The 71,345-nt window shown below is 43.5% G+C and overlaps 4 protein-coding genes across 5 annotated transcripts in view; all 4 read right to left on the bottom strand.

The window, feature by feature from the left end:
* LOC135464328 (serine-rich adhesin for platelets-like) overlaps window positions 1-9,958 on the bottom strand; it is a 375,213-nt gene extending 365,255 nt beyond the window's left edge. For both annotated transcript variants that reach the window (XM_064741751.1, XM_064741753.1), the window contains exons 1-2: window positions 9,843-9,958; window positions 1-1,231 (exon numbers count right to left, since the gene is read on the bottom strand). The exon at window positions 1-1,231 is cut by the window's left edge and continues 897 nt beyond it. In XM_064741751.1, the coding sequence (XP_064597821.1) occupies window positions 1-1,228 (1,228 nt within the window). In that variant the 5' untranslated portion in view covers window positions 1,229-1,231; window positions 9,843-9,958. The remainder of the gene's footprint in view (window positions 1,232-9,842) is intronic.
* A 2,549-nt stretch (window positions 9,959-12,507) lies between these two features.
* LOC135464336 (mucin-17-like) lies at window positions 12,508-21,325 on the bottom strand. The gene is made up of 8 exons (XM_064741762.1): window positions 21,243-21,325; window positions 20,307-20,365; window positions 18,999-19,189; window positions 18,323-18,509; window positions 16,048-16,239; window positions 15,316-15,469; window positions 13,592-13,732; window positions 12,508-13,123 (listed from the first exon to the last, which is right to left on the bottom strand). Exons 1-8 carry the CDS (start codon window positions 21,258-21,260, stop codon window positions 13,085-13,087), a joined length of 981 nt encoding a protein of 326 aa, XP_064597832.1. The 5' UTR covers window positions 21,261-21,325; the 3' UTR covers window positions 12,508-13,084.
* A 6,227-nt stretch (window positions 21,326-27,552) lies between these two features.
* LOC135464374 (mucin-2-like) lies at window positions 27,553-31,659 on the bottom strand. Its single transcript, XM_064741800.1, has one exon. The coding sequence runs from the start codon at window positions 31,657-31,659 to the stop codon at window positions 27,553-27,555; it is 4,107 nt and encodes a 1,368-aa protein (XP_064597870.1).
* Window positions 31,660-31,750: 91 nt separating this feature from the next.
* LOC135464373 (mucin-3B-like) lies at window positions 31,751-55,122 on the bottom strand. The gene is made up of 6 exons (XM_064741799.1): window positions 47,713-55,122; window positions 45,944-47,505; window positions 43,580-45,343; window positions 37,143-43,498; window positions 32,287-36,803; window positions 31,751-32,149 (listed from the first exon to the last, which is right to left on the bottom strand). The coding sequence occupies exons 1-6, from the start codon at window positions 55,120-55,122 to the stop codon at window positions 31,751-31,753; spliced, it is 22,008 nt and encodes a 7,335-aa protein (XP_064597869.1).
* Between the last annotated feature and the right edge of the window lie 16,223 nt (window positions 55,123-71,345).

The following is a 71,345-nucleotide window of genomic DNA, read 5'->3' as shown; positions in this document are numbered from 1 at the left end:
TGGTTGTATCTCCAGTGGTAAATGTCATTGTATCTCCAGTGGTAGATGCAAAGGGATCTCCACTGGTAGATGTCGTTGTATCGCCACTGGAATATGTCGTTGTACCTCCACTGGCAGATGTCGTTGTGTTTCCACTGGCAGATGGTGTTGTGTCTCCACTGGCAGATGTCGTTGTGCCTCCACTGGCAGATGTCGTTGTATCTCCACTGGCAGAAGTCGTTGTATCTCCACTGGAAGAAATCGTTGTATTTCCACTGGAAGATGTTGTTGTTTCTCCACTGGAAGATGTCGTTGTATCTCCAGTGGTAAATGTCATTGTATCTCCAGTGGTAGATGCAAAGGGATCCCCACTGGTAGATGACAAGGGATCTCCACTGGCAGATGGTGTATCTCCACTGGCAGACATCGTTGTATCTCCACTGACAGATGGTGTTGTGTCTCCACTGGAAGATGTCGTTGTATCGCCACTGGAATATGTCGTTGTACCTCCACTGGCAGATGTCGTTGTGTCTCCACTGCCAGATGGTGTTGTGTCTCCACTGGAAGATGTCGTTGTATCGCCACTGGAATATGTCGTTGTACCTCCACTGGCAGATGTCGTGTCTCCACCGGCAGATGTCGTTGTATCTCCACTGGAATATGTCGTTGTATCTCCATTGGCAGATGTCGTTGTATCTCCACTGGCAAATGTCAGTGTATCTCCAGTGGTAGAAGCCATGAGATCTCCACTGGCAGAAGTCGTTGTATCTCCACTGGCAGATGTCGTTGTATCTCCACTGGAAGATGCTGTTGTCTCTCCACTAGAAGATGTCGTTGTATCTCTAATGGAAGATGTCGTTGTATCTCCACTGGCAGATGTCGTTGTATCTCTACTGGCAGATGTCGTTGTATCTTCACTGGCAGATGTTATTGTATGTCCACTGGCAGATGTCGTTGTATCTTCACTGGCAGATGTTATTGTATGTCCACTGGCAGATGTCGTTGTATCACTGCTGGCAGATGTCATGAGATCTTCACTCGCAGAGGTTGTTAGGAGAGACGTAACAGAAGTATTCATAGACGGTGTTACAGACTCTTGTGTATCACTGGGCCCCACAGAAGACTGGGTAGTAGAGGCTGTTGTAACGGACTCCGTTGTACCAGGTGACTGTGAAGTGGATGCCGCTAAAGGTAAATTTGTGAGCCCGGCTAGTAACAGCATGTATACGATAGTCTCCATTTTGACCATGACCTGAAAGAAGTTTGAAGACAAGTTTAGATGACCATATAGTGATGGAGTGTGTGATTGCTTGGCGTTTAACGTCGTGCTCAACAATTTACTCAACTCAGTCATATAACGACGAAGGAATCTGTAGAGTGCAAGTAATGTGCCTGTTTTGTTGCAGGACGGATTTCCAATGCTCTTTTATTTAGTGCTGCTTCACTGAGACGCCTTACCGAAGGCAAATGAGCGGCAGTGCAAGAGCCATTATACTGTTACGGCTCAATCAGTCGTTGCTGATTATCCGCTTCATGCTGAACGTCAAGACAGAAAGTTACAACGTCCTCTTATAAGGTTTTAGGTGTGGCTTTACCCGGGATTGATATAGTGATAGAAAAATCTGCAGTGAAAATGAGACAAAAGTAGAACAATGCAGACATACTTGTAATCTATTAAAGAAGTTGCTTCGTCAATACAGAAGGGGGATAACTATGACAAGCTCTCATTAGAGGTATCAGGTTTCTCTCCAGCTCTCAGGACCAGCAGGTCGGGGAGTCGAATCCAGCTTTTGCTGGTTCAGTCGTGATTTTATTGCATTAAATTTTTTTATCAGATACCACGTGAAGGACACAGATTTATTCACAATAGACTAGATCCCATATGCGCGTCCTGAGCGAGTAAGCTATGAATAAAGCGATAAACACAAAACAAATAGACAAGTATATATAGCTATCCTCTGACAAATCATTACCTGGTATATAAAGAGACATTATCTTCACATAACAGTATGTAGTATCATGACGGAAACCAGACAAATCTTCTTGAAATGTGATATTAATATCTATAAATGTTAGGCTAGCTTTAAGGGAATCATTCTCTGTAACGAAACTTCAATTCCGATGAGAAACGAACCTGGTGAACAGAGCACAAGCTACAAACTAAGACTTTTATGTAGACCAACCTCTATCATTTTAGGAGTACATATCTGCCACTTGGCAACTAAAACAATCTATCGAAGCTGTGCAGGTGACAATATGGCTATGAACCCAATCACGTGACCTATCATCCCACCGAGTAAAAGTGGACGACGAAATCAAGTGGCGAAGCATGTGTCAGTGAACACATCTGTGTGGTCAATAGTAGCCGATGTAGATCAAATGAAACCTAACAAATAGTTAGCAAAGTCGCAGCTATAATGACCAATGGACGCTAAGAGGATTTCAAATTATGCACGATTTACACGTGATCACATGAAATTAATGACATACTACAACTAAAATATGATAAAATATGAAGATCGGGGCTTCCATGGCCGAGTTCATCTCATGCTGGTTTTCTCTACCGTCGTGGATTGAAAAATCTACCAGCAGTAACCTACGGATGGTCGTGGGATTCCACGGAACACTGTTTAACGCGGTTTAACACCACTATAATGCTGGCCGCCTTCGTACATATGGGAAATATTCCTGACTACGGCTTAAAATAAAATTGCGGTCGATTTAGGCCTGAGTAATTGTTTGCAGTGACACCTAAACTGACCAATCCACTCTTGCAGGACTCCTGGTTGTCCACGATAGTCACGTGCACGAAATCAATGACACACTATAACAAATATATATATATATACTGTTCACCAAGATCGGGGGCATCCGCGGCCGAGCCGTAGGGTGCTATACAATACTCCATGGGCCTCTCACTAGTGTGATAACTCAACTTGAAGCTCATGGTAAATTCCTCTACAGTTGTATGTGGGAGTGTTTGCCAGCAACCTGCGGATGGCTGTGAGTTTCTCTCGGGCTCTTTCATGATTCCTCCAACCATAGTGATGGCGTATAAGTTAAATATTCTTGAGTATGACGTAAAACACCAATCAAATCGTTTTCGTTGATTCAGTGTACATTGCTGTAGCCAGTACGATTAGAATTAGTCAGAATTATGCTGATTGTACCGAGTAGCAAATGTATTTCGTGCGTGGACAAAGCACTCCGACCGGGTAATGCCTTTAGAATCTCCAAAATCCCGACGATATCGTAGGATTGATATCGTAGGATTGATATCGTAGGATTGATATCGTAGGATCGATATCGTAGGATTGAGATTCACTAAGATCACATATTATACCTGAAGGTCACGACATACTGGGTTTGCGACCATGGTACGACTTACCAGCGACCGAAAAATGTTGGAATCGAGGGGAAAATCGCAGAAAGAGTACAGGTCGTAGGTGATCACCAGAGAAAAATCAGTCGTGGCAAGGTTGAGAGTCATGCTTAAAACGTCTAAGTCCATGTGACACTGGGTTTGACAACTGAAAAATGTTGGAATCGAGGGGAAAATCGCAGAAAGAGTACAGGTCGTAGGTGATCACCAGAGAAAAATCAGTCGTGGCAAGGTTGAGAGTCATGCTTAAAACGTCGAAGTCCATGTGACACTGGGTTTGACAACTGAAAAATGTTGGAATCGAGGGGAAAATTGCAGAAAGAGTACAGGTCGTAGGTGATCACCAGAGAAAAATCAGTCGTGGCAAGGTTGAGAGTCATGCTTAAAACGTCTAAGTCCATGTGACACTGGGTTTGGCGACTGAAAAATGTTGGAATCGAGGGGAAAATTGCAGAAAGAGTACAGGTCGTAGGTGATCACCAGAGAAAAATCAGTCGTGGCAAGGTTGAGAGTCATGCTTAAAACGTCGAAGTCCATGTGACACTGGGTTTGACAACTGAAAAATGTTGGAATCGAGGGGAAAATTGCAGAAAGAGTACAGGTCGTAGGTGATCACCAGAGAAAAATCAGTCGAGGCAAGGTTGAGAGTCATGCTTAAAACGTCTAAGTCCATGTGACACTGGGTTTGGCGACTGAAAAATGTTGGAATTGCAAGCAAATCGTAGAACAAGGGCGCGGCTGGTCGTTGGAGTCGAGTTTGATCACCATCACCTCCAGCAACAAGGTCGAAGATCATATTCTGAACGCTTGATCGGCGACATTACATCGTAAATTTCTATGAATAAGATACTCATGACCAGGTAAACGAAATTGTAGTTTCGGTAAAAATTCTGACAAAGAGAGGGAAAGACATACACGAAGAGACAAAGGAACGCCGGTAAAAGCATAGCCTTGCTGGCGAAAGTAACAAATAAATCAATAAATATTCCAAGAATCAAAAGAGACAATTATATATGTAACAAAATAGTTGAGTACTTTAAAATCGTATTGACAAAGTAACGGAGATGGAAATTGATTTCAAATGCAAATGGAGTAGCAATTACATATTATTCAAATGGAAAACAAATGTATAAGAGCACGAGTGGAGACGAGGGTAAACGTATGGTTGTTTGTTTAAATGTTTGTGTTTTGATTTATATAAACGCACCCTGGAATCGATCCCCAATTCTCCTGCTGGTAATTTAGAAAATGAACGTTCAAACGGCGAGACCGCTATAGCGCTGTCTGTTGTATTTATTTATTTATTTACTTACTTACTGTTTTATTTATTTATTTATTTATTTGGTGTTTTACGCCGTACTCAAGAGTATTTAACTTATACGACGGCGGCCAGCATTGTGGTGGAAGGGAAATCGGGCAGAGCCCGGGGAAACCCACGACCAACCGCAAGCTATTGGCAGACCTTCCCACTTACGCCCGGAGAGGAAGCCAACATGAGTTGGTTGTATCTATGCAAACATGTAAAATGACAATTTATTCAGGAACCAATGAGACAGCGAGTTGTTACCCGTATAGGAACGATCCGTTTGGCTGTAGTGGAAAACCACAGCGGTTGTGTCAGGCAGTGACCGTACTCAACATACCGAAAGTCTGACACTGCATGCTATATTTATTTGGTAAACACGTGAATGGTATCTTCAAATGATAGGTGATGATACTGATAAATATGTAATTTTCCTCCACATGATAAAAAAACTGATATATATTTCATCGATGAGTGATGACAAGCAAATTGATGGAGATACTAACTCCCTGGTTTAAAGAAGAACAGAATGGCTGACGACCAGGTGGAAGGTCAAGCAGACAGACTGATCAAGGCTGGTTGTTAGTCTAAGAGACAGAGGCCGGTTTCATGAAGCTTGCTTAGTGTTAAATTGCCCTTAGCTAAGTGCACTTTATATCTCTACAACATACGTGTCATGGCAGTTAAGGGCTCACTTAGCTAAGTGAGCTTCATGAAACCGGTCCCATGACAAACTAATTATAAAGTGAGTGAGTGCCTCATTACTGAATAAATGACTTGCTAATCAACTAACTGACGAACTTTGTTACTTCTTAGCTATGTGATAGATTGTCTTTTCTTCCCAGGTAAAAAGACTGACTGACTGACTGACTAAATTAGTTGGTGTCTTTGTTACTGACTGACCGACTTCCTGTACTTGCTGAGTAACTGACTAACTCTGTGACTATCTGTTTGCCACGATTGACTGACTGAATAAAAGACTGACTACCGTTATTTTTCTTTGTTTCAAAATGACTGACAGACTGACAGATTGAAATGGTGCACATGTAAAACAACGCCATACATATTTTGGCTAAACATTTAGCACGCCAGCGCGACACAATGACCAAGGAGCCTCTCACCACTGCGGTCGCTGTGAGTTCAACTGCCGCTCATGCACCATGGTAACGTGCTACTGCAGGACAAATTCCACATTCGTAGGTTTCCCCCGGGCTGTACACGGTTTCCTCCTACCATAATGCTGGCCGGCGTCGTATAAGTAAAATATTATTGAGTACGGCGTAGAAATAAAAAAATATATTTGGTGTTTTACCCCGTACTCAAGAATATTTCACTTATACGACTGCGGCCAACATTATGGTGGGAGGAAACACACGACCATCCGCAGGTTCCTGCAGATCACAAACTTACGTATGTATTGACCGATTAAGGGCCAAATTAGCAGACTGACTGGGTTGGCATCGGGTTCTGCCCGTTTTTCACACATAATAATTCTGGCCGTCGACGTGCATGTAACACAAACACAAATGAAATAAATAAATAAATCAGTAAATGAGTTGCCAACCCACCACAGCAACGTAGAAATATACATTAATTTCGTTGATGCAGGTCTATTTTCGCCACACTTCACAAGACAATTTTCGCCAATTTTCCCGTAAATAGAAAGCGGTAATTGTAATCCATCACAATTTATGAAAAATATTGACATAAGAGTGGACTTAAGGAGTTTCATGATTTTATGCCTCAGCATTCCCTGTTCCCACATTCGTTATTCTTCTGACAATGAATGTGTTGCCTATTCCCACATTCGTTATACTTCTGACAACGAATGTGTTGCCTGTTCCCACATTCGATATACTTGTGACAATGAATATGTTGCCTGTTCCCACATTCGTTATACTTGTGACAATGAATGTGTTTCCTGTTCCCACATTCGTTATACTTCTGACAACGAATGTGTTGCCTGGAATAAATCCACATCAACATTTCGAACCTTCACAAAAAACTCACAACACAGATTAAAATCAGCTTTCTTACTGAATCAGGTAGATTAGTGGGGCTGGGGTGGGTGTGGTGAGATATCCTAACAGCTATGTAAATGACTTTTCCCGTGGCCTGACATGCACCATGTACAACTGCAGAACAAGCACAATCTCTTTGCTCTCTATAGGCTATGACCAAAACTCACGATGCGTTGGTTTGTTTGACTAACGACAGAGTCAGCCTTGATCAGACAATACATGGCATTAGACAAGGGCGGGGGGGGGGGGGGGGCTGGGTGGCATGCGGGGGCTATAGCCCCCCTCCCAGATTTTGTCTAGACTTTGTGGAGATCTAGAGGAAATATTTATCCCGTGAATAAACAGAACTTTAGCACAGGTTGAGACAAACCCAAATTTTTAATTTTAATCTGCGCTACTCCTTACGCAATTCAGTCCTTTTCCGACTTTTTTTTATATTGTTTAGTTTTCAAGCTCTCTGGCAGAATCGTTCATCGCCTGCGTGCGCCTGCTTTGCTCTTGTGGTACACAGCGTAAGTATGCACTGGTTGCAAGTAGTGAGTTATGCACTTTTGTTCAAGACTTATTGTGTACTTAGAATCAAGATGGCGACGCTAATATCGTTTTCGTTAATGTAATAAATGAGAACCGATCTTCAGCTGTAATAGCAGACGGCACGACTAAATTACATAGCAAGTATAGGACCTGTAGCAAAAACGAAAATGCGCAGACCGCCCCCCCCCCCCCCTTTATTGATTGGAACATACTGCTTTAACATTTCTCAAAAAAAGTTGTTAGGACAAGGAATTAAACACTTACTAATTTAATTTACAAACGACAATTTTCGTGTTACATGGAGGTGATGAAGTCTTTCCGTAGTATAAAGAAGTATATAATAATAGCAAGCGAAGTGTCCAAATAACGAATTTTTTTTCTGTTTGCCATCAGCAGCAACTTCAGAGCTGACGCTAGGCGATACATGATTCAATATTTCAGTTTTATTTAAACAATTTTTAAGACTGATACAGAATCTACAATTCCAATGTAAATTAAGGTTATTTTGTTTAAACAGAGCAAAGGATTTTTACAATCCCAACCCCGCCCTTAAGTCCTTTGTACCAGTTGTTCGTCACTTGAGATGACAACGTCCGCGACCCCTGTGACCTCTGTAAGTAACATCGTGATATCGGATATAATCACATAGGAGGGGTGGTGAAAAGCAGACGCTAATAGTATCAAGCGAGTGCATTGTCTACGCCTCACTGTGGCTTTGTTGATATTCAGCCTATATATCAGATAAAACCATATCGGAAGACACCATTTTTGGAGGGAAAAAATGTGATAAAATTTCAATGCTCTAAGAAACCCTCCAAAAACATTCCTGCGATCGACAGAGCTTTCAGAATCACGTAATTCAGAATGAGCAATTTATAATAACGGACAAAGTTTTAGGTCATTGTTTTGGCATATGAGAGTAGAGGAGACATGATAAATTGTCTCCCTACAGATTACAGTGGTATTTATAAGCCTAACATCACATTGTCTTCCTAAAAGCCGCAAATGTTAAAGTGGTAACAAATGCTGTACTGATACAAAGTGTTAAAAACTGTAAAGTATAATTGCCAACAAATTAAAATGTAACATTACGTAATTGTTGTCTGCAGGTTCAAGCACAATGTATTTATTTGGTGTTTTAGGCAATACTCAAGAATATTTCATATGACGGCGACCAGAATTATGGTGGGAGGAAGCAGGACAGAACTCGGGGGAAAACCCACGACCGTCCGCAGCAAAAACAGTGTAAGATTATAAGACATTTGGCTTTCATACAGCGCAGCACAACATCTAAGAGCGATACTTCTACACAAAATAGGCCTAGTGTTAACTTACACTTTCTAACCTAACAGTATAAAACCTTTCCTTCCTCCGTCACTGCCAAAATCTTGAATTTAACATTACTGAAATGATTTAAATATTTCCGTTTAAGAGACTGGCACTATTTTACATTCAATCAGTTAAGTATAATTTATTTTTCCCGTAAATCGCACAGTATTATAGGGTTTTCATATGTTCGTGAGTGTTCTTGTTTGGAACACTGTAAAGGTCAACAAGCTCAATCCGTTTTTGTACAGTTGTATTATTTTAAAAGACCCTGTTTAAGGGTTTACTTTATAAGCACTTTTATTTCAACAGCCTAGATTCGCGTGCTACACTTTATTAAAATATTTGACCGATATTGTGCAAATGGCTATAATTTTAAATGAACAAACTGGACAAAATTCAGCCAAAAAAAACAGTTATCGAACTGCAACAATCGACGCTCATCGCAAAGAACTGTATCAGAACGCTGAATGTGCCTCCGTGAAAATGGAAAATTAGCTCAGTTCACTATTTAGCTTTAATCTGAACGTTATTTCTGCCAGAACTAAAATGAAAGAAAAAAATAAGTGTTCCGCTAACGACAAACGTCAGATATTATCACATGGTGACATATTGATAACCTTTATATTTGTGCTTATTGTGAATGGCTTACACGAGTATTCGCTCGTAACCGATTTGATATGAAGATAAAACCTTTAGATTCAAACTTCATGGATGTAGATTTGTTCAGTGCGAATGTTGATGAGCACAAGCACACTTAGACCATTAAATTCAATAATAAATGCAGGTAGGTTTACTTTTCCCGTTTCATTGTTTGTTGTTGTTGTTCTTGTTTAAACCAATCTGTTAAAATTGGAGTGAGTGCTTGGGGTTTAACGTAGTACTTAGCAATTTTTCAGTCACATGACGACGAACTAAAAATTGGAAGCAAATCTTAGAAGGACGTTAATGAAACGACAGTAAAAAAAATGAAACAATGAATGTAAAGATGTATAACACAAAAGACGTAAAGTGACCTAGATGACAATGGGTGGCCGGCGACCCGACCCGGCTACAGGTTAACGTTTGTTGAGCACCACGTCTCCCACTAGCATAGTGTGCGTATCTGTACATCACACGTACGTAGGGAAGCTCTGAAGTTGACTAAATGTCGGTGGTTTACCCTTCGCCTCATAAGACTCATAGTATGAAAGAAATGTTCCTGAGTATGGCGTTAAAAAAACAAACAAATGAATAAATAAATAAATAAATAAATAAATAAATGGATAAATAAATAAGATAGACTGGTCAATCTTACCTTTCAGGCTATAAATTCCGGAAAAAGAGAACAACTGATCTGGTTTTTGTTGAAGTCCCTTTCACAATAAATGTACCCACATGAATATGTACAGACACATGTTTTGGATTATGAACCGGATTTCGCGATGTCACGGTAATCACGAGAATGTAGATCGGACACAACGAAATATCATGTCACAAGAATATGTTAGAGTAGTTATATGTTTACTCTAACCCCGCCCGTTTGAGTTGCAGGCTAAACTTTCGTTTGTATGACGTTAGGCTAATCCTAACTGAGGGTGGCTCTCAGTCAGGTCCGCAAGTTTGAAATCTGATACGTTTAAGTTACTCATTTGTATTCTAGTTGTTCTACAGATTGAGATGCTATGATAGCAGGCCGGTATCTATTCCAGTCTGCCATATCTGACCCACTAATAGTCACGTGATTTCTTACTTGTCGAAAGAGGGAGCCCTCCATGGCCTGATGGGAAGCGTGCTAGAGCAGCACAATGATCCAGAAGCCTCTCATCCATACGATCGCTGTGAGTTCAAGTCCAGCTCATGCTGGCTTCCTCTCTAGGTGTAGGTCTGCCAGCACCCTGCGCTTGGTCGTGAGTTTCCCTCTGGCTCTGCTCTGTTTCCTTTCTTCATAACGCTGACCGCCGTTGTATAAGTGCAATACAGTACGGCGTAAAACTCAAATCAAATCAAATACGTAAATAAATATTTGTCGAAACGGGACCAGTCCCAGTATTTGTTAATAAAAATATTTCTGCTGAAACTATTTTTCATATTCATCAAAGGACTGGTATGGTAAAGCACGGAATCGATCCCAGAAACAAGAAACGAAACTGACTATAGCCGTGAGTGACATCTGTTGACACACTCTTAAGGCCACTTCTTAAGGCCACTTCTTTTTTCAGTTCTGCTTAACTCCTCTTTTCCAACTCACGCTGGCTTCCTTTCTGGTCGTTCGTGGGAAGGTTTGTCAGCAACCTGCCCATGGTCGTGGGTTTACTCCGGGTTTTGTCCGGTCTCCTTCCATCATATAAGTGAAATATTCCGGAGTACGGCGTAAAACACTGATCAAATAAATAAATAAATTACATCTTTTACGTCTAACTTAAAGACAGATATATATGAGTAGTATAACACCGGCTCCACCATAAGTGAAATATTTTTGAGGACGGCGTAAAAAAACCAATCAAAGAAATAAATTTATTTGTCAAATAGTCCGGATATTCCGGTTTCCTTCACCTGAGAACCTGGGTCCCGTCAAATACGTGAAAAATTTTTAAATATGATGTACAACACTTATAAATTAAAGTATGAAGAAAAAGAATTACAGACAGAGGCGCAAACAGAATAACGAATATGAAAAACAAACAGACACTGCAAAACGATATAAACAAAGACTGGGACGGACAAAATGACAGAGAAAACAAAGAGACAATACTCAAACAAACAACACACACAGAGAAAACAAAGAGACAATACCAAAAAAATAAAGACAAAACAAAGAGACAAAACAAAGAAACAAAACAAAAAGACAAACACATGATGGGCCTCAAAACGCGTATATTAGAGGCAAATGTAAAAAAAAAAGCAAAGGAACGATTATGACAGAGAAAATAGTCATACATTTATTCCAGAAAAAAATCTGCCTGAACTACAAATATTACCAATTTTTGTATTTATAAATAAAATTTGAAAACTTTGGAAACAGTTTTCAGCTAATAAGTATTAGTAAATTACAGCACACCATAATAAAATTATATCACTAAAATGTCCAGAACAATAAATCTGTTCACCACAGTTGAATTATTCAAGATGTACAGAGAAATGTGTGGGTTAAGTTGCAATTACCAACCGATGCACAGTACGATATACATGTATACTGATAATATCATTCACGCTTCAGATACTTGGATTTTGTTCAATATCTAATACAAAACTGGGATATAAGATTATATTGATGCCTGCTCATTTAAGTACACACACAAACAGATGGATATATATTTGCAGCATTTTCCCCGAGCTTTGTCCGGCTTCCTTCCACCATAATTCTGACCGCCGTCGTATAAGGGAAATATTCTTGAGTATGTCGTAAAACACCAATCAAATAAATAAAACACCAATCAAACAAATAAACTAAAATATTTGCAACAAATCAAACAGACTCAGCAAGAGTAATAATTCATTGACGAATCATTGACAGCTATACAAGGGACGTTATAAGAAATGTACCGGTATATCAAAATAGATCCAGTAGCAGTTCAGTGCATTTTAGGTTTTGGCAAGAAAAGGGGAAAATATCCAGGAATTTGGCACACAGTTATTTGAATAATACTCCACATATCTGAGAAGTACTGGCAATATTATACACAGTATACATTATGTACATTTTGCGCGAACGACAACATTTTCTGGACACAGAACACCTTGGGTTATATTCTGGAGTACGTTATTAAACACCAGTCAATAGAAACGCTTTTCGTTTTACATGACATAAAGTTGATAAAGTTATGGCCCACTTCTGATTGCGACTTTTGTGAGAGTTCTCCCGGGGAGAACGCGGGAGGCCCTGGTTCGCCAAAGTCGCAAATCATCCGAATCAGGTCCGTATCAGCCACCATAACACAGAGGGGTGTTGGACAAATCACGTTGCCTTCTACATGCTAACCTCATAACATAAACAGATAAATTTCGTCATACTTGATGAGATATCCCTTTTGGCTGATTTACAGGACCGGGGGGATGTCAATCATCAATGTTTGACGTGATATCCGTGACACCTACGGTATGTATCATAGAAAGCTCAAGGCCGAACACAATATATAATCTGACCAGTATACTTATACCCATCAGGCTTCTGCCGGTGTATAGACAAATCGTATATAGCAGAACACGACTTCGAATGATAAATAAAACTAAAAATCAGATTTGAAGTTATTAACCTTTAAGGTATCCCACTAATGTTCTCTTATGAACTGATAAATTTTTTGCAAGATGTTGTGCCGTAACCATAACATTATTAAGGGAAATGTAAAAAAACAAAACATGTGAATCGTGTCTTTTGTAAAAAGGTGATAAAATTAATTTCCAAGAAGCTAAAATGTCCTCATAAAGGCTGGCTAGATTTTACCATTTATTATCTCGAATCACAATATTTTTGACGGCACTCATCGAATTTGCCAATTGGCTTGTATTATACTTGCATGAAGCCATGCTGTCGTCCCGTGTCGGTTGATTTCTGATCGTCTATATTTGAAACGAGAATTTAGGCCTCTCTATGATGCACTGAAACAATACAAACAACATAAAAAGAAGCTAATTTACAAGAAATAAATCACTAAATCGCTTAAATACTATATATTTCATCAATGAGGACACAGGTGCGGATCCAGCTTATAGTGATTTTGTTACAGCCCGAAGTGTAGGAAGATTAATGAAGCAATGAAGCAACAAATAATCATTAAAAAATTATCGGGAAAACTATTGCAGGTTCATTAAAAAAATTCATTTTTTCCGTCAAAAGAGGGTAGCAAACATCGCGGCAGCAAATGTGGAAGTACAATTATTATACTGTCTATTATTCCGTTGCAATTTACCCAACAAAATGTTCTGTAGGAATAAGACTCAGCCTTAGTGTTACAAATCATTCATGTTCATATTTTATTACTTTGGCAAGTTACTGGGATGTCTCGGCATTTTAAGCAAAGGGCCCAAATCCCGGAGATACTCGAAGATTACCGAGTTTAGACCCACCTTTCCTATTGGCTGTAGCGTGCGCAAGTTCTGTTCCAATCTTGCCTCGTCCAGGCTTTGGTCATCATCGAAGCTGTGTGGACTTGGAGTGTGGACATTCCATCTCGAGTCTACTGTAGCACCATACTCACCGGAATAAAGCTATACAGAGAAATAACCATAGAATCATCATCTTATTCGGTTATCGACAACGATGGACGTAGCGAATATGTAAGGTATATTTGGAAAAGTCTTCAAACGTTTATAGACTAATATGCTTACCTCCAGGACTGAGTTCTCTGCGTGGCTTAGTTTGCGGATCGTGTTTTATTTTATTTTATCCTTTTGTTGTTGTTTGTTTGTTTTAATACCATAGACACTTCCTTGCTCGTTTGTGTCTGAACATGTTAGAAGACAAAAGAAACACACGTTAAGATTTAGTTAAATTGGTCCGTATTTATCAAACGTCTTAAGCCAAAAATTCAAACGCAGCTACAAATAGACTGTGTTGCTGTAGAAAGTTTGACATTGCATATCTACTATCTACAATTTGTCTTCTTTCTCGTTTGGAGTCTGGCTGTTTAAGAACTTGTAATTTAGGATTTGTAATGTCTTAAGTTGCTTGAAAAATACCAGTTCTCATGAGTTTTGAAATCTGCAATGATAGCCCCCAATTCGTCCCATGAACTTACAGTCGTTCCCAAACTAGTGTTCCCATACCACATTAAAGATTTTACGAATTGTTTGTTACAAACCCATATATTTTGAAGCAATTTCAGTCCTTTAGTCATTGCCTTGTTAGACTGTGAAGCAAGAAAATAGGCTCCAGTTAGACAGCATGCGCCTTCTGATCATGTGCAGAACTAACAGGAAGTTAAAATTTGGCGGAAACCAGGCTGTAAAATTACTTCAAAAACCATTTTCTTGCAAGTCATTTCTTTTTTTGAAGACATGAATTAATAAATTAAATAGTGAACTTCGAAACTAGAGCCCTTTACACTGTGTAAATCGCAAATTAGTACCGGTACTTTAAAATACTACCCGATCTAGAGCTAAAATACTTTTCTAACAACACCTTATATATTTCTGGCTATCAGTATTAAGATTTGTTTTAATTTAACATAGTAACTGCCCCTAACAGAGGGCACTGTCAGCAGAAACGTTAGGTCAGCTTTTTAGTCGTTTTGATCAGCGACATTACCAGCGCCACCTGGCGGCGTTTGGAAATGCCAGTTACACGGCAGCTTCTGTATGTACTGTTATACGTACGATATGTCTGCAATATTGGCCAGGTGGCGATAACCATTCATTCATTCCTTCACTCCACACTTTAAGACTGAATATGTGTGCGTTATAAAAAACAGTACGGGATTTTCAAGTTAGAACTCTTTTATTGCTAAAGGTAAAAAGAAGTCCTACTGAATCCTGTAAAGTGACCTGTAATAATATGTTAGGCAACTGTGTACTATTGATCATATTTAATATATAATGGACATCGGAAAAAGGTTCAGAAAACATTGTCTAAAGTACACAAACGATGGATACATTTGAAGAACTTAATAAGTGTGAAACTGACATTTTTCTAAAGGAAACACGTGCCATTTGTGCCTTTGGGAAAGGGTGATATAAGTGATCGGTAAATTAATGTGAATAAAGGTTGCCCTTTTCACAAACCACATGATACAGTAGGACTCTTTTTAACATTAACCATAAGAGACCAAACTCTAAGCTCCCCTGTTTCCCACCTTATTAATACATGCAGCATTATATCTGCCATTGATAGCCGTCCTGCCAGGATTGGTGTTTTTCCGCGCTGAGTCCCGTAACTCCAGGTCTGATACTCGGATACTGGTTAACTCCCTTGATGAGAAGTTTTCCACCTCCTCAAATCCTCTAAGGCTTAAATAAATGTCATGTATCATTTTAATGTGAATAAATTACTCGCATGTATATACAGTACTGTAAAACGCAGGGTATGGTTTCAATGAACATGAAGACAAAGTATGCCAGAAAAATGGGGGAAAATTCATTTTTGAGGTATGTTTTGTATTTCTTAATCATCACTCTGTTTAATGCATATTTTCCGCCAATGGGTCACCTCATGCTGGTTTCCTCACCGACCATACGTGGGAAGGTCTGCCAATAACCTGCCGATGATAGTGGGTTTCCCTCGGGCTCTGTCCGATTTCCTCCCACCATAACACTGCCCGCCGTCGTATAAGTGAAATATCCCTGAGTATGGCGTAAAACACCAATCAAATAAATAAGTAACTAAAGAATTACCTATCCCGCCAAAAGTAACTCGAGTCAAAGCTCGGTAGTCTATTGTTTATTTTTAACTAGGTGGCGTTTTGCAGGGAAACTGGTGGCGTATTGCTGGGAAACTGGTGGCGTAATTCTCGTATATTTTAAGAAAACTATGTTCAACTAAGTTTGAATCTTCATCGCCATTGCGTACGAAAAGGTTCTCTACTCACTTGAATCTGCGTCTGTTCTTGGACTTCCGTAGTTTGCGAATCAGGATAATGATGATAATTATTAAAACGAGGAGAACGCCTCCCCCAGCTCCGACTCCAATGGCGATTATTTTATTCTTTTCTAAACGGAATTTCTCCATCCGAATACTGCAGTCGTGTCCACTGTAAATTTCGTTTGGAGTCTCGGTGCAACTGGTGTGGAACAAGGGGAAATAGCTGCGATTATCTCAAATTGTAATGCAAATTCGATTTTTTAGCAAATCTCACATGCTCTGAGAGATTTATTTACGTTCGTTATTGTGTAAATCTAAAATAAAAGTGTGTTCTCTCCCAGAGCAAATATGTACCGTTTTGTACAAATGTGTTTGTGTAGTCCGCGATGTAAACAAGAGGTGTACCACAGATACACAATTTGTGCAAGGTACACATTAATTTCCCTGCTCAAATTTGCTGCAGTTATTGTGTTCCGGTGGTACACGTCTTGTGCATTTTGCGGTGGTAAATTTTTAAGCACAAAAATACCTAGATAGTTTCCCTTATACATACATATATACATCGCTGCGCTCGTCCCGACACAAATTCTCCCTGTAAAAATCTTAAGCCTACATTTCGATAAGCTGATATCGTGAATAAGTATAAACCCAAGATGGATATTTATTTCCCAAGGGAACTTTCCCCAAAACTTAGGCAAAACATTCTGGAACGTTCCCTTTTTCTTAGGATAAACTTTTCAGGGAAATCATATTACACGTGTCGAACAGATATATTTGCACTGGAGTTTGGGCTTTCAGCTAACAAATGTGCATGATCAATCTGAATATTAATCATATTTAAATTTTTAGTATGTTCATAAATATTATATTAATTCAGATTGAATGGATGTCTTTGGTTATAAAGAACAAATTTACAATCAAATAAATTTCATGCATCACATCCGATACGTCATTAGTTTCTGCGGTCTTCGTGAGGTGTATACGTTGTACACTTGATCATTCCTGGGCAACGGATATCAGCGGCCATACAGCATGGAGACGGTAATCTTATAAGAGAATTTTTAAATAATTCCGCCATCAGTAAGAAAACTACTCGCATACCATTGCTCTTGTTTTGGTGTGTAAAACGGAGTGAAATATCTGACTGAAAACTCACCAAAAAGCATTTATTTAAATTTACTTAAAATAGAAAGTGTCAATCCGTGCATGTGTGACTTGGAATCACGATGGACTCAGTCAAACAACAGTTTATTATTGTGTGAAGGCAAACGGTTGCAGGCACCATATTGGTATATATATATGCGTCTACGTACACTAGCGAAAACTTCGTATTATCTTGACAGCTACGACATAATAAAAGACATACAGCATAAGGCACGATGCCATTTGTAGTACCAACTTGCAGTATTCGACATGCAGTGTTCGACAAAATCCGCATGCATCATGGTCACTTGTCTCGGACATCGCGTTTTTTTCGCTCAGCTCCGTTGCTAAGACCCAGCGTTGCTAAGGCCACGTTAGTCATGACAATGCTTTTGAACAGTGGGTTGTACTCCTGTAGAGAGTAATTTGAAGACTGGCGATCCTACATTTTCTGGCAGTCAGATTAAGATAACCCTGTCTTAGCTGCTTGTTCGGACATGGTTGTAGACAACCTTTGATAGATCAGACGAGGGGAGATAACTCGTAGTGGAAAAAATTGAAGCGATTTGACTGACTGACAGTGCACGCAATTTGTAGCATGAAAAAAGACCTTTCTCTGTTTCTTTCGACTCTCTCACAGCTCGTTGAATGCGATAAAAACCAAAACGATTAAAATGTTCTGACGATTCGACTCGATTGTATACTACAAGTTGGTACGGCAAATCGCAAGTAGCGACGACAGTGTGATAGTTGTCAAATGGTCACACGTAACTTGTGAAACACGGCCTCTTGTCAGCTTACCTCAGTCAGGAGTTTATTCTAACTGTTCATGTAAATGCATAAATAGTAGCAATTAACATGACCTCTTGCACCATGGCTTTAGCAGAATTAGGTAAACAACAAATGCAGTGATGTTAATTTATTAGACGTCACTGGTCTAGAATTACTCGAAATGAGTATTGTCATCACATTTGATATACAATCACATTAAAACAATGCAAAGGGACCTGGCTTCGGAGATGCTTAGTCCACCAGCAGAATCCTGGTTTAAGCATGGATACAATATAATTAAAGACGTACAGAATAGGGAATAAAATCAGCAGCAACGACAGTGTGATTGAGAACCCCGAGCTACTTACACGCATGTCATATTCCCGTTACTGCTCAGAGTGCATGTGCCATGACTTCCGCATTTCTTACGGCCGGTTTCCGTCTCACAGTCTGACAGACAGACAAGTTTTGCATTGTCTGACGAGTTGCAGTTGAAACCAGGAAGACAGTCAAGTTCCACTACACTACACGGGTCGTCAGTAGCACGTTCGCTAGCTGAAATTATTTTAAAAATTTGTTTAATTGATTTTTTTGATTTGCGAATTAAGCCATGAACCACATTTTTTCGACTGACTGATTAACTGATTTGATTTATTTATTTATTTATTTATTTATTTGTGTTTTAGGCCATACTCGAAAATATTTCACTTACACAACGGCGGCCAGCGTGATGGTGTCAGGAAACCGAGCAGAGCCCGGGGGAAACCCACGACCATCCGCAGGCTGCTGACAGACCTTGACATGTAGGCCTGGAGATGAGAACAGCATGAGCTGGACTTGAACTCACAGCGACCGCATTGGTGAGAGGCTCCTGGGTCATTACGCCGGACTGGCACGCTTACCTCCTCCGCCACGGAGGCCACCTGATTCACTGATTCTTTAACATAAAATATTTCCCTGTTAGTGCCTAATTACATCAGGATCTGAGCGACAAGGACACGCCAAGATAACATGTTGTTGTTTTGAACTATCTCACCCACTTACCTTCCTGTAATATATTCTTGAAATTGGTTTCATTCACAGTGCAATTAGCAATAGTAACGTTTCTGAGATACGGTAATGCTTTCTTCAGCACCTCATGCTCGATGATGCGGGTGACGTCAGCCATGTTCCCATCTCTCTGAACTTCGATGGCGTCGAATTTGACCTCGTGAGGACATATCACACTTTTTCGTCTGGAAAGTCATATCGAAAACGTTTTAAATAATTAAAAATATCACTGTGTAAACATAATTGATGACAGTCGTTAAAACAAGTGTTGTGCAAAATTATTCACTTATTTTATTTACAAGTCACTGACAGATGTTTTACGCTTTACAGATTACTAGCTCATATGGCAAATGGTCAAATCTAAGTGAACCCTTTCAAAATGCAAATCTTAATGTGTCAACTTGGCTATGTTAAATTTGTAACCATTTGGATGCCTTTCCTCTTCCACCAGTGCCAAAATTTGTCATTCAATATTCCTAATGTTATACATGTAGAACAGAAACTTAGGTTTTTTGAAAATACCATTCCAATAGACTGTTTAAATCTTAAAGAAAAAAAGGTCGAGAGCTGGATTTGAACCTGTTACTTCTTAAACAATGAGATAGTGACATCCAGTACAAGACTATCAATTGTTCTGCACTGGATCAATTTTTAAAAACTTCTCAGCTCTTAGACAAGAGAGAATGTACAATTGTTTCCAAACAACTCACACCGAGAGTAGGAAAACTTTTATGTCTTTCTACCAAAACTGACTCCGTGAATTACACAGGCTCATAAGCGTGCATATGCAATGGTTCCCAAACAACTCAGTCCCACAATAGTAAAAATATATTATTGTTTCCAAACGACTCCGCCCAACAAATCCCAAAGACTCATCCTGCCCTTTGAAATACATATACAACTGTTTTCTAACAACACTGGCTAACAACTGCAACGTATGTTATTTATGTTATTTATAACATACATAAAAAAGACCTTCCCACCTGTGACGCACAGATATGCACACTGTATTGGTTGAAGAAAAGTTGTCAACAGTGAACGTCCGATTCCGCTAAAAGATCACTCGACGGTCAAAGGTCGTTACCCAAGCTGCACAAATAATTAGAGCAGAGAATCTGCATGGAGTCATCTAAGCGGCCAGGTGATTTATGGAACCATGGATTTGTTTGATTGATGAATTCATTGATTACCAGATCTTTGGATTAATTGATTTCAGATAATTACCTATTTGGTTGGTCATTTACGCCGTACTCAATAATATTTCACGTATACGACAGCGGCCGATTTGAGATAAAATCTTACCTTACATCAAGTATTGTCACTTTGATGAACCCAGGGATGTCCTGGTAAGCGATGGTCAGCTGAAAAAGAATCCTTGAGCTAATTATAAAATAATTATAATTAAAAAAAGACAAGAGCTTAAAGAGTAAAACCAGAATACCTTTTTTACATTACTTCTTTAAATGGCAGTTAGACGTTTAAAAATTCTGAGATGGTAACATGTTTTAAGCGGATAATAATTTCTCTATTCCCATAATTAACGTAAATTCATTTATTTATTTATTGATTTGATTGGTGTTTTACGCCGTACTCAAGAATATTTCACTTATTTGACGGCGGCCACATTATGGTTGGAGGAAACCCACGACCATCCGCATGTTGCTGTCAGACCTTCCCACGTACGGCCGGAGAGGAAGCCAGCATGAGCCGGACTTAGCGTCAAAATAGTGTCAAAATACAATAAAATCAACAACAGCAACAAAAAAGGGATATTGATACACGATGTTCATGTATAAATGAACCGAAATTAAGGTTGATGTTCATGTATAAATGAACCGAAATTAAGGTTGATATTCATGTATAAACGAACGGAAATTAAGGTTGGTTACCCGAAGTTTGATTGATAATCCTATCCAATGATAAATTACAAATACATGCCGGGCTGTTTAACGACAAACAACATACTTAATGCAATGTCTCATATTTTCATACCACGAACTTAAAATGCTAAAAGCATTTATTTGCCATCCGCAGATGATGCTACGTACGCAAGGCTCTGAACAAGCGTTTGAAGGCTGACGCATGTAACATTCAGCGAAAGGTACCCTGCCAGTTTTGGCGCTAATGCCATGTTATTTGATGACCTGTACATTAATTAAACATTGGGTCTGTTAACTGGCCGCAGTTGTCAATTATTGGGAATAAAATATTTCAAACAATTGGAAAACGGCACATTACCTTGCGCTCACAATCCATTCTATACTCATCTATCTTGTTCGAGTTGAATTCTGCGTTGATGCAAATGTCCAACTTCAAACCATATTCGACTGAAACATTTAAAAGTTTAAAAAGTAAACTGATGGAAGGCTCACGGTAGAATGAACTGTTCTTGTAGCCTGTGACATATCGTTTGCCAGTTGAGTGCCAATCGCGGTGAACTCACATCATTTAAAATTTTTGTGATTTTTAAAATGTTGGTGATTTTTTTTCTATATAATCCAGGAAAAACACATACTGAGGCAAGTATAATTGCTGATTTTTACGGCGAAGGATTACCTGCTGTCCAGATTCACAAAAAATAAAAGTGTTATCAAAATAACACCATTATTAACGCTTCTGTAACACTTAATCAAAAACTAATCGCATTTAACCACTGCCTTTAACGAGGATACCAAGTGTGAACATTACCTCAAAACCATTTCATTGTTGAAGAACTTTACAAATAGCAGAGACACATATTAAAGGGGGATAAAAGATAAAAAATGACATAAAGTTCAGATGAAAGAGTGCGAAAAGTTATTCCTATATATGGTCTCCAATATTTTTTTCGATTTTTTCTTAAGGAGAAAAAGACACTTGAAAATAATTTTTGTATGGTGGTATTTGGGACCACCTTTTGGTATTTATAGACTTTGTTTTATGTCTTAAATGAGGATGTAACACCGGTTAAATAAATAGTTTTGCACTAGAATTTGTTATGTATTAATGTAAATGTTATGTTATGTATTATTTATGTAAATGTATTAAACCTTAATTTGGATCATATTTATATTTTAATATGTTCATAAATGTTTTCATAATTTAGGATAAGTGCATGTTTCGATATAAACAACAAATATACATTCAAACAATTTTTTTGACAATCATCACATCCTTATTTAGAACATTATTATGCAACAATGATCAATACCAAAACATGGTCTCAAATACCCAACATAAAAAAATATTATAAAATACCCTTTTCTTTCCAAAAAAAAAAAATCCCCCAAAATATTAAAGATCATATTTGTAAATAAGTTTTGACGCTCTTTCAGCTGATTTTGGCATCATTTTTATGTTTTCTTCTCCTTTAACGATTTGTTGTATGTTTGTTCCAAGTTACAAAAAACTCGAAAGTACACATCCATATGGTATTTTTTGTATTTATTAAGTTTGGTACATCTACAAGAAATGATTCATGCTTCAACTAAATCACAGTAAAAGATATACCGACAAGTTCTTCATTAACATTAACATTGACATTGACATTGAAGAAACCTACTTTTTTCACCAAAACGTGGACATATGTATATGTGTACATATATATATATATATATATATATATATATATATATATATATATATATATATATATATATATATATATATATATATATATATATATATTTTATAACATGATACATTATGTTTTCATATTTAATAAAAAATATAACATTTTCTATAAATTTGGAAATGCATTCTCCTATATAATTCTGGACAAAAATTCAGAATTCAGTACACAGATTAATGATGCTCAACAGGGCAGGTTTCTGATGCAGCAATACTTTTATTGATTAAAGTCATCTATACAGTTCTATCTTTCTACATAAATACTGACATGTAGTGCCAAACATATCTCTGTGTTTAATTTGGAAATGTAGCATCAACCGCATGTTTGAAACTTAACCAGATAATATATCGTCAAAGTTTACCCTAAAACCTGCGTCCCGTTTCGCAAAGCGCACGTTTAGCTAACCACCATGGCGACGTAGTACCTACAATATTGGTTGCCACGGAAAATACGTGTACGTAACGTTAACGTGCGCTTTCTTTTTCATGTTGAAACACTCATATGATTTTGTTTAGCTTGTCATGTGATAGTATCCACTGTGCAATAAAAATGGAGTCACAGAATTAATTTCTTTACTTTGTTAGCATTTAAAATGCCTTTTACACGCGTGTCTCATAATACTCAAATCAACTATTACAACTTGCAGAAAATTTTACCCAGCTGGCGAATTTCCCTCTGGGTGTTCCCAAAAAGGGAGCATATATCGCCGGATATGACATATAAAGAGCATAGTACACAGCAATAAGTAGAAGGAGGCTGTCAGAGACACAGGACGTGTTTGCAAAAATGAATTCTCCATCACCGAGAACATAGACACATTTAAAGGCGTCATCACGGCAGGAAAATTCGCAGAGATGGAGGTGTCAAGAGTCCACTGTAAAGGTTCTTCGAAACTGCATACAACTGCTGAATCTGCAGAATAAAACAATTCTATATAAATGCTTCACGTTTATGGTCACTTTATTGGGAAAAGTCACTGATCCTCCACCCCTATGTTTTAGTACAAGCTGACATTAATGTTAAATCTGCTCTTGCATGACACCATGAAGGTCCATTTTCAGTTGTTTAAGTCCTAAAATAAATCCCAAGCTGAGCAAGTTCATACAAGGAGACAACCAATAGAGGACCGAAAATCAAGGCATAACTTCGTTATATTGATTTAGTATTTGATTGTTGTTTTAAACCACCCTCAAGAAGTCGTCACACGATGGGAGCTACAGTATGAATGAAGTAAACCACCGACCTTTGGCAACGTATTCTGGCAAACTTTTCTAAGTGAGACAATGTCATTTTGAGTGAGTGAGTGAGTGAGTGAGTGAGTGCTTGGGGTTTAACGTCGTACTCAACAATTTTTCAGTCATATGACGACGAAGTCATTTTGACGGAAGGCATATGGAATAATGGAAACAGGGGAATCTTGACAACTCCCTGTCTGAGAATGATACAGCATAAATGGCAGAATAATTTCCAGTAACACATGCATCGGAACATGAACTAAGCACTGGATTAGATCAAAATTAGAGAACACAAAAGACACCTCAAAAGGTGCTCCAATATTGCTTATCTTGTTTGGACAGATTTCCATTCTCAAATTTATCACAACACGGCAGATACTCATCATAATTCCTTTAACACGGTTTTTCGTCAGTAAAGGTAACATTAAAGCTACCTCCTGAAACGTGACAGGTGCGACATTTTTATCAGCAAATGACACCCCTTCTTTAAAACCATCAAGCGCATTAGGGGTGTCAGCTGGGGCCATAATCAGTCCTCCTTCAATCAGTTTGTCTTGTTTATCCACTTTAATGACAATTCCTAATGACCACTGCTGTTTTAGAGTTGTGCCAAACTCAACAGCAACTGGTGGCACCTGATTACAATGCTATCACACTGTCGTCGCTGTTCTGGTTTTACTCTCTATGCTGTACGTCTTTAATTATATTATATTTTATATAAACACTGCTCGTGATATTCTGTATCGAATGATTGCATCAAGCACTCAACTTCAATACTGTCCAAAAGTTCCTCACGCTAAGCTCTTTCCCTTAGGGCGAGCATGATCTGAGTGTTTATATAATTTTAAATGTTCTTTCACCATGTCATCAGTATTTTTGTCCATTAAACATTTAAAGCAGCATATATTAATAAAAGTTTCCAGTTTTAGCAAGTAATTTAAACACTGTTCAAGTAAAGCAGGTTGAGAGTTAGTGAGAGAATGAGTACTTGAGGTTTAACGTCGTACTTAACAACTTTTCAGTCATATGGCGACGAAGGAATCCTTAAAGAGCGTGCAATGTGCCTCCTTGTTGCAGGACGGATTTCCACTGCTATTTTATTTTGTCCTGCTTCACTGAGACACCTTACAGAAGGCAAGAAGGGCGCCCAGCCCGAGCCTTTATACTGATACTGGTCAACCAGTCGTTGCACGATCTCCTTTATGCTGAACGCGAAGCAAAGAAGTTACAACGTCCTCTTGGAAAGTCTTATGTGTGACTCGAGCTAGGATTGACCCTGGGTCTAGCTCTCCCCAACCAGAACCAACAAAATGAGAAGCTAGTTCTTATCGCGTCTCTTTTAAATTGCAACGAAGGTATGAAATTTATTTTCTCCTCACAAATTACGGCAGGAATTCGAGTATAGAATCCACTAAAGCAGATTATTATACAACCCAGAAGAGTGCGGCGACCACTGGGTAACCCAGAAGTGGGTGGTATACTATTTATGTGACTTTTCCCCTGAATTCATTAGGATGATATCTGGCAGGAGATGAAGCAGCAATCATGATGACATATCCAAGTATTTCAGTCAGCATAATGGAACTAATAATTCATATTCATTATTTTGAATTGATGTCACAGCTGTTGTGAGCCAATCATAGGCAGTATCATTGGTCACATGATGAGACTAGGAGTGCACAAAGCAGATAAAACATTAGTAAGATAGGCGCATGCTTATGCTGTATTGCAATAATTTGGTATTAAATATTTAATGATCAATTGTTAATAGACATACAGTGTATAAAGACCCAGAAATGTGACAAGAAAAACGGAATAACAACATGACAACAACAACAATATCTTTATTCCTTTTCGACGGCCGAATTGAGGCCGAATTTCTTATTCACAATTTGTGAAACATATCTACGAGACTGGACAGTTCTAAAGAATAGGGTCATATTTACGTGTAACTTTCTACGACACTACTTACGTCAATTCTTTCATGCTTCCCTGAATGAGGCCTGCCAAATATGAACGAAACCATTTTCAGATGTAGCCCACGTGATAAATGCATGTCATACACACACACACACGCTTTCAAAGCTTACCATGCTTACCTGTCTTAAAGACGTCTAAAACACTGTTGTGGCACATCAACTCAGTGGTGTAGTGGTATAAGGAGCCCTCCATGGACCAGACATGCTGCCTGATGGAAGTTCGAATCCAGAGTATTTCACAACAAACAGAGTGAATGCTTTTGGATGCATGAAGCTCTTATACTACAGCGCAAAAATACAATATTTGACATTGACAAACTAGAATAGCCTTATTTACGCTGTTTTTCTTTGTATGCAAATTGAACATCTCCCCATTCAATTTTAACCAATGAAAAATTAGTAAAAGCACGTGACCGTGGGGAAAAATCACGTCTAAAGGTACGTGGAAATCAACACGTAAATATGACCTTAGTCTTTATCACTCCTCGAGAATGTTGAACTAGCTCAAATTGAACAATGCGTACTTACCAAGTATTTGGACAGAGTGTTTTGATGGCTGGAAACTGTTGACTTCTTCGGAAATGCGGTATCACAAGAACTTTGGTTTTTACTCCACAAGCTTGAAACGCCGGCCGCAACTCATTTAAAATCATAACCGTTCAAATGTGTGATCACGCGCTCCAATGACGGCGGACAGAACAAACACTACTGATTAATGGTCAGGTTTAACGCTAGAGTTGATCATGTTTATGGCAAATATTTTATTAAATTATCGATTTAATAAAATCTCGTGTTTTTAATTTTGAATTTTTTTTACATTCTTTTTTAATATTGTGTGTTTTATATATTGTGGGCTTATTTTTGGTGGTTTTCGGCTCAAAGATCGACCTTCTAGGCGCTATCTATTATATAAGCAGCATTCGGCCACACTTCATAAGATATATTCCAGTATGCTTTTGTAAGTTTCAGTGTTATCCTTTAAACACCATTTCATTGTTAACAGAAAGTTTCCATACATAGAGATAACAACCATAAGAACTATAGACCTATGTATTAACGTATAAATGTGTTAAGGGTCTATTTTTTTAATTCATCCGTTTTGCATTTAACGCTAAAGTTATCATAACAATATATGCGTGTTATTAGAATAACATCACTGTTAATGATTTGGAGAATTTAAACGGAATGACGTGTTAATCAATTAATTTTATTTGGTGTGTTGTTACCTTCATTTTGTCGTTTTTGTGTGTTTTTTTGGGGGGGGGAGGAGTGGTGTTGGGGTTGGTGTGTGTGTGTGTGTTTTTAATTTTTTTTCTTTGTTAACTATTTTTACGTTGTATGTGATTATAGCTTATTGTCTTTGGGTAGCTACACATGATCTAGGCTTTAAGATTAATTTCGTTTTATCAGTCACTAGATTTGATCAAGACATAAATGGCTCAGTACACAAAAAATAATTATTAATTATTATATGTATACAAAGGTCAGTATGCTAATAAGCCCGGCCATGAATTTCACTAACACGACAGCGGCCAGCATTATGGCGGGAGGAACCCGGGCGACTACATTGGTGGGAGTCTCCTGTGATACTGCGCTGTGCTGGGGTGTCCTGGTCATGTAAGTCATATGTATTCAGTGCCGTCCGCTGAGTTTAGCCTCAGTTGAATGTGGAACGTGAAAATTAGCTACACGTTCAAACAGAAGCCTGTAGATCATAATTAATGTCACCAACAATGACAGTACAATACTTTTTTCAAATTGCCCTTACCTTTAGCCGGAGTGTAAATGCCCAGTGCATATTTAGTCCTTCGTCCAGCCGTGCTAGTGGGTTGGACTACAATGCTGGAGGTTCTGCCTGTCCTTCTGCTGGTTAAGCTCGTTGTCCTTCTTGTTGTGTTTGCCGTGCTGTGCTCAAAGGTTGAACTTACGGTGCTTGTGGTTGGGCGCACTGTGCTCGTAAAAAAAGTTCCCGTGCCGGTTGATGAGCTTACCGTGCTTGTGGATAGGATTGTCATGCTGGTGGATGTGTTTGCCGTGCTGGTAGATGTTTTTACCGTGCTAATAGATACGTTTGTTGTGCTGGTAGATAGTGACGTGCTGGTAGATAGGCTTGCCAAGCTGGCTGATTGGCCTGTCGGCTGGGTAGATGAGCCAGCTCTGTTGGTAGCTGTGCTTGCCGAGCTTTTAGACGAGCTTCCAATGGTGGTAGATGGGTTTGTTTTCCTGGTAGATGGGTTTGCCGATCTGGTAAATGGGTTTGCCGTACTGAGAGATGCGCTTGCCGTGCTAGTAGATACTGACGTGGTGGTAGATGGGCTTCTCATTCTGGCTGATGGGCCTGTTGACCGCGTAGATGAGTTTGCTCTGTTGGTAGATGTGCTTGCCGAGCTTTTAGATGAGCTTCCAGTGGTGGTAGATGGGTGTGTTGTGCTGGTAGAGGGGTTTGCCGTGCTTGTGGATGGATTTGCCGTGCTGAGAGATGCGCTGGCCCTGCTGCCAGATACTGAAGTGAAGGTAAATAGGTTTCCCGTGCTGCCTGATGGGCCTGTTGTCCTCGCAGTCGGGGTAAGTTTTTTGGTAGCCATGCTTGCTGTGCTGATAGTTGCTCTTACCGTGTTTGTAGATGGTGAGGTTCTGGTAGATAGGCTTGCCGTGTTGGTAGATGGGCTTGCGGTGCTGGTATTTGGTGGAGTGCTGGTAAATGTGCTTGCCGTGTTGGTAGAAAGGAATTTCTTGCTGGTGGACAAGCTTGCCGTGCTGACAGATGGGTTTGTCGTACTGGTAAATCGTTTTACCCTGCTGGTAGATAGCTTCGACGTGCTGAATGATGGGCTTGCCCTGTTGGGAGATGCGCTTGCCCTGTTGGTAGATGATCTCCATGGGCTTGCAGTCCTGGTGGGTGTTTTTCCCGTGCTGGCAGAAGGGCTTCCCGTGTTTGTGGATGAGTTTGAAGTGCTAAAAGATCGGCTTGCGGTACTGGTAGATATTTTTGTCTTGCTGGTGGATGTTGTTTTCGTGCTGGTGGATTGGCTTGTCCTCCTTGTAATTGGGTTTGCCCTGCTCATAGATGGGCTTCCTGTGATAAGAGATGGACTTCCCGTGCTGGTCGATGAGCTTTTCGCGCTGGTAGGTGAGCTTGCTGTGCTGGTTAATGGGTTCGCTGTGCTGGTAGTTACGCTTGCAGTGCTGGTTGATTGGCTTGCGGTGCTGGTGTATGGAGGCTTGTTGGTAGATTGGTTTGTCTTCCTGGTGGATTGGCTTGTCGTGATGGTAGTTAGGCTTGCCTTGCTGATAGATGGTGAAATGCTGGTAGATGCACTTACCGTTCTTGTAAATTGGCTTGCCGTGTTGGCTGATAGGCGTGTTGTCCTCGTAGTCGGGCCAAGTTTGTTGGTAGCCATGCTTGCCGTACTGATGGTTGCGTTTACCGTGCTGGTAGATGGTGATGTGTTTGTAGATAAGCTTGCCGTGTTGGTAGATGGGCTTGCTGTGCTGATTGATGCGCTTGCCGAGCTGGTAGATGATCTTATCGTGCTGGTAGTTGGGTTTGCCGAGCTGGTAGATGGATTCGACGTGTTGATGGATGGGCTTGCCATGCTGGTAGATGGTCTTGCCGTGCTTGTAAATGAGCTTGCCGTTCTGGTGGATTGGCTTGTCGCGCTGGTAGGTGAGCTTGCTGTGCTGGTGGATGGGATTACGGTGATGGTGTATGGTGGCGTGTTGGTAGATTGGTTTGTCTTCCTGGTGGATTGGCTTGCCGTGATGGTAGATAGGCTTGCCTTGTTGATAGATGGTGACGTGCTGATAGATGCACTTGAAGTTCTTGTAAATTGGCTTGCCGTGTTGGATGATGAGCCTGTTCTCCTTGCAGTCGGACCAAGTTTTTTAGTAGCCATGCTTGTCGTGCTGATAGTTGCTCTTACCGTGTTTGTAGATGGTGAGGTTCTGGTAGATAGGCTTGCCGTGTTGGTAGATCGGCTTGCGGTGCTGGTATTTGGTGGAGTGCTGGTAAATGGGCTTGCCGTACTGGTAGAAGGGATTTTCTTGCTGGTGGACAAGCTTGTTGTGCTAAAAGATAGATTTGTCGTACTGGTAAATGGATTTGCCCTGCTGGTAGATGGAATCGACGTGCTGAAAGATGGACTTGCCCTGTTGGGAGATGCGCTTGCCCTGTTGGTAGATGATCTCCATGGGCTTGCGGTCCTGGTGGGTGTTGTTCCCGTGCTGGCAGAAGGGCTTACCGTGTTTGTGGATGGGTTTGCCGTTCTGATAGATCGGTTTGCGGTACTGGTAGATTGATTTGTCCTGCTGGTGGATGTTGTTTTCGTGCTGGCAGATGGGCTTGTCCTCCTTGTAGATGGGTTTGCCCTGCTAATAGATGGTCTTGCTGTGATGGCAGATGGACTTCCCGTGCTGGTTGATGAGCTTGTTGCGCTGGTAGGTGAGATTGCTGTGCTGGTTGATGGGTTCGCTGTGCTGGTAGTTACGCTTGCAGTGCTGGTTGATTGGTTCGCGGTGCTGGTGTTTAGTGGCTTGTTGGTAGATTGGTTTGTCTTCCTGGTGGATTGGCTTGCCGTGATGGTAGATAGGCTTGCCTTGCTGATAGATGGTGAAATGCTGGTAGATGCACTTGCCGTTCTTGTGAATTGGCTTACCGTGTTGGCTGATGGGCGTGTTGTCCTCGTAGTCGGGCCAAGTTTGTTGCTAGCCATGCTGGCCGTGCTAATAGATGCTTTTAGCGTGCTGGTAGATGCTGGGGTGCCGTTAGATAAGCTTGCCGTGTTGGTAGATGGGCTTGCGGTGCTGGTGGTTGGTGGAGTGCTGGTAAATGTGATTGTCGTACTGGTAGAAGGGCTTTCAGTGCTATTGGATGGGTTTGCCGAGCTAAAAGATGGGTTTGTCGTACTGGTATATGGATTTGCCGTACTGGTAGATGGATTCGACGTGCTGAAAGATGGGCTTGCCCTGTTGGGAGATGCGTTTGCCCTGTTGGTAGATGATCTCGATGTGCTGGTAGATGGGGTTGTGGTCCTGGTGGGTGTTGTTCCCGTGCTGGCAGATGGGCTTCGCGTGTTCGTCGATGGGTTTCCTGTGCTAATAGATCGGCTTGCGTTACTGGTAGATAGGTTTGTCCTGCTGGTGGATGTTGTTTTCGTGCTGGTGGATGGGCTTGTGGTCCTGGTGGGTGTTGTTCCCGTGCTGGCAGAGGAACTTCCCGTGTTCGTCGATGGGTTTCCTGTGCTAATAGATCGGCTTGCGTTACTGGTAGATAGGTTTTTCCTGCTGGTGGATGTTGTTTTTGTGCTGGTGGATGGGCTTGTCCTCTTTGTAAGTGGGCTTGCCCCGCTGATAGATGGGCTTCCTGTGGTGGTAAATGGACTTCCCGTGCTGGTCGATGAGCTTCTCGCGCTGGTAGGTGAGCTTGCTATGCTGATGGATGGGTTTGCCGTGCTGGTAGTTACGCTTGCAGTGCTGGTTAATTGGCTTGTGGTGCTGGTGTTTAGTGGCTTGTTGGTAGATTGCTTTGTCTTCCTGGTGGATTGGCTTGACCTGATGGTAGATAGGCTTGCCTTGCTGATAGATGGTGAAATGCTGGTAGATGCACTTACCGTTCTTGCAACTTGCCTAGCCGTGCTGGCTGATGGGCCTGTTGTCCTTGCAGTCGGGCCAAGTTTGTTGGTAGCCATGCTTGTCGTGCTGATGGTTGCGTTTACCGTGCTGGTAGATGGTGATGTGCTTGTAGATAAGCTTGCCGTGTTGGTAGATGGGCTTGCGGTGCTGGTAGTTGGTGGAGTGCTGGTAAATGTGCTTGCCGTACTGGAAGAAGGCATTTTCTTGCTGGTGGACAAGCTTGCCGTGCTAAAAGATGGGTTTGTCGTACTGGTAAATGGATTTGCCTTGCTGGTAGATGGATTCGCTGTGCTAAAAGATGGGCTTGCCCTGTTGGGAGATGCGCTTGCCCTGTTGGTAGATGATCTCGAAGTGCTGGCAGATGGGTTTGCGGTCCTGGTGGGTGATGTTCCCGTGCTGGCAGATGGGCTTCCCGTGTTTGTGGATGGGTTTACCGTTCTGATAGATGGGTTTGCGGTACTGGTAGATTGGTTTGTCCTGCTGGTGGATGTTGTTTTCGTGCTGGCAGATGGACTTGTCCTCCTTGTATTTGGGTTTGCCCTGCTGATAGATGGGCTTGCTGTGGTGGTAGATGGACTTCCCGTGCTGGTTGATGAGCTTGTTCCGCTGGTAGGTGAGAGTGCTGTGCTGGTTGATGGGTTCGCTGTGCTGGTAGTTACGCTTGCAGTGATGGTTGATTGGCTTGCAGTGCTGGTGTATGGTGGCTTGTTAGTAGATTTGTTTGTCTTCCTGGTGGACTGGCTTGTCGTGATGGTAGATAGGCTTGCCTTGCTGATAAATGGCGAAATGCTGGTAGATGCACTTGCCGTTCTTGTGAATTGGCTTACCGTGTTGGCTGATGGGCCTGTTGTCCTCGTAGTCGGGTCAAGTTTGTTGGTAGCCATGCTGGCCGTGCTAATAGATTCTCTTAGCGTGCTGGTAGATGCAGGGGTGCCGTTAGATAAGCTTGCCGTGTTGGTAGATGGGCTTGCGGTGCTGGTAGTTGGTGGAGTGCTGGTAAATGTATTTGTCGTACTGGTAGAAGGGCTTTCAGTGCTATTGGATTGGTTTGCGGTGCTAAAAGATGGGTTTGTCGTACTGGTATATGGATTTGCCGTGCTGGTAGATGGATTCGACGTGCTGAAAGATGGGCTTGCCCTGTTGGGAGATGTGTTTGCCCTGTTGGTAGAAGATCTCGATGTGGTGGTAGATGGGCTTGTGGTCCTGGTGGGTGTTGTTCCCGTGCTGGCAGATGGGCTTCCCGTGTTCGTCGATGGGTTTCCTGTGCTGATAGATCGGCTTGCGTTACTGGTAGATAGGTTTGTCCTGCTGGTGGATGTTGTTTTCGTGCTGGTGGATGGGCTTGTCCTCTTTGTAAGTGGGCTTGCCCTGCTGATAGATGGGCTTCCTGTGGTGGTAGATGGACTTCCCGTCCTGGTCGATGAGCTTCTCGCGCTTTTAGGTGAGCTTGCTGTGCTGATGGATGGGTTTGCCGTGCTGGTAGTTACGCTTGCAGTGCTGGTTGATTGGCTTGCGGTGCTAGTGTTTAAAGGCTTGTTGGTAGATTGGTTTGTCTTCCTGGTGGACTGGCTTGCCGTGATGGTAGATAGCCTTGCCTTGCTTATAGATGGTGACGTGCTGGTAGATGCACTTGCCGTTCTTGAAAATTGCCTCGCCGTACTAGCTGATGGGCCTGTTGTCCTTGCAGTCGGGCCAAGTTTGTTGGTAGCTGTGCTTGCCGTGTTGATGTTTGCGTTTACCGTGGTGGTAGATGGTGAGGTGCTTGTAGATAAGCTTGCCGTGTTCGTAGATGGGCTTCCGGTGCTGGTAGTTGGTGGAGTGCTGGTAAATGTGCTTCCCGTACTGGTAGAGGGCATTTTCTTGCTGGTGGACAAGCTTGCCGTGCTAAAAGATGGGTTTGTCGTACTGGTAAATGGATTTGCCGTGCTGGTAGATGGATTGGCTGTGCTGGTAGATGGATTCGACGTACTGAAAGATGTGCTTGCCCAGTTGGGAGATGCGCTTGCCCTGTTGGTAGATGATCTCCATGGGCTTGCGGTCCTGGTGGGTGTTGTTCCCGTGCTGGCAGATGGGCTTCCCGAGTTTGTGGATGGGTTTGCCGTTCTGATAGATCGGTTTGCGGTACTGGTAGATTGGTTTGTCCTGCTGGTGGATGTTGTTTTCGTGCTGGCAGATGGGCTTGTCCTCCATTTAGTTGGTTTTGCCCTGCTGATAGATGGTCTTGCTGTGGTGGTAGATGGACTTCCCGTGCTGGTTGATGAGCTTGTTGCGCTGGTAGGTGAGATTGCTGTGCTGGTTGATGGGTTCGCTGTGCTGGTAGTTACGCTTGTAGTGCTGGTTGATTGGCTTGCGGTGCTGGTGTTTAATGGCTTGTTGGTAGATTGGTTTGTCTTCCTGGTGGATTGGCTTGCCGTGATGGTAGATAGGCTTGCCTTGCTGATAGATGGTGACGTGCTGGTAGATGCACTTGCCGATCTTGCAAATTGCCTTGCTGTGCTGCCTGATGGGCCTGTTGTCCTTGCAGTCAGGCCAAGTTTGTTGGTAGCCATGCTTGCTGTACTGAAGGTTGCTTTTACCGTGCTGGTAGATGGTGAGGTGCTTGTAGATAAGCTTGCCGTGTTGGTAGATGGGCTTGCTGTGCTGATTGATGCGCTTGCCGAGCTGGTAGATGATCTTATCGTGCTGGTAGTTGGGTTTGCCGAGCTGGTAGATGGATTCGACGTGTTGATGGATGGGCTTGCCATGCTGGTAGATGGTCTTGCCGTGCTTGTAAATGAGCTTGCTGTTCGGGTGGATTGGCTTGTCGCGCTGGTAGGTGAGCTTGCTGTGCTGGTGGATGGGATTGCGGTGATGGTGTATGTTGGCGTGTTGGTAGATTGGTTTGTCTTCCTGGTGGATTGGCTTGTCGTGATGGTAGATAGGCTTGTCTTGCTGATAGATGGTGACGTGCCGCTAGATGCACTTGCCGTTCTTGTAAATTGGCTTGCCGTTTTGGATGATGAGCCTGTTCTCCTTGCAGTCGGACCAAGTTTTTTAGTAGCCATGCTTGTCGTGCTGATAGTTGCGCTTACCGTGCTGGTAGATGGTGAGGTGCTGGTAGATAAGCTTGCCGTGTTGGTAGATGGGCTTGCGGTGCTGGTAGTTGGTGGAGTGCTGGTAAATGGGCTTGCCGTACTGGTAGAAGGGATTTTCTTCCTGGTGGACAAGCTTGTCGTGCTAAAAGATGGGTTTGTTGTACTGGTAAATGGATTTGACCTGATGGTAGATGGAATTGACGTGCTGAAAGATGGGCTTGCCCTGTTGGGAGATGTGTTTGCAATGGTGGTAGCTGGTCTCGATGTGCTGGTAGATGGGATTGTGGTCCTGGTGGGTGTTGTTGCCGTGCTGGCAGATGGGTTTCGCGTGGTGGTCGATGGGTTTCCTGTGCTAATAGATCGGCTTGCGTTACTGGTAGATAGGTTTGTCCTGCTGGTGGATGTTGCTTTCGTGCTGGTGGATGGGCTTGTCCTCTTTGTAAGTGGGCTTGCCCTGCTGATAGATGGGCTTCCTGTGGTGGTAGATGGACTTCCCGTCCTGGTCGATGAGCTTCTCGCGCTTGTAGGTGAGCTTGCTGTGCTGATGGTTGGCTTTGCCGTGCTGGTAGTTACGCTGGCTGTGCTGGTTGATTGGCTTGCAGTGCTGGTGTATGGAGGCTTGTTGGTAGATTGGTTTGTCTTCCTGGTGGATTGTCTTGCCTTGATGGTAGATAGGCTTGCCTTGCTGATAGATGGTGACGTGCTGGTAGATGCAGTTGCGGTTCTTGAAAATTGAATAGCCGTACTAGCTGATGGCCCTGTTGTCCTTGCAGTCGGGCCAAGTTTGTTGATAGCTATGCTTGCCGTGCTGATGGTTGCGTTTACCGTGCTGGTAGATGGTGAGGTGCTTGTAGATAAGCTTGCCGTGTTGGTAGATGGGCTTCCGGTGCTAGTTGTTGGTGGAGTGCTGGTAAATGTGCTTGCCGTACTGGTAGAAGGCATTTTCTTGCTGGTGGACAAGCTTGCCGTGCTAAATGATGGGTTTGTCGTACTGGTAAATGGATTTGCCGTGCTGGTAGATGGATTCGCTGTGCTGGTAGATGGAATCGACGTACCGAAAGATGGACTTGCCCTGTTGGGAGATGCGCTTGCCCTGTTGGTAGATGATCTCCATGGGCTTGCGGTCCTGGTGGGTGTTGTTCCCGTGCTGGCAGATGGGCTTCCCGAGTTTGTGGATGGGTTTGCCGTTCTGATAGATCGGTTTGCGGTACTGGTAGATTGGTTTGTCCTGCTGGTGGATGTTTTTTTCGTGCTGGCAGATGGGCTTGTCCTCCTTATAGTTGGGCTTGCCCTGCTGATAGATGGTCTTGCTGTGGTGGTAGATGGACTTCCCGTGCTGGTTGATGAGCTTGTTGCGCTGGTAGGTGAGATTGCTGTGCTGGTTGATGGGTTCGCTGTGCTGGTAGTTACGCTTGCAGTGCTGGTTGATTGGCTTGCGGTGCTGGTGTTAAATGGCTTGTTGATAGATTGGTTTGTCTTCCTGGTGGATTGGCTTGTCGTGACGGTAGATAGGCTTGCCTTGCTAATAGATAGTGAAATGCTGGTAGATGCACTTGCCGTTCTTGCAAATTGCCTTGGTGTGCTGCCTGATGGGCCTGTTGTCCTTGCAGTCAGGCCAAGTTTGTTGGTAGCCATGCTTGCTGTACTGAAGGTTGCTTTTACCGTGCTGGTAGATGGTGAGGTGCTTGTAGATAAGCTTGCCGTGTTGGTAGATGGGCTTGCTGTGCTGATTGATGCGCTTGCCGAGCTGGTAGATGATCTTATCGTGCTGGTAGTTGGGTTTGCCGAGCTGGTAGATGGATTCGACGTGTTGATGGATGGGCTTGCCATGCCGGTAGATGGTCTTGCCGTGCTTGTAAATGAGCTTGCTGTTCTGGTGGATTGGCTTGTCGCGCTTGTAGGTGAGCTTGCTGTGCTGGTGGATGGGATTGCGGTGATGGTGTATGTTGGCGTGTTGGTAGATTGGTTTGTCTTCCTGGTGGATTGGCTTGCCGTGATGGTAGATAGGCTTGCCTTGCTGATAGATGGTGACGTGCTGCTAGATGCACTTGCCGTTCTTGTAAATTGGCTTGCCGTGTTGGATGATGAGCCTGTTGTCTTTGCAATCGGACCAAGTTTTTTAGTAGCCATGCTTGACGTACTGATTGTTGCGCTTACCGTGCTGGTAGATGGTGAGGTGCTTGTAGATAAGCTTGCCGTGTTGGTAGATGGGCTTGCGGTGCTGGTAGTTGATGGAGTGCTGGTAAATGGGCTTGCCGTACTGGTAGAAGGCATTTTCTTGCTGGTGGACAAGCTTGTCGTGCTTAAAGATGGGTTTGTTGTACTGGTAAATGGATTTGACCTGCTGGTAGATGGAATTGACGTGCTGAATGATGGGCTTGCCCTGTTGGGAGATGCGCTTGCCCTGTTGGTAGATGATCTCCATGGGCTTGCGGTCCTGGTGGGTGTTGTTCCCGTGCTGGCAGATGGGCTTCCCGAGTTTGTGGATGGGTTTGCTGTTCTCATAGATCGGTTTGCGGTACTGGTAGATTGGTTTGTCCTGCTGGTGGATGTTGTTTTCGTGCTGGCAGATGGACTTGTCCTCCTTGTATTTGGGTTTGCCCTGCTGATAGATGGTCTTGCTGTGGTGGTAGTTGGACTTCCCGTGCTGGTTGATGAGCTTGTTGCGCTGGTAGGTGAGATTGCTGTGCTGGTTGATGGGTTCGCCGTGCTGGTAGTTACGCTTGTAGTGCTGGTTGATTGGCTTGCGGTGCTGGTGTTTAAAGGCTTGTTGGTAGATTGGTTTGTCTTCCTGGTGGATTGGCTTGCCGTGATGGTAGATAGGCTTGCCTTGCTGATAGATGGTGAAATGCTGGTAGATCCACTTGTCGTTCTTGTGAATTGGCTTACCGTGTTGGCTGATGGGCCTGTTGTCCTCGTAGTCGGGCCAAGTTTGTTGGTAGCCATGCTGGCCGTGCTAATAGATGCTCTTAGCGTGCTGGTAGATGCTGGGGTGCCGTTAGATAAGCTTGCCGTGTTGGTAGATGGGCTTGCGGTGCTGGTAGTTGGTGGAGTGCTGGTAAATGTGATTGTCGTACTGGTAGAAGGGCTTTCAGTGCTATTGGATGGGTTTGCCGTGCTAAAAGATGGGTTTGTCGTACTGGTATATGGATTTGCCGTGCTAGTAGATGGATTCGACGTGCTGAAAGATGGGCTTGCCCTGTTGGGAGATGTGTTTGCAATGTTGGTAGATGGTCTCGATGTGCTGGTAGATGGGCTTGTGGTCCTGGTGGGTGTTGTTCCCGTGCTGGCAGATGAGCTTCCCGTGTTCGTCGATGGGATTCCTGTGCTAATAGATCGGCTTGCGTTACTGGTAGATAGGTTTGTCCTGCTGGTGGATGTTGTTTTCGTGCTGGTGGATGGGCTTGTCCTCTTTGTAAGTGGGCTTGCCCTGCTGATAGATCGGCTTCCTGTGGTGGTAGATGGACTTCCCGTGCTGGTTGATGAGCTTGTTGGGCTGGTAGGTGAGATTACTCTGCTGGTTGATGGGTTCGCTGTGCTGGTAGTTACGCTTGCTGTGCTGATGGTTGGGTTTGCCGTGCTGGTAGTTACGCTGGCAGTGCTGGTTGATTGGCTTGCAGTGCTGGTGTTTAGTGGCTTGTTGGTAGATTGGTTTGTCTTCCTGGTGGATTGGCTTGCCGTGATGGTAGATAGGCTTGCCTTGCTGATAGATGGTGACGTGCTGGTAGATGCACTTGACGTTCTTGAAAATTGCCTAGCCGTACTAGCTGATGGGCCTGTTGTTCTAGCAGTCGGGCCAAGTTTGTTGCTAGCTATGCTTGCCGTGCTGATGGTTGCGTTTACCGTGCTGGTAGATGGTGATGTGCTTGTAGATAAGCTTGCCGTGTTGGTAGATGGGCTTCCGGTGCTGGTAGTTGGTGGAGTGCTGGTAAATGTGCTTGCCGTACTGGTAGAAGGCATTTTCTTGCTGGTGGACAAGCTTGCTGTCCTAAAAGATGGGTTTGTCGTACTGGTAAATGGATTTGCCGTGCTGGTAGGTGGATTCGCTGTGCTGGTAGATGGATTCGACGTACTGAAAGATGGACTTGCCCTGTTGGGAGATGCGCTTGCCCTGTTGGTAGGTGATCTCCATGGGCTTGCGGTCCTGGTGGGTGTTGTTCCCGTGCTGGCAGATGGGCTTCCCGAGTTTGTGGATGGGTTTGCCGTTCTGATAGATCGGTTTGCGTTACTGGTAGATTGGTTTGTCCTGCTGGTGGATGTTGTTTTCGTGCTGGCAGATGGGCTTGTCCTCTTTGTAGTTGGGTTTGCCTTGCTGATAGATGGTCTTGCTGTGGTGAAAGATGGACTTCCCGTGCTGGTTGATGAGCTTGTTGCGCTGGTAGGTGAGATTGCTGTGCTGGTTGATGGGTTCGCTGTGCTGGTAGTTACGCTTGCAGTGCTGGTTGATTGGCTTGCGGTGCTGGTGTTTAATGGCTTGTTGGTAGATTGGTTTGTCTTCCTGGTGGATTGGCTTGCCGTGATGGTAGATAGGCTTGCCTTGCTGATAGATGGTGAAATGCTGGTAGATGCGCTTGCCGTTCTTGCAAATTGCCTTGCTGTGCTGCCTGATGGGCCTGTTGTCCTTGCAGTCAGGCCAAGTTTGTTGGTAGCCAAGCTTGCCGTACTGATTGTTGCTTTTACCGTCCTGGTAGATGGTGAGGTGCTTGTAGATAAGCTTGCCGTGTTGGTAGATGGGCTTGCTGTGCTGATTGATGCGCTTGCCGAGCTGGTAGATGATCTTATTGTGCTGGTAGTTGGGTTTGCCGAGCTGGTAGATGGATTCGACGTGTTGATGGATGGGCTTGCCATGCTGGTAGATGGTCTTGCCGTGCTTGTAAATGAGCTTGCTGTTCTGGTGGATTGGCTTGTCGCGCTTGTAGGTGACCTTGCTGTACTGGTGGATGGGATTGCGGTGATGGTGTATGTTGGCGTGTTGGTAGATTTGTTTGTCTTCCTAGTGGATTGGCTTGTCGTGATGGTAGATAGACTTGTCTTGCTGATAGATGGTGACGTGCTGGTAGATGCACTTGCCGTTCTTGTAAATTGGCTTGCCGTGTTGGATGATGAGCCTGTTGTCCTTGCAGTCGGACCAAGTTTTTTAGTAGCCATGCTTGACGTGCTGATAGTTGCGCTTACCGTGCTGGTAGATGGTGAGGTGCCGTTAGATAAGCTTGCCGTGTTGGTAGATGGGCTTCCGGTGCTGGTAGTTGGTGGAGTGCTGGTAAATGTGCCTGCCGTACTGGTAGAAGGCATTTTCTTGCTGGTGGACAACCTTGCCGTACTGATTGTTGCTTTTACCGTCCTGGTAGATGGTGAGGTGCTTGTAGATAAGCTTGCCGTGTTGGTAGATGGGCTTGCTGTGCTGATTGATGCGCTTGCCGAGCTGGTAGATGATCTTATTGTGCTGGTAGTTGGGTTTGCCGAGCTGGTAGATGGATTCGACGTGTTGATGGATGGGCTTGCCATGCTGGTAGATGGTCTTGCCGTGCTTGTAAATGAGCTTGCTGTTCTGGTGGATTGACTTGTCGCGCTTGTAGGTGACCTTGCTGTACTGGTGGATGGGGTTGCGGTGATGGTGTATGTTGGCGTGTTGGTAGATTTGTTTGTCTTCCTAGTGGATTGGCTTGTCGTGATGGTAGATAGACTTGTCTTGCTGATAGATGGTGACGTGCTGGTAGATGCACTTACCGTTCTTGTGAATTGGCTTGCCGTGTTGGATGATGAGCCTGTTGTCCTTGCAGTCGGACCAAGTTTTTTAGTAGCCATGCTTGACGTGCTGATAGTTGCGCTTACCGTGCTGGTAGATGGTGAGGTGCCGTTAGATAAGCTTGCCGTGTTGGTAGATGGGCTTGCGGTGCTGGTAGTTGGTGGAGTGCTGGTAAATGTGCTTGCCGTACTGGTAGAAGGCATTTTCTTGCTGGTGGACAAGATTGCCGTCCTAAAAGATGGGTTTGTCGTACTGGTAAATGGATTTGCCGTGCTGGTAGATGGATTCGCTATGCTGGTAGATGGATTCGACGTACTGAAAGATGGACTTACCCTGTTGGGAGATGCGCTTGCCCTGTTGGTAGGTGATCTCCATGGGCTTGCGGTCCTCGTGGGTGTTGTTCCCGTGCTGGCAGATGGCCTTCCCGAGTTTGTGGATGGGTTTGCCGTTCTGATAGATCGGTTTGCGGTACTGGTAGATTGGTTTGCCCTGCTGGTGGATGTTGTTTTCGTGCTGGCAAATGGGCTTGTCCTCCTTGTAGTTGGGTTTGCCCTGCTGACAGATGGTGTTGCTGTGGTGGTAGATGGACTTCCCGTGCTGGTTGATGAGGTTGTTGCGCTGGTAGGTGAGATTGCTGTGCTGGTTGATGGGTTCGCTGTGCTGGTAGTTACGCTTGCAGTGCTGGTTGATTGGCTTGCGGTGCTGGTGTTTAATGGCTTGTTGGTAGATTGGTTTGTCTTCCTGGTGGATTGGCTTGCCGTGATGGTAGATAGGCTTGCCTTGCTGATAGATGGTGAAATGCTGGTAGATGCACTTGCCGTTCTTGCAAATTGCCTTGCTGTGCTGCCTGATGGGCCTGTTGTCCTCGCAGTCAGGCCAAGTTTGTTGGTAGCCATGCTTGCCGTACTGAAGGTTGCTTTTACCGTGCTGGTAGATGGTGAGGTACTTGTAGATAAGTTTGCCGTGTTTGTAGATGGGCTTGCTGTGCTGATTGATGCGCTTGCCGAGCTGGTAGTTGATCTTATCGTGCTGGTAGTTGGGTTTGCCGAGCTGGTAGATGGATTCGACGTGTTGATGGATGGGCTTGCCATGCTGGTAGATGGTCTTGCCGTGCTTGTAAATGAGCTTGCTGTTCTTGTGGATTGGCTTGTCGCGCTTGTAGGTGAGCTTGCTGTACTGGTGGATGGGATTGCGGTGATGGTGTATGTTGGCGTGTTGGTAGAGTTGTTTGTCTTCCTGGTGGATTGGCTATCAAGTGAGCTTGCTGTACTGGTGGATGGGATTGCGGTGATGGTGTATGTTGGCGTGTTGGTAGATTTGTTTGTCTTCCTGGTGGATTGGCTTGTCGTGATGGTAGATAGGCTTGTCTTGCTGATAGATGGTGACGTGCTGGTAGATGCACTTGCCGTTCTTGTAAATTGGCTTGCCGTGTTGGATGATGAGCCTGTTGTCCTTGTAGTTGGACCAAGTTTTTTAGTAGCTATGCTTGACGTGCTGATAGTTGCGTTTACCGTGCTGGTAGATGGTGAGGTGCTTGTAGATAAGCTTGCCGTGTTAGTAGATGGGCTTGCGGTGCTGGTAGTTGGTGGAGTGCTGGTAAATGGGCTTGCCGTGCTGATAGAAGGGATTTTCTTGCTGGTGGACAAGCTTGTCGTGCTAAAAGATGGGTTTGTTGTACTGGTAAATGGATTTGCCCTGCTGGTAGATGGAATTGACGTGCTGAAAGATGGGCTTGCCCTGTTGGGAGATGCGCTTGCCCTGTTGGTAGATGATCTCCATGGGCTTGCGGTCCTGGTGGGTGTTGTTCCCGTGCTGGCAGATGGGCTTCCCGAGTTTGTGGATGGCTTTGCTGTTCTGATAGATCGGTTTGCGGTACTGGTAGATTGGTTTGTCCTGCTGGTGGATGTTGTTTTCGTGCTGGCAGATGGACTTGTCCTCCTTGTATTTGGGTTTGCCCTGCTGATAGATGGGCTTGCTGTGGTGGTAGATGGACTTCCCGTGCTGGTTGATGAGCTTGTTGCGCTGGTAGGTGAGATTGCTGTGCTGGTTGATGGGTTCGCCGTGCTGGTAATTACGCTTGCAGTGCTGGTTGATTGCCTTGCGGTGCTGGTGTTTAATGGCTTGTTGGTAGATTGGTTTGTCTTCCTGGTGGATTGGCTTGTCGTGATGGTAGATAGGCTTGCCTTGCTGATAGATGGTGAAATGCTGGTAGATGCACTTGTCGTTCTTGTGAATTGGCTTACCGTGTTGGCTGATGGGCGTGTTGTCCTCGTAGTCGGGCCAAGTTTGTTGCTAGCCATGCTGGTCGTGCTAATAGATGCACTTAGCGTGCTGGTAGATGCTGGGGTGCCGTTAGATAAGCTTGCCGTGTTGGTAGATGGGCTTGCGGTGCTGGTAGTTGGTGGAGTGCTGGTAAATGTGATTGTCGTACTGGTAGAAGGGCTTTCAGTGCTATTGGATGGGTTTGCCGTGCTAAAAGATGGGTTTGTCGTACTGGTATATGGATTTGCCTTGCTGGTAGTTGGATTCGACGTGCTGAAAGATGGGCTTGCCCTGTTGGGAGATGTGTTTGCAATGTTGGTAGATGGTCTCGATGTGCTGGTAGATGGGCTTGTGGTCCTGGTGGGTGTTGTTCCCGTGCTGGCAGATGTTCTTCCCGTGTTCGTCGATGGGTTTCCTGTGCTAATAGATCGGCTTGCGTTACTGGTAGATAGGTTTGTCCTGCTGGTGGATGTTGTTTTCGTGCTGGTGGAAGGGCTTCTCCTCTTTGTAAGTGGGCTTGCCCTGCTGATAGATCGGCTTCCTGTGGTGGTAGATGGACTTCCCGGGCTGGTCGATGAGCTTCTCGCGCTTGTAGGTGGGCTTGCTGTGCTGATTGATGGGTTCGCTGTGCTGGTAGTTACGCTTGCAGTGCTGGTTGATTGGCTTGCGGTGCTGGTGTTTAATGGCTTGTTGGTAGATTGGTTTGTCTTCCTGGTGGATTGGCTTGCCGTGATGGTAGATAGGCTTGCCTTGCTGATAGATGGTGAAATGCTGGTAGATGCACTGGCCGTTCTTGCAAATTGCCTTGCTGTGCTGCCTGATGGGCCTGTTGTCCTTGCAGTCAGGCCAAGTTTGTTGCTAGCCATGCTTGCCGTACTGATGGTTGGTTTTACCGTGCTGGTAGATGGTGAGGTGCTTGTAGATAAGCTTGCCGTGTTGGTAGATGGGCTTCCTGTTCTGATTGATGCGATTGTCGAGCTGGTAGATGATCTTATCGTGCTGGAAGTTGGGTTTGCCGAGCTGGTAGATGGATTCGACGTGTTGATGGATGGGCTTGCCATGCTGGTAGATGGTCTTGCCGTGCTTGTAAATGAGCTTGCCGTTCTGGTGGATTGGCTTGTCGCGCTGGTAGGTGAGCTTGCTGTGGTGGTGGATGGGATTGCGGTGATGGTGTATGTTGGCGTGTTGGTAGATTGGTTTGTCTTCCTGGTGGATTGGCTTGCCGTGATGGTAGATAGGCTTGTCTTGCTGATAGATGGTGACGTGCTGGTAGATGCACTTGCCGTTCTTGTAAATTGGCTTGCCGTGTTGGATGATGAGCCTGTTGTCCTTGCAGTCGGACCAAGTTTTTTAGTAGCCATGCTTGTCGTGCTGATATTTGCGTTTACTGTGCTGGTAGATGGTGAGGTGCTTGTAGATAAGCTTGCCGTGTTGGTAGATGGGCTTGCGGTGCTGGTAGTTGGTGGAGTGCTGGTAAATGGGCTTGCCGCACTGGTAGAAGGGATTTTCTTGCTGGTGGACAAGCTTGTCGTGCTAAAAGATGGGTTTGTTGTACTGGTAAATGGATTTGCCCTGCTGGTAGATGGAATTGACGTACTGAAAGATGGGCTTGCCCTGTTGGGAGATGCGCTTGCCCTGTTGGTAGATGATCTCCATGGGCTTGCGGTCCTGGTGGGTGTTGTTCCCGTGCTGGCAGATGGGCTTCCCGAGTTTGTGAATGGGTTTGCCGTTCTAATAGATCGGTTTGCGGTACTGGTAAATTGGTTTGTCCTGCTGGTGGATGTTGTTTTCGTGCTGGCAGATGGACTTGTCCTCCTTGTATTTGGGTTTGCCCTGCTCATAGATGGGCTTGCTGTGGTGGTAGATGGACTTCCCGTGCTGGTTGATGAGCTTGTTGCGCTGGTAGGTGAGATTGCTGTGCTGGTTGATGGGTTCGCCGTGCTGGTAGTTACGCTTGTAGTGCTGGTTAATATCCTTGCGGTGCTGGTGTTTAATAGCTTGTTGGTAGATTGGTTTGTCTTCCTGGTGGATTGGCTTGTCGTGATGGTAGATAGGCTTGCCTTGCTGATAAATGGCGAAATGCTGGTAGATGCACTTGCCGTTGTTGTGAATTGGCTTACCGTGTTGGCTGATGGGCCTGTTGTCCTCGTAGTCGGGCCAAGTTTGTTGCTAGCCATGCTGGTGGTGCTAATAGATACTTTTAGCGTGCTGGTAGATGCTGGGGTGCCGTTAGATAAGCTTGCCGTGTTGGTAGATGGGTTTGCGGTGCTGGTAGTTGGTGAAGTGCTGGTAAATGTGATTGTCGTACTGGTAGAAGGGCTTTCAGTGCTATTGGATGGGTTTGCCGTGCTAAAAGATGGGTTTGTCGTACTGGTATATGGATTTGCCTTGCTGGTAGATGGATTCGACGTGCTGAAAGATGGGCTTGCCCTGTTGGGAGATGTGTTTGCAATGTTGATAGATGGTCTCGATGTGCTGGTAGATGGGCTTGTGGTCCTGGTGGGTGTTGTTCCCGTGCTGGCAGATGGGCTTCCCTTGTTCGTCGATGGGTTTCCTGTGCTAATAGATCGGCTTGCGTTACTGGTAGATAGGTTTGTCCTGCTGGTGGATGTTGTTTTCGTGCTGGTGGATGGGCTTGTCCTCGTTGTAGTTGGGTTTGCCCTGCTGATAGATGGTCTTGCTGTGGTGGTAGATGGACTTCCCGTGCTGGTTGATGAGCTTGTTGCGCTGGTAGGTGAGATTGCTGTGCTGGTTGATGGGTTCGCTGTGCTGGTAGTTACGCTTGCAGTGCTGGTTGATTGGCTTGCGGTGCTGGTGTTTAATGGCTTGTTGGTAGATTGGTTTGTCTTCCTGGTGGATTGGCTTGCCGTGATGGTAGATAGGCTTGCCTTGCTGATAGATGGTGAAATGCTGGTAGATGCACTGGCCGTTCTTGCAAATTGCCTTGCTGTGCTGCCTGATGGGCCTGTTGTCCTTGCAGTCGGGCCAAGTTTGTTGCTAGCCATGCTTGCCGTACTGATTGTTGCTTTTACCGTGCTGGTAGATGGTGAGGTGCTTGTAGATAAGCTTGCCGTGTTTGTAGATGGGCTTCCTGTTCTGATTGATGCGATTGTCGAGCTGGTAGATGATTTTATCGTGCTGGAAGTTGGGTTTGCCGAGCTGGTAGATGGATTCGACGTGTTGATGGATGGGCTTGCCATGCTGGTAGATGGTCTTGCCGTGCTTGTAAATGAGCTTGCCGTTCTGGTGGATTGGCTTGTCTCGCTGGTAGGTGAGCTTGCTGTGGTGGTGGATGGGATTGCGGTGATGGTGTATGTTGGCGTGTCGGTAGATTGGTTTGTCTTCCTGGTGGATTGGCTTGCCGTGATGGTAGATAGGCTTGTCTTGCTGATAGATGGTGACGTGCTGGTAGATGCACTTGCCGTTCTTGTAAATTGGCTTGCCGTGTTGGATGATGAGCCTGTTGTCCTTGCAGTCGGACCAAGTTTTTTAGAAGCCATGCTTGTCGTGCTGATATTTGCGTTTACTGTGCTGGTAGATGGTGAGGTGCTGGTAGATAAGCTTGCCGTGTTGGTAGATGGGCTTGCGGTGCTGGTAGTTGGTGGAGTGCTGGTAAATGGGCTTGCCGCACTGGTAGAAGGGATTTTCTTGCTGGTGGACAAGCTTGTTGTGCTAAAAGATGGGTTTGTTGTACTGGTAAATGGATTTGCCCTGCTGGTAGATGGAAATGACGTGCTGAAAGATGGGCTTGCCCTGTTGGGAGATGCGCTTGCCCTGTTGGTAGATGATCTCCATGGGCTTGCGGTCCTGGTGGGTGTTGTTCCCGTGCTGGCAGATGGGCTTCCCGAGTTTGTGAATGGGTTTGCCGTTCTAATAGATCGGTTTGCGATACTGGTAAATTGGTTTGTCCTGCTGGTGGATGTTGTTTTCGTGCTGGCAGATGGACTTGTCCTCCTTGTATTTGGGTTTGCCCTGCTGATAGATGGGCTTGCTGTGCTGGTAGATGGACTTCCCGTGCTGGTTGATGAGCTTGTTGCGCTGGTAGGTGAGATTGCTGTGCTGGTTGATGGGTTCGCCGTGCTGGTAGTTACGCTTGTAGTGCTGGTTAATATCCTTGCGGTGCTGGTGTTTAATAGCTTGTTGGTAGATTGGTTTGTCTTCCTGGTGGATTGGCTTGTCGTGATGGTAGATAGGCTTGCCTTGCTGATAAATGGCGAAATGCTGGTAGATGCACTTGCCGTTGTTGTGAATTGGCTTACCGTGTTGGCTGATGGGCCTGTTGTCCTCGTAGTCGGGCCTAGTTTGTTGCTAGCCATGCTGGTCGTGCTAATAGATGCTTTTAGCGTGCTGGTAGATGCTGGGGTGCCGTTAGATAAGCTTGCCGTGTTGGTAGATGGGCTTGCGGTGCTGGTAGTTGGTGGAGTGCTGGTAAATGTGATTGTCGTACTGGTAGAAGGGCTTTCAGTGCTATTGGATGGGTTTGCCGTGCTAAAAGATGGGTTTGTCGTACTGGTATATGGATTTGCCTTGCTGGTAGATGGATTCGACGTGCTGAAAGATGGGCTTGCCCTGTTGGGAGATGTGTTTGCAATGTTGGTAGATGGTCTCGATGTGCTGGTAGATGGGCTTGTGGTCCTAGTGGGTGTTGTTCCCGTGCTGGCAGATGGGCTTCCCGTGTTCGTCGATGGGTTTCCTGTGCTAATAGATCGGCTTGCGTTACTGGTAGATAGGTTTGTCCTGCTGGTGGATGTTGTTTTCGTGCTAGTGGATGGGCTTGTCCTCGTTGTAGTTGGGTTTGCCCTGCTGATAGATGGTCTTGCTGTGGTGGTAGATGGACTTCCCGTGCTGGTTGATGAGCTTGTTGCGCTGGTAGGTGAGATTGCTGTGCTGGTTGATGGGTTCGCTGTGCTGGTAGTTACGCTTGCAGTGCTGGTTGATTGGCTTGCGGTGCTGGTGTTTAATGGCTTGTTGGTAGATTGGTTTGTCTTCCTGGTGGATTGGCTTGCCGTGATGGTAGATAGGCTTGTCTTGCTGATAGATGGTGAAATGCTGGTAGATGCACTTGCCGTTCCTGCAAATTGCCTTGCTGTGCTGCCTGATGGGCCTGTTGTCCTTGCAGTCAGGCCAAGTTTGTTGTTAGCCATGCTTGACCTACTGATTGTTGCTTTTACCGTGGTGGTAGATGGTGAGGTGCTTGTAGATAAGCTTGCCGTGTTGGTAGATGGGCTTCCTGTTCTGATTGATGCGATTGTCGAGCTGGTAGATGATTTTATCGTGCTGGAAGTTGGGTTTGCCGAGCTGGTAGATGGATTCGACGTGTTGATGGATGGGCTTGCCATGCTGGTAGATGGTCTTGCCGTGCTTGTAAATGAGCTTGCCGTTCTGGTGGATTGGCTTGTCGCGCTGGTAGGTGAGCTTGCTGTGGTGGTGAATGGGATTGCGGTGATGGTGTATGTTGGCGTGTTGGTAGATTGGTTTGTCTTCCTGGTGGATTGGCTTGCCGTGATGGTAGATAGGCTTGTCTTGCTGATAGATGGTGACGTGCTGGTAGATGCACTTGCCGTTCTTGTAAATTGGCTTGCCGTGTTGGATGATGAGCCTGTTGTCCTTGCAGTCGGACCATGTTTTTTAGTAGCCATGCTTGTCGTGCCGATAGTTGCGCTTACCGTGCTGGTAGATGGTGAGGTGCTTGTAGATAAGCTTGCCGTGTTGGTAGATGGGCTTGCGGTGCTGGTAGTTGGTGGAGTGCTGGTAAATGTGCTTACCGTACTGGTAGAAGGCATTTTCTTGCTGGTGGACAAGCTTGTTGTGCTAAAAGATGGGTTTGTTGTACTGGCAAATGGATTTACCGTGCTGGTAGATGGAATCGACGTGCTGAAAGATGGGCTTGCCCTGTTGGGAGAAGCGCTTGCCCTGTTGGTAGATGATCTCGATGGGCTTGCGGTCCTGGTGGATGTTTTTCCCGTGCTGGCAGATGGGCTTCCCGAGTTTGTGGATGGGTTTGCCGTTCTGATAGATCGGTTTGCGTTACTCGTAGATTGGTTTGTCCTGCTGGTGGATGTTGTTTTCGTGCTGGCAGATGGACTTGTCCTCCTTGTATTTGGGTTTCCCCTGCCGATAGATGGGCTTGCTGTGGTGGTAGATGGACTTCCCGTGCTGGTTGATGAGCTTGTTGCGCTGGTAGGTGAGATTGCTGTGCTGGTTGATGGGTTCGATGTGCTGGTAGTTACGCTTGCAGTGCTGGTTAATTGACTTACGGTGCTGGTGTTTAATGGCTTGTTCGTAGATTGGTTTGTCTTCCTGGTGGATTGGCTTGTCGTGATGGTAGATAGGCTTGTCTTGCTGATAGATGGTGACGTGCTGGTAGATGCACTTGCCGTTATTGAAAATTGCCTAGCCGTACTAGCTGATGGGCCTGTTGTCCTTGCAGTCAGGCCAAGTTTGTTGCTAGCTATGCTTACCGTGCTGATGGTTGCGTTTACCGTGCTGGTAGATGGTGATATGTTTGTAGATAAGCTTGCCGTGTTGGTAGATGGGCTTGCGGTGCTGGTAGTTGGTGGAGTGCTGGTAAATGTGATTGTCGTACTGGTAGAAGGGCTTTCAGTGCTATTGGATGGGTTTGCCGTGCTAAAAGATGGGTTTGTCGTACTGGTATATGGATTTGCCGTGCTGGTAGATGGATTCGACGTGCTGAAAGATGGGCTTGCCCTGTTGGGAGATGTGTTTGCAATGTTGGTAGATGGTCTCGATGTGCTGGTAGATGGGCTTGTGGTCCTGGTGGGTGTTGTTCCCGTGCTGGCAGATGGGCTTCCCGTGTTCGTCGATGGGTTTCCTGTGCTAATAGATCGGCTTGCGTTACTGGTAGATAGGTTTGTCCTGCTGGTGGATGTTGTTTTCGTGCTGGTGGATGGGCTTGTCCTCGTTGTAGTTGGGTTTGCCCTGCTGATAGATGGTCTTGCTGTGGTGGTAGATGGACTTCCCGTGCTGGTTGATGAGCTTGTTGCGCTGGTAGGTGAGATTGCTGTGCTGGTTGATGGGTTCGCTGTGCTGGTAGTTACGCTTGCAGTGCTGGTTGATTGGCTTGCGGTGCTGGTGTTTAATGGCTTGTTGGTAGATTGGTTTGTCTTCCTGGTGGATTGGCTTGCCGTGATGGTAGATAGGCTTGCCTTGCTGATAGATGGTGAAATGCTGGTAGATGCACTTGCCGTTCCTGCAAATTGCCTTGCTGTGCTGCCTGATGGGCCTGTTGTCCTTGCAGTCAGGCCAAGTTTGTTGTTAGCCATGCTTGCCCTACTGATTGTTGCTTTTACCGTGCTGGTAGATGTTGAGGTGCTTGTAGATAAGCTTGCCGTGTTGGTAGATGGGCTTCCTGTTCTGATTGATGCGATTGTCGAGCTGGTAGATGATCTTATCGTGCTGGAAATTGGGTTTGCCGAGCTGGTAGATGGATTCGACGTGTTGATGGATGGGCTTGCCATGCTGGTTGATGGTCTTGCCGTGCTTGTAAATGAGCTTGCCGTTCTGGTGGATTGGCTTGTCGCGCTGGTAGGTGAGCTTGCTGTGCTGGTGGATGGGATTGCGGTGATGGTGTATGTTGGCGTGTTGGTAGATTGGTTTGTCTTCCTGGTGGATTGGCTTGCCGTGATGGTAGATAGGCTTGTCTTGCTGATAGATGGTGACGTGCTGGTAGATGCACTTGCCGTTCTTGTAAATTGGCTTGCCGTGTTGGATGATGAGCCTGTTGTCCTTGCAGTCGGACCATGTTTTTTAGTAGCCATGCTTGTCGTGCCGATAGTTGCGCTTACGGTGCTGGTAGATGGTGAGGTGCTTGTAGATAAGCTTGCCGTGTTGGTAGATGGGCTTGCGGTGCTGGTAGTTGGTGGAGTGCTGGTAAATGTGCTTGCCGTACTGGTAGAAGGCATTTTCTTGCTGGTGGACAAGCTTGTTGTGCTAAAAGATGGGTTTGTTGTACTGGCAAATGGATCTACCGTGCTGGTAGATGGAATCGACGTGCTGAAAGATGGGCTTGCCCTGTTGGGAGAAGCGCTTGCCCTGTTGGTAGATGATCTCGATGGGCTTGCGGTCCTGGTGGATGTTTTTCCCGTGCTGGCAGATGGGCTTCCCGAGTTTGTGGATGGGTTTGCCGTTCTGATAGATCGGTTTGCGTTACTGGTAGATTGGTTTGTCCTGCTGGTGGATGTTGTTTTCGTGCTGGCAGATGGACTTGTCCTCCTTGTATTTGGGTTTCCCCTGTCGATAGATGGGCTTGCTGTGGTGGTAGATGGACTTCCCGTGCTGGTTGATGAGCTTGTTGCGCTGGTAGGTGAGATTGCTGTGCTGGTTGATGGGTTTGATGTGCTGGTAGTTACGCTTGCAGTGCTGGTTAATTGGCTTGCGGTGCTGGTGTTTAATGGCTTGTTCGTAGATTGGTTTGTTTTCCTGGTGGATTGGCTTGCCGTGATGGTAGATAGGCTTGTCTTGCTGATAGATGGTGACGTGCTGGTAGATGCACTTGGCGTTCTTGTAAATTGGCTTGGCGTGTTGGCTGATGGGCCTGTTGTCCTTGCAGTCGGACCAAGTTTTTTAGTAGCTATGCTTGCCGTGCTGATAGTTGCGCTTACCGTGCTGGTAGATGGTGATGTGCTTGTAGATAAGCTTGCCGTGTTGGTAGATGGGCTTCCGGTGCTGGTAGTTGGTGGAGTGCTGGTAAATGTGCTTGGGGTACTGGTAGAAGGGCTTTGCGTGCTATTGGATGTGTTTGTCGTGCTAATAGACGGGTTTGTCGTACTTGTAGTTGGATTTCCCGTGCTGGTAGATGGATTCGACGTGCTGAAAAATGGACTTGCCCTGTTGGGAGATGCGCTTGCAATGTTGGTAGATGATCTTGACGTGCTGGTAGATGGGCTTGCGGTCCTGGTGTGTGTTGTTCCCGTGCTGGCAGATGGGCTTCCCGTGTTTGTGGATGGGTTTGCCGTTCTGATAGATCGGTTTGCGGTACTGGTAGATTGGTTTGTCCTGCTGGTGGATGTTGTTTTCGTGCTGGCGGATGGGCTTGTCCTCCTTGTAGTTGGGTTTGCCCTGCCGATAGATTTGCTTGCTGTGGTGGTAGATGGACTTCCCGTTCTAGTTGTTGAGCTTGTTGCGCTGGTAGGTGAGATTGCTGTGCTGGTTAATGAATTAGCTGTGCTGGTAGTTACGCTTGCAGTGCTGGTTGATTGGCTTGCGGTGCTGGTGTATGGTGGCTTGTTGGTAGATTGGTTTGTCTTCCTGGTGGATTGGCTTGCCGTGATGGTAGATAGGCTTGCCTTGCTGATAGATGGTGACATTGTGGTAGATGCACTTGCCGTTCTTGTGAATTGGCTTACCGTGTTGGTTGATGGGCCTGTTGTCCTCGTAGTCGGGCCAAGTTTGTTGGTAGCCATGCTTCCCGTCCTGATAGTTGCTCTTAGCGTTCTGCTAGATGGCGAGGTGCCGTTAGAAAAGCTTGCCGTGTTGGTATATGGGCTTGCTGTGCTGGTAGTTGGTGGAGTGCTGGTAAATGTGATTGTCGTACTGGTAGAAGGGTTTTCAGTGCTATTGGATGGGTTTGCAGTGCTAAAAGATGGGTTTGTCGTGCTGGTATATGGATTTGCCGTGCTGGTAGATGGACTCGACGTGCTGAAAGATGGGCTTGCCCTGTTGGGAGATGTGTTTGCAATGTTGATAGATGGTCTCGAGGTGCTAGTAGATGGGCTTGTGGTCCTGGTGGGTGTTGTTCCCGTGCTGGCAGATGGGCTTCCCGTGTTCGTCGATGGGTTTCCTGTGCTAATAGATCGGCTTGCGTTACTGGTAGATAGGTTTGTCCTGCTGGTGGATGTTGTTTTCGTGCTGGTGGATGGGCTTGTCCTCTTTGTAAGTGGGCTTGCCCTGCTGATAGATGGGCTTCCTGTGGTGGTAGATTGATTTCCCGTGCTGGTCAATGAGCTTCCTGCGCTGGTAGGTGAGCTTGCTGTGCTGATGGATGGGTTTGCCGTGCTGGTAGTTACGCTGGCAGTGCTGGTTGATTGGCTTGCGGTGCTGGTGTTTAGTGGCTTGTTGGTAGATTGGTTTGTCTTCCTGGTGGATTGGCTTGCCGTGATGGTAGATAGGCTTGCCTTGCTGATAGATGGTGACGTGCTGGTAGATGCACTGGCCGTTCTTGCAAATTGCCTAGCTGTGCTGGCTGATGGGCCTGTTGTCCTTGCAGTCAGGCCAAGTTTGTTGGTAGCCATGCTTGCCGTACTGATGGTTGGTTTTACCGTGCTGGTAGATGGTGAGGTGCTTGTAGATAATCTTGCCCTATTGGTAGATGGGCTTGCTGTGCTGATTGATGCGCTTGCCGAGCTGGTAGATGATCTTATCGTGCTGGTAGTTGGGTTTGCCGAGCTGGTAGATGGATTCGACGTGTTGATGGATGGGCTTGCCATTATGGTAGATTGTTTTGCCGTGCTTGTAAATGAGCTTGCCGTTCTGGTGGATTGGCTTGTCGCGCTGGTAGGTGAGCTTGCTGTGCTGGTGGATGGGATTGCGGTGATGGTGTATGGTGGCGTGTTGGTAGATTGGTTTGTCTTCCTGGTGGATTGGCTTGCCGTGATGGTAGATAGGCTTGTCTTGCTGATAGATGGTGACGTGCTGGTAGATGCACTTGCCGTTCTTGTAAATTGGCTTGCCGTGTTGGATGATGAGCCTGTTGTCCTTGCAGTCGGACCAAGTTTGTTGGTAGCTATGCTTGCCGTGCTGATGGTTGCGTTTACTGTGCTGGTAGATGGTGATGTGCCGTTAGATAAGCTTGCCGTGTTGGTAGATGGGCTTGCGGTGCTGGTAGTTGGTGGAGTGCTGGTAAATGTGCTTGCCGTACTGGTAGAAGGCATTTTCTTGCTGGTGGACAAGCTTGCCGTGCTAAAAGATGGGTTTGTCGTACTGGTAAATGGATTTGCCGTGCTGGTAGATGGATTAGCTGTGCTGGTAGTTGGATTTGACGTACTGAAAGATGGGCTTGCCCTGTTGGGAGATGCGCTTGCCCTGTTGGTAGATGATCTCCATGGGCTTGCGGTCCTGGTGGGTGTTGTTCCCGTGCTAGCAGATGGGCTTCTTGAGTTTGTGGATGGGTTTGCCGTTCTGATAGATCGGTTTGCGGTACTGGTAGATTGGGTTGTCCTGCTGGTGGATGTTGTTTTTGTGCTGGCAGATGGGCTTTTCCTCCTTGTAGTTGGGTTTGCCCTGCTGACAGATGGGCTTGCTGTGGTGGTAGATGGATTTCCCGTGCTGGTTGATGAGCTTGTTGCGCTGGTAGGTGAGATTGCTGTGCTGGTTGATGGGTACGCTGTGCTGGTAGTTACCTTTGCAGTGCTGGTTGATTGGCTTGCGGTGCTGGTGTATAGTGGCTTGTTGGTAGATTGGTTTGTCTTCCTGGTGGATTGGCTTGTCGTGATGGTAGATAGGCTTGCCTTGCTGATAGATGGTGAAATGCTGGTAGATGCACTTACCGTTCTTGTGAATTGGCTTACCGTGTTGGCTGATGGGCCTGTTGTCCTCGTAGTCGGGCCAAGTTTGTTGGTAGCCATGCTTCCCGTGCTAATAGATGCTCTTAGCGTGCTGGTAGATGCTGGGGTGCCGTTAGATAAGCTTGCCGTGTTGGTAGATGGGCTTGCGGTGCTGGTAGTTGGTGGAGTGCTGGTAAATGTGATTGTCGTACTGGTAGAAGGGCTTTCAGTGCCATTGGATGGGTTTGCAGTGCTAAAAGATGGGTTTGTCGTACTGGTAAATGGATTTGCCGTGCTGGTAGATGGATTCGACGTGCTGAAAGATGGGCTTGCCCTGTTGGGAGATGTGTTTGCGCTGTTGGTAGATGATCTCGATGTGCTGGTAGATGGGCTTGTGGTCCTGGTGGGTGTTGTTCCCGTGCTGGCAGATGGGCTTCGCGTGTTCGTCGATGGGTTTCCTGTGCTAATAGATCGGCTTGCGTTACTGGTAGATAGGTTTGTCCTGCTGGTGGATGTTGTTTTCGTGCTGGTGGATGGGCTTGTCCTCTTTGTAAGTGGGCTTGCCCTGCTGATAGATGGTCTTGCTGTGGTGGTAGATGGACTTCCCGTGCTGGTCGATGAGCTTCTCGCGCTGGTAGGTGAGCTTGCTGTGCTGATGGATGGGTTTGCTGTGCTGGTAGTTACGCTTGCAGTGCTGGTTGATTGGCTTGCGGTGCTGGTGTATGGAGGCTTGTTGGTAGATTGGTTTGTCTTCCTAGTGGATTGGCTTGCCGTGATGGTAGATAGGCTTGCCTTGCTGATAGATGGTGAAATGCTGGTAGATGCACTTATCGTTCTTGTGAATTGGCTTACCGTGTTGGCTGATGGGCCTGTTGTCCTCGTAGTCGGGCCAAGTTTGTTGGTAGCCATGCTTGCCGTGCTAATAGTTGCTCTTAGCGTGCTGGTAGATGGTGAGGTGCCGTTAGATAAGCTTGCCGTGTTGGTAGATTGGCTTGCGGTGCTGGTAGTTGGTGGAGTGCTGGTAAATGTGATTGTCGTACTCCTAGAAGGGATTTTCTTGCTGGTGGACAAGCTTGCCATGCTGGTAGATGGGCTTGACGTGCTTGTAAATGCGCTTGCCGTGCTGGTAGATCGGCCTTTTATTGTTTTTGTTAAAGATTCGGTTGAAAGAGATATTAAAGAACTGCACCCGACCAGTATCAAGATGCCTAGGATAGGTGGCCTCATCATTGTCTTTACCTTGCAGAAAAGAGACAGGAAATGTTGAGTGACATTTTCCTGTGAGTACAGAACCTAAGAAAAAAACATTTTGCTATACTAGTTGTTTGGCCTACGTCGGCTGGTAGCGTTGAAAAATGTCAAAAAGCTATCTATGTCACAAAGCTATCTATGGTGCCACGGGCTTTTTTTTGAAAACTTTCCACAAAATATTGGTTTGTATGAACAACTGTCGTGAATCACTTGTCTTGATGTGGTATTTGTGATCAAAGCGGGATACATGTACTTTACAAAAAGACGAGATGAGAGAGTTACATGATTATCACAGAATATAACCTTTGATTGTAGTCTTTTTTGTGTGATCGTCACGTGGCATGCCATGATGTCTTTGTCACACAGCATGCTGTTTACCTTCACTTGCTATTGACGAATATGTATTTGCCCTGCAGAGCAGGCAAAAACCCGCGAAAGACTTCTACGAGCCGTTCAACTTTATTACGAGAAGGAATGCCATTGGGTATGGAACCGACTGACAACACGTGTTTCAGTGTGCAGAACCATTGTTATGCCTAGAAATTTAGATTGGCGCAGCCCATTTTCATAACCGTCATATACGCTGCCATTCACATCCGCACCGGCTGGAACTGATTTATATGGAAAAAAAACGGTATTTTACAAAGACATTTCATTGGTGACACTGCGTCAGTCGTGTGTTAAATGAAGCAAAATTGGACAGTGATTAAGTAGGTTATGTAACTGTGCTAAATATACCATGTCATCTTATAAAAATGGTAAGATTTATGGCTAGGAGCTGTACAAGCGTCAATGTGTATGTGTTAATAATAACATTATTACCCTTATTAGGGAATACCCTTTCTGGTGTTCTCATTTTGAAAATTAACTGAACACTCCGGTTAACACTATTACTGTTTTCAGGGTTTACACTTTCTGGATATTTCAGATCTGCCATCTTTTAATTTCGATGACTCCTGTTTTACGGCATAGGAATTCCGGAAAATCTACAACCATTTAAGGCGCCGCTGAAAGTATCGGTATGAAATCATTTCAGCTAGATTGAAATGTTGCTTCCAACTTGACAACATCGAAACGTTTTGTGCCAATACGCATATTAGATAGAAGCAAAAATCCATCACCCATATAGTCAACCATTAAATCAAAAAAAAAAAAACGTATGCCCCCCACAGTGTGTCGACAGCGTACACGTCCAACTTGTGATCCTTTAGTTATACTGATAAGTACCATTTTTCAGGTTAGTTAGTAATTTTGAAAACCAAAATTAGAATCCAAATTTAACAGTTTGATTGGGCGGCAGTTTTCTAGGAGATTTTGATCTTTCTCTTGTTTTTCAGTTGAAGTTATTACACCCGTCTTTCCTGAAGTCTTAGTTTCCAGTACTGAGTGAATGTCCGAATGATTTGAAAATGAATGGTTTAACTTTACTCCAAAATGTTGATAAGATTATATCCACAAATTGCCACACAAAACTAAAAAAGTATGCCTTACATTTTTTACATAATTTAAATTTTTACCTGCATGTAATATGAGAGATCAATAAAGTTTATTCAGGATCACCTTATCGCTGATAAAAAAATGAAACGTTTGATTAAAACTGAAGTTTGTTCTTGTTTTCACTCATTTTTACTTACTACAGTATTTGATGCTTTTTGGCTAGCATAAATAAGTTTTGTTGTAATGATTATTGTTTGACCGAGTCTTGATTCCAAATGTAAAAAACATTTTGTTGACTTTTGCATCTTTTATGACAATTAAACTTTAGATCTTGAATTCTTCAATCTTGTATTCTTACAAAATCTATTCTTGTCTATCATCAGATTGTATCAAGCAGTTTTCTATCAAGAATGGTCAGATTTCTATAAGCAGACATCTTTCAGAATATATATATATATATAATATTCAAAGTATTAATATCCTGGGAGAGTTTATCGATTATTTACATTTTCTGAAATTTCCCATACATGTTTTGGAGTTTCGTTCTTTCACTCAGCTACTTTGGAACTGAATAAATAATTTACTTGCGAGCAGAAAAGCTTATCTTTTGTTGAATTTCCAAACGTTCGAATGACAACTTGGAATATTCAGCTCAGATGCCAAAGAGAACCTCAAGATTGTAACTAGAAGCCAAGTGTACGCTCTGTATCATTATTTCTGGACCTGGTGAAAGCCGATGTGTGACCATTTGTTTTTGCCACACATGACTTAAATTGAAGGTGTCCATCAGAACCATGTATAGTCGAGCCAGCGACAGTTGTACTACACAATAAACTATTCCTATTTGAAGGATGGTTAAGGCGGGAGTGCAACTTTATGAGCAAAAATGACAATGCTAGAGTTAAACAAAAAACAATAATAAATAGTCTGTTTGTATCAGCAAATAGGTAGACTTTTGAGACAAAAAAACACAAAAAGACTATTACGTCTGGAAACTCTACTTTAAAAAATAGTTGAAAACTTTAAAATGGAGGAATATATGGCCAAAACGCGGTGAAGGAAGGTTAATGAAAAATATATGCAGTAGCAGCTATAATGTATTTAAGGAACAAACAAGTATATAAAATGTTAGTAGAGGTGAGAGCGAAAGTGTGGTTCGATATTAATGCTAGTCTCCTGATTGAAACAAAAAAAAACCAAAAACAAAATATTCCTGTTTAATGTTAGGTTAATGACAGTATTAAAGTCACCACCCAGTACTAAGTTAGTACAGTTAAATTCATTAAGTAATAAACTGGATAGAGCATGAAAATATTTTTCACCGTCTCCAGAATCGAAAGGCAAATGAAGATTAACCATAGTTAAATAATGACCTTTAAATTCTACCTCCAGGCACAAACACCTCTCAAACTCATCTCTTTTGACTTGCGTATTTTATCATGTCTCCTAAATAAACTCTCGTGCACGCGTTGTCTTCATGGTTAATTCAGTGCCGTTTCCCTATTCAATTGTCCAAATATTTTTCTCAAATCTGCATGCCTCTAGAATGAAGATTATATCGCTGGTGTGACTTTTCACACGTAAGAATAATTCATATCGTGTAACATTTCTATCTCAGATCCCTCAAACATTTCACGAGGTTACCTATGTTATTTTGAGGTGTTTTATGTACAAAATAACACTAACTTTGAAAAAAATCTAAGAGATGAATAAGTTGGAGAGCTTAAAGGTGGAGAGTACATAAAAATTACATAAAGTTCTCATGAAATAGTGCGAAAAGTTATTTGTAAATCTTCAATTTTTTTTCGATTTTTCTTCGAAGGGAAAAAGACATTCGAAAATAATTTTTTGTATGGTGGGTATTTGGAACCACATTTTGGCATATATAGTCTTTGCGTAATACTATACTAATACAACTGTAAATAAGTATGAAACACATGCTTAATAAGTACATCTACACACGAATTTAGTTTCTTCAGCTAACAAATGTGTTAATACGTTCATAAATATTACAATAGTTCAGATTGAATGCAAGTGTATGGCTATAAGCAACAAATTTACTTTCAAACGTATTTATTAGACATGCATCACATCCTTATTTAGAACATTATTATGCACTGACGATAAGCACCAAACGGTGGTCCCAATTACTCACCATATAAAAATATTTTCAAATACCCTTTTCTCCTTAAAAAAATGGGGAAAAATATTGAAGACCATATTTGCGATAAGCCTTGACGCTCTGTTATCTGATTCTGACATCATTTTTATTTTTTCTTCTCCTTAAAAAAACTCAAAAAGTATGAAATGTTATGCAAGATTGTGCCAACAAAGGAGAATGACGGTGAGATTTTTGGGTACACAGCAGGCTGAAAGGTAGATTTCAAATGCGATGACGACGGAAATGCTAAAGTGTTTATAACAACAACATAGCAAATTAGTAAACCACAGTTAAAATCAGGATATGCTTCTTATTTCTTATGTGATCAGTTTTCCTAATATGGCTGCCAGCCACAAAAGTTACAAACCACATGACAGCCATGTTGTTATTTTTGACTAATGTGTCAAAATTAAAAATCGAGGCGTGATTTACCTAACAACCCAGTGGTGATGTTTCTGTTAGAATTTAGCCCAGGAGTGGCTAATCTCAAGTTATCCTAACACAATCAAGGGAAGAGAAGAGTGACATTCGAAGACGAACGCGCGTAATTCTCAATATATGAACATTATAACTTTAAAATAATGTCTTGCCGCAGAGAGAGTAAAACCAAAGAGTGACCACAGTGTGATAACTGGCAAATGGTCACACGAAATTGGTGAAATACGGCCTTTTATCAGTTTACTTCAGTTATGGCTCTATTCTAACTGTTACGACTAAAAAAAAATGATCTTACCTGCAATCTATTAGACGTCTCTGGTATACAATTACTCAAAATGCTGTGCTGTTATCACATTTAGTGAATAATAACATGAAAAAAGTGCAAAGTGACTAGACCTCACGGATGCTTATTCCACCAACAGAATCGCAAAGTCACTGCTCAAGGCCATCTGTCATTCCATCGGTAAGACATTCACACTGAAAACGGAAATGTCACCAAGGAAGCTCTATATCAAAACTGCGCAAAGTCTTTGGTCTAAAAAGTTAAGAATTCCGCTTGTAAATTTGCTATCCACATACAATCCTCTGTTGTAGGATCCCTCTCTTTCAGACAACTCTCTCTCAGACATCTCTCATAACCAGCTAAAGTCGCTTTTCCCTCTCTTATGACCTGTTGTGGTAGATTCTCCGTTACGAAAGGCTTTTAGCCTTCAGGCGGCCTCATGGCTGTCATGATAACCCTGAATGTTTACTGTCTACAGAAAAATTTGGCTACCCCGGGACAAGAGACACGTAGCCGATTAGGATATGTCATAACTTGATGAATCTGCTTTAAGGTGATACCAAATCCTGTAAAACTTTTCCAGTCTGAGAACTGCACCTTCAATAGCCTGATTTCTCACATTCTCACCTTCTCTTTTTCCATGCTTTCTGACATATTCAGTTCCTCATTTTGTTGGTGGAGATTTCCAATTTCGGACAGATTTATGGTCTGATTTATGCTGGAGTTACCAGTGATCATGCATGGGGAAATGTACCTTAAATTGACAGCTTGGACGTCTATGAGTGCAGGCAGGCATTATCTTAAATGACTCAGCAACGATCGAAGAAACACGTATACTGAGCAAATAAAAAAAACTTCCAACGTGTTACTTTATGTTCCAAAAATACCCATATAGAGCAAAGTGTGTTGCTGTTGGATAAATCTGGTTTGTTGAAGTAATGTGCGTACACTAACACAGGATTAGACATTAAGGCAAAGAAAACAATAATATAATGTATTTATCAGATGAAAGACCATTAAACACTATCCAGGAAAAAAGATTGATTCTCTTTATAGAATATTTCTACCCGACCAAAATTCACAGCAGCAAGGCGCCATGCTCTTGGACAGTCTGAGGTTGGCGTCTCAAGGAACGAAGACTTCTTCCAGGAGCATTCTATACGTGTGCGATTAGATTGAGGTCAGGTGATCTCGATGTCCACTCTAACCACAATCCTATCCCATTGCCTCTGGTTCCAGCGCATGTGAAATTGTGCCCAACGCATAAGTTCATTACGGTTACGTGTCACAATCGGCCCAAGATAACGACGTCGGGCACAAAGATGGGCAGCGCGCAGGCGGTTTCGCATGGTCTAGGCAGTTACGGACCCCTAAACAGTGCGTTTCTGGCTGACGTTACGGCCGCAAAGCGATTACGTAAATGACTTGGCCGAATTTGATTGTCATCACATGTGGCCGTCCTGGCCTGTCGATCAGATGTCGTACCCGTTTGATGGACACGTCTCCTCAGGTCGTAAATTGTCTGTCTACTGCATCTCACGGCACGTGCAACAACCACAGTAGACTGGCCAACCACAGGATTGTTAGCCTCTTTCATCTAATCAGCGTCAAATTCTGCACGCGTCTCAGTGCTCCGTCACGTGAAATTGTGGTCAAGTGACCTCATAGACGTGCAAGGTTGCATTTCACAAAAGAACGTGCAGCATTTATCCTGCGCGCTTCACCACAGTTACAATGGTTGGATGCGTCTACTTAGACCTGGCTTCTATGGTATTCGCCCATATTAAATACCTGCTGGTTTCCTCTCCGGCCTTACGTGAGAAGGTCTGTCATCAACCTGCGGATGGTCGTGAGTTCGCCCCGGGCTCTGCCCTGTTTCCATCCACCATAATGCTAGCCGCCGTCGTATAAGTGAAATGCACTTGAGTACGGCGTAGAACACCGATCAAATAAATAAATAAATATTAAATACGATGTGCTACCGATCTTCAGTGTAATCCATATACTGAATAAAACATACCTCCAAATAATGTAAAGTTTTTATTTTGTTTTGTTTTGTTTTTTGATCAGTATATCTTAGCATGACGGGTAAATGAAAAGACTGCAACGCCGTAATAGTTTACTATAACACCCTGCCATAGTTAACCAAATAAACAAAGAGAGCTTATAGTGACAGGAAGTCCAGCCCATTCTGGCTTCCTCTCCGGCCGTACGTGGGAAGGTTTTTCCAGCAACTTGCGGATGGTCGTGGGTTTCCCCCGGGTACTGCCCGGTTTCCTCCCACCATAATGCTGGCGGCCGTCGTATAAGTGAAATATTCTTGAGTACGGTGTAAAACACCAATCAAATAAATTAATAAATATAGTGACAGGCGGGATTCAACCAGTCATTTGACTGGCTCAGAGAGAGCAACTGACTCGCGTTTACCTTTTTGACAATGCTGATTTGCTCTCACATTATTAACCCCTGCAAATGCGACACCAAGAGTAATCCTACATGTGTATATTTACATGGCAGTTAAGTGGTGTCAAATTGAAATCACCAAAACGTGACAACAGATGATAATATAGGTATATATGCTGAATGACTAGCATCCATACACGTTGATCTTTCAATACCGTTACATATTTTTTAGAATTTCACTGGGTACTTGTAATGTCTTCATCATGATCATGCCCTGATTATGTTTAGTCCTACATGTCAAGCCATCAATAAGTGAATGATGCTTTTTTTATGTGGACCTGTTCAACCAAAACAATATGTGGCTCTCGTTGTCTATATACTGTAGTTCCATCTTCTATACGAAGTACGTGGACAACTTTGCCTATGTGACTACAAAATTGAAATTCTATTTCTAATTTAGACCATATTATTGTGTGAGTGCTGACCAAGGTTTTCAGCGTAAATAAAATCCGCGCCCAATGTGCAGGGCTCACTTGTTCGATGGTGTATTAGCTAATACTAGTAATAAGTCTTATTTTATATTTAAGATTTTAGCCAAACTTAGCAGCCAATGCAGTTGTCCAAAGCCAAAGTATAGCAATAGCAGATTTAGTTTATATTTAATATGCTGTTACATAATTATATTTGGGCTCAACACAAAGTTGTAGGCTTGGCCTGAAAGTTAAATCTGGTATTTGGTCTTAAAACAGTTGTGAACTATGGGACCCTGGGGACTAAATATTAACCGCTGACCATATTCTTTTCCACTGGCCTGCCTGTTTTTCTTTGACCAAGGATTTTTACGGGAATGCTTTTGGCCAGTTGTTATATGGCATTCGACCATGTTTTTTGCACTCCTTATTTCTTTGGTCAAACAAAGCTTTTCTTATCGCCGTGACCAGGTCCTTAAAATGTGTAGGAATGTGTCTCAAGCATGAACAGCATATGTCAGAATAATTTTTTCTCGGAGTGAGATTTTAATTCCACAATGAAATACGGAACTTGTGGCTGTGGTAACATTTTACCTAGCTTAGCAAGTGTGACAAAGAATTACAAAACGTCTTCAAAAAACATTTAAGTTTACCTTTCTCAAGAAGCTTCAAGACACAAGAACCGGAAAATAGGAGAGAGTTCGGATTATCCCCATAGGAGTAATATCCTGGGGCCCCTACAATAAACAAAATATGCCGAGGTTCAAAACTACTGCCTGCCGAGGATGTTTTGAATGCCATCTACAAAAAAGAGATTATGCCAGAAGGAGCAGTCTGATAACATATTTTATCTAAAATAAACAACATACTGACAAAACAGGTGAAAGCTTGTATATATATATATAACAAGGAATTCAATAAAAATATTCCCTGACGAGACAAAAATGAAATGCCATGACTTTTGTTAAAAAAAAAATGCAGATTCGGTAATCTAATCAGATTTTGTCTACTTACCAAGACTAGCTCAACTTTTTTCGTACCGATCTTATCACACCTCAGTTACTAGGAGGTTAAAGAGAATGACGAGTATTAGATCAGAGTTGCCCTTAGCTCTTCCCGTCCAATCCTTCTTCTCTTAGGCTCAGATGTAGTTTGCAGTCGGCCCCTTTGGAGTGGAGCAAAGTTTATCGACGACTCCGCCCACTTTGAGGACGTCACGTCGTACTGAGACAACTGTGAGGAATGGTTACAACACCAGAATGATTACATTTATTTATCTGATTTGTGTTTCACGCCGTCCTTAAGAATATTTTCCTTACACTGTAATCTTTAGCATTTCAGTATGTCTAAAAATGTTTATCTAAGCATATTCTGTGAGCATTATTATGCGTACACTTGTTACTTTTTTGAAGCCCTGAAACTGGCCAACCAATGTAGTTTTGTCGCATTAATAGTTCCTCTTTTATATGCCTAAAGGTTTAGGATTTGATGGGAGGAACCAGGACAGAGCCGGAGGGAAACTCGTGACCATCCGTACTTGTTGTCAGGCCTTACCACGTACGGCCAGAGAGGAGGTCAGCATGAGCTGGACGTGAACTCCCAGGGATCGCATTGATGGGAGACCCCAGAATCATTGTGATCGCCTAGGAAGACCCCATAATGATTATAAATCACAAGCAAAAGCTTGTAAACACCTGGGCATAGTTGTTCAAAAGTGTATTAACAAATACTGGTATTAAGTCATATTTTGTATTTAGGATTTAAGCCAAATTCAGCAGCCAATACAGTTGTCAAAAGTCCAAATATAACAGCAACAGATTTAGTTTGTGGGTTTCCAATTATTTGTGGGTTAAGTACAACGTTAAAGGCTTCAAGTTTAGTCTGGGGTTAAGCCTTCAAACAGTCTTGAACACCTGGGCCCTGTATATATACACATAATAAATCATGGGAGCTGTGACTCCGTATTCTAGATGCTAAAATGTAAATAGAAGTTAAACAGTTGGTTTCGGAACAGATGGTCAACAAGTTTGTATTGGTACATACTAGCCTTAGCTATCGGTATCACATTTGGACTTTCTTCTTTTATTCATTGGGCTTTCACGGCCTGCTATAGAAAAGAAAAAAACCTCCTATCAATTTTTTTCTTCTTCACAAGCTATACTTGGTAGGCTCGGTTATCTAACCATCATATGTTATTACTATTTATCTTGTAGCTATAAATCATCGGTGTGGCTTTATAATATTTCCCCTGGCTGTGATTCATCCACGTAAAACAACAATATTTGCAAAACCAGGCCGACTGAAGTCTTCCACTCGCCTCTGCCTCTACGTTCTCTACATAAATCTGATTACCACATGTACAACGTGCATAGGATACGTCTAACAATACTCGGGGGTGGGGCGTGGTGGTGGCGGAGGGTTTATACAGCAAATTGAGAAAAACTCGACAGGTGTAACTCGCGGAGCGGCACAGGGCAAATTGAGAAAACTGTGCATATGACACGTGTAACACTACGTGGGGAGGGACGAAACAGCGCATTAAGAAAACCGTGCATATGACACGTGTAACAATACACAGGGGAGGGGAAGGATACAGCAAAATGAGAAAAACGTGCATATGGTGCGTGTAACGATAGTCAGAGCGGGAAGGTGGGGATACAGCAAAATGAGAAAATGTACATATGATACGTGTACCAATACTCGAGAGGGGGGAGGAGGTAAAGAGGAAGGGGGATACATCAACCTGAGAAAAAAAAACATATACATTTGACAGGTATACCTGTAACCTGGGAAAACTACAGCAAACTATGCCATAATCCGTATGACAAGGAAACGAAAGTAATGATTTGATTATAGACTGGGCGTTGGCAGGGTTAAAGATGAAAGACAAGCGTCTGTTCTCCCATGGAACTCAGCTCAGCATGCCAGAGCTGTGTGATTTGCTCGCTGTATACCAGAGCCTGGAAACTGAAACATTCGTGCTGTTTTTGTAGCTAATTGACTTAAGCACAAACACATTTAATTTTTAGTGCAGACAATTACTTCTAAGAAAGATTAGATGAAGTAGACTGACCCCAGGTCTTTCCACTCCGCTCCGCTGTCTGGGACAGGTTGTCAATCAACCCGATGAAGGGTGTTTTATTTATTCACTTATTTGATTTGTGTTTACGTTGCACTCAGAAATATTTCACTTATACTACGGTTGCCAGCGTTATGGTTGGAGGAAATCTATGCCGAACCCGGGAAAGCTCATCTTCGCGCTTACCTCCGGAGAGGAAGCCAACATGACATCGACCGCACTGAGGAGAGGCTCATGAGTCAGTACTCTGCGCTGTCCACCGACCCCCATTAGTTTTCCATAAACGAGAATGTTAACATTTAGCGTTGTAGCTCAGTCCCAAACATTCCGTGGCCAATAAGCTTTGGTGCACACCTGGCCCAGCCTGTGAGAAAGAAGCCATAAAAGTCTTGACATAGGTTGACCATCAAAATCTGGACCTTTCTATGCCGACAGCTGGGAGGGGTGCCTAGCAACGCCAAGGGGACGTCACTCTCAGCCTCATCACCACCTGTCTCCTTGTGTCCTCTCGCCCAGAATTTCAAACTTTCGTCATTAAAACTCATACCTGCCCAAAGCCTAGACAATTTCAATCATTTTGATACCAAGCATGCACCTGTACACCAAAAACGGCAGGCTGGCAGCAAAAAAAAAAGACTTTACACCCTAAAATACACAGAACTACAATCGTAGTTCCGAAACCCTACCGAAAAACGGAAGTTGTAATGTATTCAGGAGATGGACCCAAAGCCTCACTTTTTAACAGAAAACGAATTTTGAATCCAACGCTATTTCATATAGGCCCAAACAGGGTCGATTTGTTGAATTTTACAAATTGAATGAAATATAGCGTTTGACTTATTTTCGCGCACCTAGCAGAATTCTGCGAATGGATACGTCGAATCCCACGGTATGATTAAGCCCACACTTGAGTTCAGTACGTTTAAAGAGATATGTTGTTTTAATATCTTCCGGTACGTCTAATATGGGATTACATTTGTCCGGTACGTCTAATATGGGAAGGCATTTGTCCGCTACGGCTAATATTGGATGGCATTTATCCGGTACGTCTAATATGGGATGGCATTTATCCGATACGTCTAATATGGGATGCCATTTCTCCGATACGTCTAATATGGGATGGCATTTATCGGGTACGTCAAATATGAGATTGCATTTATCCGGTACGTCTAATATGGGCTGGCGTTTATCCGGGTAGGTCAAATATGGGATGCCATTTATACCGTACATATAATATGGGATTGCATTTATCAAGTACGTCTTATATGGGATGGCATTTATCCGGTACATCCAATATGGGATTGCATTGCTCCGGTACGTCTAATATCGGATGACATTTGTCCGATACGTCTAATATGGGATTGCATCTATCTGGTACATCTGATACGAGATTGCATTTATGCAGTACGTCTAACATGGGATAGCATTAATTGCAGATTAATGACCGAGAAACTATGTAAACTATGCTGAAACGTTTTGAGACGTACTCAAACACAGATAAACACCCCGTGGAACGTAAATGCGTTATCAGTGGATAAACCACAGCCAGATATTTACATGACTAGAATACGTTTCATCACTTGTAACTGCTATCAATGTCTCTGATGATTTTTTTAAACGCCTCCATTTTTGTCAATGGCGTACGCATAAACTTAACGTGCATTAAATTTAGAAAAAATATAAGTTGACACATTTCTGATATATATGCTCCAAAAAATTATATATACTGTCACACAATTACATAGACAGGAATACCAACCACAAAGCTAAAACAGCAAACAAATAAAAACATGAAGTAGATAGAAACATCAAACAGATAAAAGCATCAAGCAGATATAAACATCAAACAGATAAAAACATCAAGTAGATAGAAATATCAAACAGATAAAAACATCAAATAGATAAAAACATCAAGTAGATAGAAACATCAAACAGATAAAAACATCAAGTAGATAGAAATATCAAACAGATAAAAGCATCAAGTAGATAAAAACATCAAGTAGATAGAAACATCAAATAGATAAAAACATCAAGTAGATAAAAACAAATAGATAAAAACATCAAGTAAATAAAAACATCAAAAAGATAGAAACATCAAGTAGATAGAAAGAATAAACAGATAAAAACATCAAGCAGATAGAAACATCAAACAGATAAAAACATCAAGTAGATAGAAACATCATGCAGCCAAGACCAACATGCAGCCACGACCAACATGCAGGTAAGAAAACCATTTAGCCAAAAACATAATGCGGGCTAGAGCATCATGTAGACAACAACAGCATGTAGATAAAGTCATCAAGCCTTAGAAAAAACAAGGAATGACATGTTAAAATCTACGACATTAAAAAATAAAATTGGCTAAAGCTTGAAAAGCTTTGTCAGAAACCATGGCCGGTTTTAAGACAGAATCCAGGCTTGGGTCAGAGATTCCGGCACAATGTAGGTTAAACCTGTGCAGGTAGGAATTAAGCGTAATATGACTTGATTGTAATTGTCGGACCAAGACTTCCAAGACTTTTGCACGGCGTGAGGATAGTTTTACTTCCGGAGAGATAGCTCTAGTGTTGAAACGAAAATAAAATCTGCCCTTATCAGATGAGTCCCAGTCCCTGTGAAACAACTTAACAAAATATATTTTAATTGTATTTACAGCTTCTGCGACAAACAAAACTAGTCCACAAGATATGTTGTTAGAGGCCAACGCTCCGTTGGCCAGCTTATGTGCCACTTACCATACATTCCCACATGAACATATACCCGTTCAAAGCCAACATAGATGCCTTATAAGTACGCGATAGTGAGAAGCCTCAGGGCGCTTTGATGCATCATTAAACGCTTGCAGGTAATTACCACAGGTAGTATTTGTTTAGTTACAAGCACACACCTTAGAAATCTGAGGGGTGTCGCTTTTCGTCATTTTCATTCCGAGTCTAAACGACGGACTATTCAAGACCAGCTTATGCTGGCTTCCTCTCCGGCCGTACGTGGGAAGGTCTGTCAGCAACCTGCGGATGGTCGTGGGTTTCCCCCGGGCTCTGCCCGGTTTCCACCCACCATAATGCTGGCCGCCGTCGCATAAGTGAAATATTCTTGAGTACGGCGTAAAACAACAATCAAAAAAAAAAAAAAAAAATGACGGACTAGCTGGGATTAGTTGCTAGGATGTGATTGAAGGGATGCAGTCCTTCTGTATGGGCAGCTCTCCTGCTTGAGAGTTATCAGTAACGTATTTAGCCCTGACATTGAATGACTTTGGGTCTGTGGCACCATTTTCAAGAATGTTTTGACGATTACATGGCTAAGGAATATTGGCTGTGAGGTTACAAATGGACACCTTCGGCCTAGGTGAGTGTTTTAAGTGTTGTTTTGTTTATTCATCAATATAATATACAAAGCATAAGATTCATATAAACATACAGAAACATACTGGCGGGAATAAAGCTCCATGGACCTTGCTCTATCCCATTAACATACAATTTGTATATAATACAGGCATGTGAACTGTGGTGATCATAAACATCTTGATTATCTGTTTCTTTGAACAAAGTAAATAAGTAAATAATATATATAGGTGCTTATAGTAACAGCTGTCAAGTATATTATTGTGTGTTAGACTAAACGGAGAATAAGAGCTGCAACATATACGATTTCAGTTTAGATTTGAATAAAGAAATTGACTGAATATTGCGTAAGTATGAATGGAGTTTGTTCCATTCCCGAGGGCCATCTACTTTAAGTGAACGATAGGATAGATTGCTTTTAAAGGGGGTTCGATACAGATCTAATAGCCAACGTGTTGTGCCATAGTGACGTACATCAATGTTTTATATAACGTAATTATTAAAGCTAGGTGGTAATACTTTGGGGGGTGGTAAAAAAATTTATGCATTATCTGAGCATGTTCTGAGCGGTGTCCTAATATAAACAGACCACTCACTACACATAACCTGCACTACATTAAATGACGTTGTTCTCAGGGCCCCTGTGAAAAGTCTAAGGCTTGTACATTGAATATTATCTAACTTTGACTTCAGCCTTTTACAAGCTGAATCATATTTTTACAAGCAGATAAAAAATTCCTTGGCCGTCCTAGCGTCCTTCCCCCAACCCCTGTCATGTGTATTTTCACTCAAGAGCACCTCTCCACACCATATCATACGCTTTTTCGGTGTGTATAAACATACCTACGACATATCCCTTATTTACTAGTGTATTCCTGATGGTGGGAGCATGATCTATCAAACTTTCTTTTGTAACAAATCCACTCTGCCCTGGAAATATTTTATTTTTTATCCCACAACCTTAAAAGGCGAGCACTGATCAATTTTTCTATAACCTTTCACAGATTTGATGTTAAAGCAGTATGCCGATATGATGAAGGGAGCGATGGGCCTTTACCAGGCTTGGCCACAGAAATAACAATAGCTTTCGTCAGTGACAAGGGTATCTCCATTTTCTTACAGAACAGCAGTAATACATTAATATAATTCAGACGTACAGCATAGAGGGAGATAAACCAGAACAGCGACGACAGTGTGATAGCTGACAAATGGTCACAGGTAACCGCTGACATACGGCCTCTTGTCAACTTACCTCAATTAGGATGTTATTTTAACTGTTCATGTAAATGCATACATAGCAGCAAATTACACGCTCCCTACACCAATGGCTTAAGCAGAATTAGGTTAGAAAAATGCAGTGATGTTAATTGCAATTTATCCGACTGAACTAGAATTACTCAAAATGCTGCGTTGTCATCACATTTAACATACAATCACATTAGAACAATGTACAGGGACCCTGCTCAGGCAGGTTTTTAATCATTGAATAGCGGACACTAACCCCACCACCCCACCCCTATCCCAATCCCCCATAACAACTGGGGAGGAGTCTTTCGTGTTACCTACAGCCTGCTTCAGTCCATTCAGAGTAAAATCTTCATTCGCTGACTTGTCATCAAACTGGATGTTACTGAAACTATGCTGTCCTTCCATAGCCTGTTTATATGTGATACAGTCAGAGCTGTAGTTCTCAGAACTTGAGACATCACCAAAGATATCTACCATAGCATCACATTTTTCAGCATTAGTTACACCCCTAGATGACACTGTGTATAACTGTGGGAACATTGTAAAATCTGACCTGTCCGCTAACTGGTTTTACGTGAGACAATTTTCTATTTTGCGGAGAGTATTGCTATTATTAAGTCAATGGGCGTTCTGCATTCTCAATCACTCTTTGGGCAGTGCCCCTTAGCTTTTTGTAGTGAAGAATATCTGTGTAACAGATCCGTGCACTCCATCCGATATTTTCCCACTGCTTGCAACTTCAACCTTGAATCCTGTGTAGTCACTGGTTGAAGTAATAGAATCGTACACCCCACGCATATACTATGTGTGACATTCTCCCCGCGCTAGTTGCAACACCAGACTTGAGTCCTGTGTAGTCACTGGTTGATGTAATAGATACGTACACATAATGCATAGACGACTGGTGACATTCTCCCCGAGCTAGTTGCAACACCAGACTTGAGTCCTGTGTAGTCACTGGTTGATGTAATAGATACGTACACATAATGCATAGACGACTCGTGATATATTCCTCGCGCTAGTTGCAACACCAGACTTAAGTCCTATGTAGTCATTGGTTGATATAATAGATCCGTACACATCACGAAAAGGCGACTTGTGATATCTTCCCCGCACTAGTTGCAACACCAGACTTAACTCCTGTGTAGTCACTGGTTGATGTAATAGATACGTACGCATAATGCATAGA

The sequence above is a fragment of the Liolophura sinensis genome, chromosome 4 (genome assembly GCF_032854445.1).
Source record: "Liolophura sinensis isolate JHLJ2023 chromosome 4, CUHK_Ljap_v2, whole genome shotgun sequence".
NCBI classification, from domain to species: Eukaryota; Metazoa; Mollusca; class Polyplacophora; order Chitonida; family Chitonidae; genus Liolophura; species Liolophura sinensis.
Note: the sequence above shows the minus strand (reverse complement) of the source record. Positions and strands in the feature narration are given on the sequence as shown.

What these genes read in the sequence shown, in the direction of transcription:
- LOC135464373 (XM_064741799.1), bottom strand. Translation starts at nt 55,122, where the DNA reads ATGGCAAGCTTGTCCACCAGCAAGAAAATCCCTTCTAGGAGTACGACA. An exon ending in CCTCACCATCTACCACCACG is followed by an intron (nt 47,506 to 47,712) that starts GTAAAAGCAACA and finishes TCTACCAACAAG; the next exon opens with CCATTAAACACCAGCACCGC. An exon ending in CAGGCCCATCAGCCAACACG is followed by an intron (nt 32,150 to 32,286) that starts GTAAGCCAATTC and finishes ACCATACACCAG; the next exon opens with CACTGCAAGCCAATCAACCA.
- LOC135464336 (XM_064741762.1), bottom strand. An exon ending in CAAGAATATATTACAGGAAG is followed by an intron (nt 18,510 to 18,998) that starts GTAAGTGGGTGA and finishes AAATAATTTCAG; the next exon opens with CTAGCGAACGTGCTACTGAC. An exon ending in AACGGGAATATGACATGCGT is followed by an intron (nt 16,240 to 18,322) that starts GTAAGTAGCTCG and finishes GTTCCACACCAG; the next exon opens with TTGCACCGAGACTCCAAACG.
- LOC135464374 (XM_064741800.1), bottom strand. Translation starts at nt 31,659, where the DNA reads ATGCCTTCTTCCAGTACGGCAAGCACATTTACCAGCACTCCACCAACT.